Source organism: Solanum lycopersicum, chromosome 1 (genome assembly GCF_036512215.1).
Source record: "Solanum lycopersicum chromosome 1, SLM_r2.1".
In the NCBI taxonomy this organism is placed as follows: domain Eukaryota; kingdom Viridiplantae; phylum Streptophyta; class Magnoliopsida; order Solanales; family Solanaceae; genus Solanum; species Solanum lycopersicum.
In genome coordinates, this window is record NC_090800.1 from 29821020 (window position 1) to 29893108 (window position 72089).

Here is a 72089-nt window from a genome sequence, read left to right on the forward strand (position 1 = left end):
TTGAAGTAGAGGTTCACTTTCATGTTCAAATAAACATTCACGTTTACGTTGACATATACATTCACATTAACATTTACGTTGACATTCATGTTGACGTTAATGTTGATGTTAACATAGAAATTAAAATTAACGTTGACATTCAATTTAAAGTTGGAGTTCAAATTGACATTAACATTAACGTTCACGTTCACATTTATGTTACCATTCACGTTTACATTCATGTTGACATTTACATTAGCATTGACGTTGACGTTGACTTATAAATCTACGTTGAGATTTAAATGGATGTTCAAGTTGAAGTTGATATTGATTCTCATGTTGACGTTCACATTAATGTTCATGTTCTCATTGACATTAACGTTGACGTAAAAATCCGCATTGACATTAACATTGACGTTCATGACGATATTAACATTAACGTTCACGTTTTATTCTCATTGATGGTTACATTGGCATTAATATTGACGTTTATATTGATAGTTACGTTAACATCGAGATTGACGTGGGAATTCATGTTTATGTTTATGTTCATGTAAAAATTTATATTAGAGTTGATATTCACATTCACGTTTACATTGACATTGACATTAACGTTAGTATTCATATTTACATTGACATTCATGTTCACGTTCACAATGACGTTTACATTCACGTTCACATTAAAATTCACTTTGATTTTCACATTTAACTTCTCATTGACATTGACATTTAGGTTGAAGTTGACATTCACGTAGAAATTCATGTTGACGTTCATGTAGACATTAACATTGATGTTCACGTTGACAATGACATTCACCTTGACATTAATTGTTAGGTTTTCATTTACATTGACGTTTACGTTGACGTTGACATTGACATAAATATTGACATTTACATAAATGTTTATGTTGACATTAATATTCACATTTATATTCACATTCACGGTTACATTCACGTTGACGTTCACCTTGAAAACGACATTCATGTTAACAAGTATGTTGACGTTGACGCGAACGTTCATGTTCACCTTGACAATGACATTCATGTTGACATTTATGTTGATGTTAACGTTTACATTGACATTCACACTAATGTTGAGGTAGACATTAACGTTACGTTGATATTGACATTGACATTGATGTTGACATTGACTTTATGTTCATGTTTATATTGACATATATATTGACTTTGGCATATATATTCACGTTAATGTTGACATTCATATTTACTTTCATAATGACATTCACATTTACGTTGACATTGATGTGAATTTAAATGTTGATATTTACATTTACATTGACATTGATATTTATGTTGACGTTGACATTGACATTCATATTGAAGTAGAGGTTAACTTTCATGTTCAAAAAAACATTCACGTTTACGTTGACATATACATTCACATTATCGTTTACGTTTACATTAATGTTGACGTTAAAGTTGATGTTAACATTGACGTTAAAATTGATGTTGACATTCACATTAATGTTGAAGTTTACATTGACATTCACATTAACGTTCACACTCACATTTATGTTACCATTCACGTTGATATTCAAGTTAACATTTACATTAACATTGATGTTGACATTGACTTATAAATTTACGTTGAGATTGAAATTGATGTTCAAGTTTAAGTTGATGTTGATTCTCATGTTGACGTTCATGTTAAAGTTCACGTTCACATTGACATTGAAATTAAAGTTCAAGTTAATGTTAACATTGCGGTTCACATTCACTTTGATATTGACGTTGATGTTAACATTTATGTTGAAATTGACGTTGACGTTCACATGGATATTCACATTAATATTCACGTTCTTATTTATATTGACATTGATGTTGACGTTAATTGTTAATTTATGTTGACATAGAGAGTGACGTTCACATTACCGTTCATTTTGGCGTTCACATTGACGTTCACGTCAACGTTCATTTTAGAGCTAACGTTCACATTACCACTTACATTAATGTTCAAGTTGATTTTTAAATTAAAATTGACATTCACATTGACGTTTTTATAGCCTCTCACATTGATGTTCACATTGATGTTGACGTTAAACTGATGTTCGCACTTACGTTGATATTCATGTTGAAATTGACATTAATGCAAATGGTAATATTCACATTGACAAAAACATTCACATTGCCGTTCAAATTAATGTTGATATTAACATTCACGGTCACATTAACATTCAAATTTTCATAGACGCTCAGGTTGATGTTCACATTGAAGTTGACACCGACATTGACATTTGCTATGATGTTGACATTGAAGTTCACCTTTACATTGACAATTGCATTCATATTGAAGTTGACATTGACATTCACTTTCATGTTCATGTTTATGATCAGGTTAAGCTTCAAGTTGACATTGACGTTGACAATAACATTGATGTTGACGTTCACATTCATGTTGACATTGACATTGACATTTACATTCACGTTTACATTCACATTAACATTGACGTTATCATTGACGTTGATGTTCACATTGACGTTCACGTTCACCTTCAGATTGAAATTCACATTGACATTTACATTGATGTTTACATGAACATTCACGTTGACGTTAATAATGATATTGACGTTAAAGTTGATGTTGAAGTTTACGTAGATATTAGTATTCATGTTGAAGTTTATGTTCATACTGATATTCACATTTTCATTCATAAAGATGTTCACGTTGACGTTGATATAGACATTGACATTGACATTTATCTTGATGATCACATTTACATTGACATTGAAATTTATATTGGTGTTGACATTTATATTGATATTTACAATTATATTAACAATCACGTTGATGTTCATGTTTATCTTCACGTTTTTGTTATATTTACGTTCATATTCACGTTCACGTTGATGTTGACATTCACATTTATGTCGACGTTAACATTGACGTTGACATTCATGTTGACATTCTGATTCATTTTAAGTTTATGCTGATGTTGATATATATGTTTAATTTTATGCTAAGAATTACATTCATGTTGATAATGATCTTGACATTGACTTTCACATTCACGTTGACATTAACTTTTATGTTGAGAATGATATTTACGTTGTCGTTCAGATTGACATTGACATTGCTATTGACATTTACATTGTCATTCATGTACACATTGATGTTCATATTGACGTTCATATTGACATTCATAATGACGTTGACGTTCACCTAAATATTGATGTTGACGTTGATATTTATGTTTACATTGTAGTTCATGCTTATGTTCATGTTGATGTTGACATTGACGTTCATGTTAAATTTAATGTTCACCTTGATGTTCACATTGAAATTCACGTTCTCGTTGATGTACATTATAACGTTTACATTTACGTTCATATTGATATTGACGTTCAGTTTGACATTAACGTTCACATTTATGTTGACGTTGATGTTCACTTTAATATTCACATTTACATTGACATTCACCTTGACATCTACATTTACGTTGATATTCATATTTACGCTCATGTTCATTTTGACGTTCGCGGTGACATTCACATTCAAGATAATATTCATATTTACGTTCATGTTGATGTTTAAGTTATTAAGTTCATGTTCATGTTTATGTTATGTTGAAGTTGACATTCACGTTGAATTTCATATTGACATTTATGTAGACTATAACCTTGATATTCATGTTGACAATTACATTCATGTTAATATTGACAGTTATGTTTTCATTGATATTGACATTGACGTTGACATTGACATTTACATTCACGTTAACATTCACGTGGACATTACCGTTCACATTGAGATAGACATTCACATCCACATTCACATAGACGTTCACATTGACAAGAACGTTCATGTTTACATTTATGTTTATATTGTTGTTGATAATGATATTCATGATAATTTTTACGTAGACTTTGATGTTGACAGTGTCATTGACGTTGATGTTGATTTTACGTTCACATATACATTGATATAGATATTGACGTTAATATTTACATTCACGTTGACATTTACGTTTACATTTACGTTCATGTTGATGTTCATATTTACGGTGACATTCATCTCTACTTTTACATTTACGCTTATGCTTACGGTTACATTGATGTTTATGTTTGACTTTGATATTCACGTTCACATTCATGTTAAGGTTCACTTTCATTTTCAACTTAAGGTTCACATTTACATTGATATACGTTCACATTTACGTTCCTATTAACATTTATGTTGACATTCATGTTGATGTTAACATTGATCATTAACATTGACGTTGAAATTGACATTTACCTTGAAGTTCACATTGACATTCACGTTGACATTGATGTTCATGCTCACATTCACATTCACGTTGATGTTCAAGTTGACATTTATATTAACGTTGACCTTGACGTTGACTTAGATATTTAGGTTGACATTGACATTGATGTTCAAATTGAAATTAACATTGATGCTCACATTGACATTCACATTAAAGTTCACTTTCACATTCACGTTGAAATTCACATTGACATTGTTATAGATGATCACGTTGATGTTCACATCGATTTTGACGTTGACATCGATGTTAATACTAACGTTTACATTGACATTGACATTGACATTTGAGATAACATTGGAGTTGACGGTGACATTAATGTTCACATTGATTGTCACATTGATTTTTATAGTTACATTTAAGCTCACATTAACATTCACGTTGATATTCACATTGAAGTTCACATTGACATTAACGTTTATGTTGATGTTGATGTTGATATTGATGTTCATGCTAAATTTGACGTTTAGATTGACGTAGAGGTTGACGTTGAAGTTAATATTGATGTTGAATTTATGTTCACTTTTACATTGACGCAGATATTGACCTTAACATTCACATTAAGGTTTCCATTTACAATCATATTGACGTTCACATTTACGTTGGCATTAATATTAACATTTAAATTGACGTTTATGTTTATGTTGATGTTAATGATAAACTTGACATTGAAACTCACGTTCACGTTCATTTTGAGGTTAACTCTCATGGTAAAGTTCACATTCACATTTACATTGACATATACAGTCACATTGACATTCACGTTGACATTGATGTTGACCTTCATGTTGATGTTAACATTGATGTTGAATTAACATTGACGTTGACATTCACCTTAAATTTCACATAGACATTCATATTGACGTTGACGTTGACGTTCACATTGATAATCACATTGACGTTCATGTTAACATTTACATTAACGTTGACATTGATGTTGACTTAGACATTTATTTTGACATTAACATTGATTTTACGTTGTCGTTGACTTTGATGCTAATGTTGACGTTCACATTAAAGTTCATGTTCACGTTTACACTTACATTGACGTTCAAGTTAATGTTAACATTGATGTTAAGGTTCATGTTGACATTGACGTTGGTGTTAACGTTCACACTCACATTGACAATAATGTTCACGTCGAAATTAACATTAACTTTCATTTTTGATTCACATTGACGATTATGTTTGCATTGAGGATGATGTTGATGTTTATATTTACGTTGACATTGAGATTGACGTTGGCATTATTGTTCATGTTGATTTTCACGTTAATATTTATATTAATGTTGATATTCACAATTACTTTTATATTGACATTAACATTAATTTTCATATTGACATTGACAATCATGTTCACATTGCCATTTACTTTGAAATTTTTATGGATAATCATGTTGATGTTCACATTGACGCTTACATTTACATTGATGTTCACACTGACGTTGATATTGATGTTCACTCTCACATTAACTTTCTCATTGACATTGACGTTCATACAGACGTTCACATAAACATTCACATTCACGTTCACGTTGATGTTGACATTCACATTTACGGTGATGTTGACATTGACGTTGATGTTCATGTTGACGTTCACATTCATTTTAATTTTATGCTGACATTGATATTTATGTTTAGTTTTACATTAACAATTACATTCATGTTGATGTTGATCTTGACATTGACTTTCAAATTGACGTTCATATTCATATTCATGTTTACAATGACATTGACGTTGTCGTTCAGAATGATATTTACATTGATATTGATATTGATATTGATATTGACATTCATGTCCATATAGAGGTTCACATTGACGTTCACGTTTACATCGATGTTTACGTTTATGTTGATGTTGATGATGACATTGACACTTATTTTCACATTGATGTTGACATTGACGTTCATGATTAATTTAACGTTCATATTGGTGTTCACATTGACATTCATGTTCCAATTGATGTACACAAAGACGTTTACATTCACGTTCCTCTTGATGTTGACATTCAATTTGACATTGACATTGCTGTTCACATTAATATTAACATTTATATTGACGTTCACCTTGACATTTACATTAACGTTGACATTCATGTTGATGCTCATATTTATTTTGATATTTTAAGTGACATTCATGTTCATGATAATATTCATATTGATGTTCATGTTATTGTTTAAGATTTTAAGTTCACGTTGATGTTGACTCTATATTAAATTTTACATTCACGTTGACATTCATGATGACGGTTATGAAGACTATTACATTGATGTTCATGTTAATATTGAAAGTTATATTTTCATTGACATAGACATTGACGTTGACATTGACATTGACATTCACGTGAACATTCATGGTTAAATTAGTGTTCACATTGACATTCATATGCACGTAGACGTTCACGTTGACAATAACGTTCATGTTTAGATTGTCGTTGATATTGACATTCATGATAATGTTTACGTAGACATTGAATTTGACATTTTAATTGACATTAATGTTTACTTTACGTTCAAATTTACATTGACGTAGATATTGACGTCATTAGATGGCTTAGGAAAATCCTCTGAGGAAAATTTATGGATTTTGAAGATAGGATTAGTCTCTAAGTTGAAACCTGTTTTTATATGACTACAAAGAAGCCTAATAAACTTATTGTATGTTACATCAACAACCCATACATTGTTTGGTAAATACTCTGAAGAAGTTGAAACTTCTACTATCCCCAGGTGGTTCTACGAATGGAGGAGCTGGTTTTGTGAAAAGAAACAAGTAATGCCTTGAAATTGACGTTAATTTTAATATTCACGTTGACATTGACGTTGACATTCACATCGATATTAACATTAACGTTCACATTTTTATTCACATTGACATTGACGTAGGTGTTGATGTTGAAGCTAATTTTTACATTTTTGTGGACATTTATATTGACGTTCGCATAAACTTTTATATTGACGTTCATTACATTAGAGTTGATGTTTACATTAACGTTTACGTTGATGTTAATGTTCACATTAACATTGACATTTACATTGAACTTTTTATAGACAATTACACTAGTGTACACATTGACGTTCAAATTGACGTTCACATTGGCATTGACATTGACGTTCATGCTCTTGTTAACGTTCCCGTTGACATTAACATTCACATTGATGTTGATATTAACATTCACGCTCACATTAACTTTTACATTTTCATAGATGTTCAGAATGATATTTACGTTGAAGTAGACATTGAGATTGATGTTCACTTTTACGTTAATTTTCACATTCACATGGACATTGGCATTAACATTGCTGGTGATGTTCACATTCACGTTCATGTTCATATTTACGTTAAGGTTAACCTTCAAGTTGTTATTGACGTTCACATTAAAATTTATGTTGACGTTCACATTCACATTGACGTTGACATTCACATTCACATTCACATTAACATTGATGTTTCCATTGACATTGATGCTCACAATGACGTTCACATTAAAATTCATAATGACATTAAGTTGATGTTCACATTAAGGTTCACGTTGACATTAACGTTAATGTTGATGTTAAAGTTGATGTTGACGTTGATGTTGATATTTATGTTCATGTTAATGTTGACGTTCATATTGATGTTCAGGTTTCCGTTGATATTGACATTCACTTTAACATTCATCATGACGTTCACTTTTGCATTGACATTTACATTAAAATTATGGTTGACGTTTATATTGACGTTTACAGTTATAATAACAATCACGTTGACGTTTATGTAGATGTTTATGTTGACGTTCACATTCTTGTTTAGTTCATATTCAAGTTCACATTGATATTGACTTTCATGTTTATGTCGTTGTTGACATTGACATTGATGTTCATGTTGAGGTTCACGTTCACTTTAAGTTCATGCTGATATTGATATTTATGTTTACTTTTACATTGACAATTACATTCACGCTGATGTTGATATTGACATTGACGTTCACATATATGTAGATATTTACATTTATCTTGACAATGACATTGAAGTTGATGTTCAAATTGACATTGAAATTGATATTGACATTCACATTGACATTTACCTTCACTTTGATGCTCATGTTGATGTTCATATTGACGTTCACATTGACGTCCACGTTCACATTGATGTAGACCTTGACGTTGATATTGATGTTAACATTAATTTTCCACTCATGTTGCTGTTGATGTTGACATTGACATTCATGTTCAAGTTGACTTTCATCTTGATGTTCATAATGACATTCACATTCCCATTGATATCCACAATAAAGTTCACGTTCATGTTAATGTTCACGTTTATGATGACGTTGACATTCATGTTAATATTCTCGTTGATATTGATGTTCACCTTAAAATTTACATTGACGTTAAGATTCATGTTGAATCTCATATTGATTTTGACGTTCGCAGTGACATTCACGTTAACGTAACCATTCATATTAACATTCATGTTTATGATTATGTTTTTAATTTCACGTTTATGTTGAAGTTTACGTTGAAGTTTACATTCACGTTGACATTCATTTTGATATTTATATAGACTATCAAAGTGATGTTCATGTAGACAATGACATTCACGTTAATATTTACTGTTATGTTTTAGTTGACATTGACGTTGACATTGACGGTCATATTAACATTCATGTTGACATTAATGTTCATATTTTGCATTGACATTGACATTCACATTCACGATGATATTCACGTAGACGTTCACATTGACAATCATGTACATGTTGACGTTTATGTAGACATTGTCGTTGATAATATTGACGTAGATGTTGACATTGATATTAACATTGACATTAATGTTGACTTTACGTTCATGTTAACATTGATATAGATATTAAAGTTCATATACACATTAACGTTCACGTTCACATTTATGTTCATGTTGATATTCATATTTACGTTGACATTATAATTGATATTTGTTCTTATTTTGACATTGATGTTTACATTCACGTTCACGTTTATTTTAAGGTTCATTAATGTTCAAGTTAACATTCTTATTTACATTGACATATACGTTCATATTGACATTCATGTTGACATTCACGTGGATGTTATTATTGACGTTAACATGGACTTTGACATAGAAATCCACATTGAAGTTGACATTGATATTCACGTTGACATTGACATTCATGTTCACATTAACATTCACATTGATGTTCATGTTTACATTTACATTAACATTTACATTGACGTTGATTTAGACATTTACGTTGACATTGACATTGATGTTCACATTGAAATTAACATTGATGCTCACATTGACGTTCACATTAAAGTTCACTTTTACGTTCAAGTTGACATTTATTTTAACGATTTTATTGACGGTCATGCTGATGTTCATATCGACACTGACGTTGACGTTCACACTAACGTTCACATTGATGTTGACAATTACATTCGCGGTCATGTTAAAATATTTGTTTACATTAATGTTCACACTCACATTCACATTGATGTCGATATTTATGGTCACGCTCACGTCAACATTCAATTAACATAGACGCTCACATGATATTCACGTTGAAGTTGACGTTAATATTGATGATCATGTTGACGTTGATATTCACATTCACTTTTGTGTTAATTTTGACATTATCATTTATGTTGGCATTAACATTAACATTGACATTGGTATTCACGTTTACGCTTAGGTTAACGTTTATGTTGACGTTAACGTTAATGTTGATGTTAACGTTTACATTGACGTTGACATTAATATTCACGTTTACTCTACCATTAAAGTTAACATTGATGTTGTCGTTCACTTTGATGTTCATGTTCATATTCACGTTGATGTAAACATTAACGTTTACGTTGACATTGACGGTGACGTTAACATTGATTTTTACTATTAAGTTAATATAAACATTAATGTTGATGTTCACGTTCTTGTTCATGTTAACGTTCACGTTTATGCTTACGTTCGCACTACACATGACATTTACATCTGACGTTCACATCGATTCTCACATTGACGTTGATATTGACATTAACGTTCACAGTCATCTTGACTTTCAAGTTTACGTTGACATTGTCATTGACATTAACATTAAAGTTGACCTTGATGTTGACATTTACGTTTATAATAACAATCACGTGGATGTTCGTATTAATATTCATATAGACGTTCACTTTCACGTTCACATTGATGTTGATATTTAATGTTTACGTCGATGTTGATGTTAACATTGATGTTCATGTTACGTTCACACTAACTTTAATATTTATGTTTGCTTTTACGTTAACATTTTGATTAACTTTGATGTTTATCTTGACATTAACGTTCACATTTACGTTTATATTGATAATGACAATGACGTTGACGTTCAGATCTACATTGACATAGATATTCACATAAGTTTAGGTTGACTGATATACCGTGGTTTCACGGTATTTTAACGCTTTTTTCTTATATTTATTGTGTGTCCAAAAGTCTTTTTTCATTAATTATTATGTAAGTTTCTCTTTATTTGCACAAAGTCTGTCTAAAGATAAACACAGAGTTTTTGAGCATGAAATGACCAAAAGTTACCACCTACGAAGCTGGTGATGGTCCATCTTTTCTGTGACAGCCCGTAGCTGGCCCCGTAGTGAAGCTGGTGAAGGAAGATTCGGAAGTGTGACCAAGTATGAGTCTACGAAGTGCATGATGGGCCATTATAGCCATGAAGGTCAATTTTACTAATTCGTCCTGATGATCAGAGAAGTAGTCCCAGTACCCAAATCTAGGAGTTGAAGTGTTATGGAACGGAGACCCTCGATGGACCGTTTTGCATGGAACGGTCTGTCATACCTGCCATCGACGGTAATGAAGACAGAAGCAAAAGTGTTCGCAAAGTGTTGGATGGCGGAGTTAATCATGGCCCGTCATGACCACGACTGCACGTCAAGAGGTCCGTCGACCAAGCTGCATTTTGATAGATTTTCATTAATTAGAGTCGTTCATTTATTAGGTTATTATTTTTATTAAATAGTTTTAAAAACCTCATTTTTGGGGTTAGATTCTCATATAGTTAGAATCTCATATAGTAAGACTCTTGGTTATTAGGCACTTTTATGTAAGGTTCTTTGTGAGTAGAATATTTTGATTATCACACTTTGGATTGTTACACTTTAGTGTGGAGTTGATTGTAAGTGATTTTGTCGATTAATGAAGTAAATTTCGCAATTTTATTCTTTCTCATTGAAGTAAGTGCATGAATTCTTATATTTTATATAAGAATATTGTGATTATGACTATGGGTAACTAAACTCCATAACAAGAGTTGTGGGAACTGTAGGTAAAAAATAAGAGAAAATCTAACTAAAATAATAATTCTAGCATAAAGTCTTGCAGGTATTGATAATTCTTTCATTTACAAGTCTTTTTAACGGATGACAAACGTTAGAACTCACCTTAATGCTACTTGTCGGACCAAAAACGTAGATAATAGCAAAAGAATTATCAACATTTATTTAGTGTATACTATCTAATGGGCTAAAATTGTTCGGTACGTGGTAATAACTTAGTCAAATATCGAATACAATGCTTAATTTGAGGTAAAGGTAAGGGTTACTATAGAAATACACGTACCCAGACCAATGTGCGATGTGAAATTTTCAACATTTCGGACAAAAGATTTAGAGATACATAACTTATCATTTTACATGCAAGATACTAGGAAATAATTGTTATAGTTAAAATTATCAAGTAAGAAACTTTTGGGGAACACGTTAACCCTAGTTACTTTAATTAATTTATTAAAATCCAACATTTGAATCTGTTAGTTGTCTACTTTAATTTAGCAACAAAACCCCCCTTTTATTGTCTTTGTTCTATAAGGAAATAATTGATTAAATAATAGTAATAATAGATTGATGTTAAGTCTGAACTATTTTCCTCGTGTGAACGATCCCAACCTCATTATGTTTCTTTACTTGATACGATTTTACTTCTTATTTGAAAATTAGTTTGAGCTTATCATTGACGCTCACGTTGATGTTCATATTGACCTATACGTTCACATTAACGTTCATGTGTATGTTGATGTTCATTTTGACGTTGATGTTCAAGTTCATGATGACGTTTATATCTACGTTATCATTCTCTTTTACATTAACATTCATCTTGAAGTTGGCATTTACCTTGACATTCGTTTTGACGCTAATGTTGATTTGTACATTCACGGTGTTGTTAACATTCAAGTTGACGTTCACGTTGATTTTCATATTTACGTTTACGTTAACGTTAACATTTACGTTGAAGTTGACATTAACATTGACATTCATGTTGACGTTTATGCAGATGTTTACATTAATGTTCACCATGACAATGAAATTCATGTTGTTGTTGATGGTTATGTTTTCGTTAATATTAACGTTTTTATGGACATTGATATTGACGTTCACGTTATAATTCATGTTGACATTAACGTTCATATTGACATTCACATTAACATTAACATTCACGTTAACATTCGCATAGACTTTCACATTCTCAATTACGTTCATGTTGACGTTTATATTGACATTGACATTGACATTCACGCTTACACTAATATTGACGTAGACAATGGTGTTAGATTGAATGTGACGTTGAATTTATGTTCACATTTATTTATACGTAGATATTGATATTGACATTCATATTCACGTTCACATTACTGTTCAAGTATATGTTAATATTGACGTTCATTTTTACATTGAAATTGATATTGACAATCACAATTACATTTAAATGTACATTAACGTTGATGTTGACGTTGACATTGACATTGACATTCACATTCATGTTGAGGTTCACATTTATGTTTAATTGACGTTCACGTTTACGTTGACATATACGTTCACATTGATATTCACATTGACGTTCATGTTGACATCCAAGTTGATGTTAGCATTTACGTAAATGTTGACGTTGATTTCAAAATTCACATTAAATTCACATTGACATTCACATTGACGTTCACGTTGACAATTATGTTGACATTCATGTTATCATTTACATTAACATTGACGTTGAATTTGACTTAGACATTTACATTTACATTGACATTGATGTTCACAATAACATTGATGTTCATGCTCATGTTGACATTCACATTAAAGTTCACGTTCATGTTGATGTTTACTTAGATGTTCATGTTAATGTTAATATTGACTTTCAAATTCAAATTGACATTGACGCTGACATTAACGTTCACATTGACATTGATATTGAGGTTCACGTCGATATTAACATTGACGTTCACATTTTTATTTACATTAAAATTGACGTTGTCTTTCATGTTGATGTTGACATTTACGTTTACATTGAGATTGACATTGGCATTGACATTTATATTGACGTTCACATTGACATTCATGTAAGCGTTTTTATTAGAGTTGACATTCACAATAACATTTACATTAACATTGACATTGACATTGATGTGCACATTGGCGTTAACATTGACATTAATATTGATATTCACGTTGACGTTTTTAAAGACGCTGATGTTAATATTCACATTGAATATGATGTTGACATTTATGTTCACACTGACATTTAAATTAATGTAACATTGAAATTCATGATCACCTTAATATTGACGTTGAGATTGATGATGAAGTTCATATATACATAGACATTCATGTTGACATTCACATTGACATTAATGTTCATGTTCACGTTAAAGTTAACATTCATCTTTACATTGATGATGACATAAATGTTGATGTTAAAGTTCATGTTCAAATTGATGTTGTCATTGACATTCACTTTCACGTTCATGTTCAAATAGATGTTGACATTGACATTCACTTTCACGGTCACACTGATGTTCACGTTGATATTTAAATTGACATTCACTTTCACGTCAACATTGACTTTAACGTTTACATTTACATTGACTTTGACGTTCACATTGACATGAACATTGATGTTCACGTTGAGGTTCATGTTGACTTGTACAATAATTTTCAAGTTTACATTGACGTTAACATTGATGTTCACGCTCATGTTAATGTTTACATTGAGATTCACATTGATATTCACATATACATAGACATTGACGTTCACGTTGACATTCACGATAATGTGCACATTGACGTTCAGTTTAACATTCAGGTTGACATTAATGTTTACATTAACATGTTATAATTGATTTTGAAATTGACATTCACGTTCACGCTTACTTTCATGTTGACATTGACTTTAACGTTCACATTGACATTAACGTTGATGTTCATATTGACATTCACATTGACGTTTTTATAGAGGCTCACATTGATGTTCACATTGACGTTGACGTTGACATTCACGTTCACATTGAGAACCTAAGGAATAGGGCCTCTAACAAACATAACGGTTGTGCAGGACAGGGCATCGAGGTAATGAAAGTCCGTCGTAGAGGTTCCCTCGTTGGAAACATTGAAAAATATTTAGAGCCTTAGGAATAGGGTCTCTGACAACCATGACGGTTGCACAGAACGAACCACCGAGGGAACAATGGTCCGTCGTAGAGGTCGACGATGAACACGAATATAAACTAAATGGGAATTTATGGGATGAATTTTATGACGGTCCATCAAGGGAACGACAATTTATTGACGGGGTCTCTTTCTATCCTTCAGTGATAGATTTTGGGATGCCTCAATCGTCCACTAAAATTCTAATCGAAGAAAATACTTATCAACCCACAATTTCTAACCCAATTATCCAGCATACTAGCTATCCTACAACCAGAAGTTTTCGAGTTTTAGCATGCCAATTTAGAGGACTATCAACCTAGGTCAGAAACAATTATCATAAACATGCACCCCCATTAGATGAGTTAACACAAGAGCCACATTATGTTTACTGTGTGAAGGTTCTTAAGGCATGCAAGATTCACGGGGTGAGTTCGTAGCATGCAACAGGGGTCAAATGTTGAATATACAACATTCAGAATCAAGCATGTAGCATGGGAAAAAAAATAAATGTAGATTGCTTAAAGATCAAAACCACATACGGAATATTTGGAGAATATCAAAACAAGGTAAGGCACAGAACTCTTGTGATTAGCAGCAGAATAGTTGTCTCCGACCGGCAGAATACTTGAAGAAGGAGGAAGATTTGAAGAGGAAAGATTAGGGAAATTTTGGAAGGGATGGGGAATCCAATGTTTTGGGGAAAGGAAGTGTGTGTTAGGTACTTTAAGAGGGAGTAAATGGGGGAAGTGGGGGAACGAAACACTTAGAATTAAGTGGTTGGAAATTAAAAGGTTTAAATTTTTTAATATTTGCCGGTCAGGTCGGGTCGAGTTTTTGGGTATTGATTTGACGAGTCCCCATCAAGGGTCCGTCATAGGTGTGCGATATGTCATGGTTGCCCTAATTTAGAAAAAACAAAAAAACTTACATGGGCAGGACGGATGTTGGAATGGTCAGTCGAAGGCGTCACAGTCCGTCGATGGGTCCATCAATGAGTTCTGCTGGCCAATTTTTTGGTGATGTGCTACCTGAAAATTTAACACCAATTAAGCTATTCTTTTTTGTATTTTCTTGATACTTTTTGGAAACAGAGCCTAAACTACGCTCTAGCCAACACTTTTGACAAAAAAACCTATAGTGGGCTTAGAGGATGCATATTGGGTTGCCTCCAAAGCAGCGCTTAATTTAACATTGCGTCACGATGGAGGACACTTGATTATTAAGACTACATCAAGATGGTATGCATCGATCACTTCATTCACCACTTCAGCATTCCCTTGAAAGATTTTGATTGGTTGTCTGTTAACCTTAAATTACACATCCTTTTTTTTTCTTACTCAACCTCTCCCTGAGGAAATAGTTGGGTGATCAAGTAAGGGACAGTCCATTTGGACTTGAGTTTGTCACGAAACAAGAGCAACCAAGAATTGAATAAAAGCACCAAATCCCCAACTATAGAATTGTGTTTGTTAATCTTTTGGTCAGCATACTTCTTCATCTTTTCTTTGTAAAGGGATAAACATTCATTAGCTTTTAGGCAAAATTCATCGTTGAACCTCTGTTCCGTAGCCTCATTACAATCCATTTTCAACTTCTTCATTGCCCACATGGCTTTATGCTCTAATTCGACAGGTAAATGATAGGCCTTCGCATATACAAGTTTTTATGGGGACATATCTATGGGAGTTTGGTATGCTGTCTTGTAGACCCAAAGATCATCATCAAGTCTCCTCAACCAATTTGTTCTTCTAGCGTTCACCATTTTTGACAAAATTTTCTTAATCTCCTTATTTGATACCTCAACATATCAACTACTTTGAGGATGGTAAGGAGTGGCCACTGTATGGCGAACCCCATATTTCTCCAATAATCCCTTTAACTATTTGTTGCAAAAGAGGGATCCAACATCACTAATAATAGACCTTGGGGTGCCAAATCGAGAATATATTTTTTTCAAGAACGCAGTGACACTCTTCCCTTCATTATTTACGAGTGCGGTAGCTTCTGCCCATTTAGACACATAATCTACCGCTAGTAGAATGTACCTCATCCCATTAGAACTCACAAAAGGTCCCTTAAAGGCAATACCCCACACACCAAATAACTCAATCACAATAATGGGATATAAAGGGATCTCTTGCTTATTTTAAATGCCGCCATCTCTTTGGCATCTATCACATGCCTTGTTATAACATGAGCTTCTTAATGAATAGCTGGCCAATAGTAGCCACTAGTAAGATCTTGTGAGTTGTCTGGATACCACTATAATGTCCACATATAGATGAAGAATGGGATGCCTCCAAAATAATCAATATCTTAACTTCTGGCACCAACGTCGAAATAGCCAATCGCCACAACTCCAATAAAACTTTGGCTCAACCCAAAAGAAATTTTACAAGTCATACACGTACTTGTTCGTATGAATAAAGGACAAGTTCGGTTGTATGATATAGCTAGCAAGATAATTCACAAAATTTGTGAACCATGGAATCCAGTCTTGAGAGGATGCCAAGACATGATAGTCGTGGAAAGCATCATCAATTCATGTTTTATCCCGCAAATATCTCATTGCTTCATTTTCTAAAAGGGACAAGTGATCACCAACATGATTTTCTGTCCTTTTTCTATCAATCACATAAAAGTCACATTCAAGCAATAGTAATACCCAACGAATCAACCTTGGTTTTGCATCCTTCTTTGTCATCAAATATCTCAAACTAGAATGATTAGTGTGCAATATAACCCTAGTGCAAAGCATATCGAGAAATATTTTCAAATCAAAAAACTAGTGCAAGGAGCTTTTGCTCAATCACGGTGTAGTTTTTTAGAATTCTTTTAGGGCTTTACTAGCATAGTAAATTGGGTGAAGGATTTTTTCCCCTCTTTACCTCAATACCACACAAAGAGCAACACCACTAGCATCACACATTACCATAAACAGCTTGCTCTAATCCGGCGAAATAATGATAGTTGCAGACACCAACATTCTTTCAACTCAACATAAGACTTAAGACAGGATTTATCAAAATAAAATTAACACTATATCTCAAGCAACATGCACAAAGGATGCGCAATTTTTGAAAAATCCTTGACAAACTTCTAGTAAAAATCTGCATGCCCAAGAAAGCTTCTTACACCTTTGAAAGAGATAGGTTGGGGAATTCTTTGTATTGCCTCGACTTTAAATCGATCAACCTCTCTACCCTTCTCTTAAATGCGATGACTCAATACAATACCCTATTTAACCGTGTAGTGACATTTTTCCCAATTTAGGACTAGATTGCAGTCTTCACATCTCATAAGAACCTCAGAAAAATTATTGAAACACAACTCAAAGTAGTCATAAACCACAACTAAATCATCCATTAACACCTCAATAGTGTCCTCCACCTTATCGGAGAATATCGACATCATCCATCTGTTAAATGGGGCGGGTGCATTGCAACCCAAATGGCATTCTTGTGGATGCCAAGGTCCCATATGGAAAAGTAAAGATGTTTTTCTCATGATATTTCGATGAAATAGAAATCTTATTATACCCCGAATAACCATCAATAAAATTGTACCACCCCTTTCAGGCAAGTCTATCCACCATCTTATCTATGAAGGTCATAGAAAATTTTCCTTTTTCGGTCAATGCAGTTAATTTTCGGTAACACATACAAACCCTCCAACCAACCACCGCTCTCATTAGAACAAGGTAATTTTTCTCATTGTGAACCACAATTATTCCCCTTCTTAGGTACACACTAAACTGGGCATACCCAACTACTATCACCTATTGGATATATTACTCTAGTATGCAACCACTTAATAATTTTTGTCTTCACTTCCTCTATCTTAGGAGGATTTAGATTTCTCTGATGCTCAATACATGGAACATGATTATGTTTGAGTTGGATATTATGAGTACAAATACCTTGAGGGATCCAAATAATATGCGCCATAGTCCACCCCATAGATCCTTTGAACCTTTTTAACACTTTCACGAAACTCTCAACTTGATGCACATTAAATTATGATTCAATAATAACATGCAGAGTGTCATCTTTTTCTAAGAGTTCATACTTGAGATGGCTTAAATTCTAATTTTGGAGCCTCCTCAATAGACGGTTTCATGGGTCGAGATTCGCGATGTTGTATATCTAACTTAAATTTCATTTGTTTAATAAAGACATTACCTCAATAAAGCGCTATGACCAATGACCCATACGCTTTAATTCCATCACTATCAAAATTCATGATCGTTGCCACCAATGTTTCTACACCCAAAGCTCTTGAATTTGTTCCTCAAATGACTCTTCAAGTCTTTAGGATATAGCATATACCGATTGGAGCTCATTACTCTACCTCATGGAGCTACAAATATTGAAGGTCACTTATTTATTGTTAAATTAGAATTTCATATGCCCCTTTTCCATTAAATCCAAGGCTCTACCCGTAGGAAGGAATGGCTTACCAAGAATAATAGGTACCTAAACATCGGTCACGCAATCAAGAATCACATAGTCGGATGGAAATATGAACCACTCAACCTTTACTATCACATCATGGAGTATACCAATGGGTCTTTTTACAGTTTGATCGGCCATAAGTATCCGCATCATAGTGGTCTTTAGGTCACCCAAACCCAACTTCTTGTAAATCAAGAGGGACATCATATTTATACATTCCCAAAGATCAGATAATGCTTTTGCAAAATGTACTATCCCAATTATACAAGGAATAGTGAACACACTCGGATCTTCTTTCTTTTACACTAGAGATCTCGTATGAATGGCACTACAGTACAACATGATATCATTATCCTCAAAAGTGATTGAGCTTTTCTTTGTAACTCAATCATTCATAAATTTGGCATAACCGGGAACTTGTTCAAGAGCTTCTACAAAAGGGACATTGATATAAAGTTGTTTAATCATTGTTATTAAACACCTATATTTAACATCCTTAGTTTTTTTCCTATCCTTTGTAGGAAAGGATGTGGTGGTCTAGGTATGGGGGTCACGTTTTGGGGAAACTCAACATCTTTTACCATTTTATCTTCTAACTCACCATTATCTCTAACACAGTATTATCATTTCGTATCACCTCTTCTACACCAGACGACATATGTGGACCAATGGGTTTTTTACCAACCCGAGTAGTCATTGCCACACAATGCACATTATTTTTTGGATTTTGCATAGTGTTTATAGGAAGTATAGCCATTTTTCGTGTGTTCAAAGTTGAAAAAATTGGGACATTTGCAAATAAAGATGTTTAATCGATATTGCATGTATATCAACTTTCTGTTCTATACCTGCTAAGTCATTTCCTAACTATCTCTAGCATCGAACATCCTTGTCATTTTCTGCATCATATCTTCAACTCGTGCCATACTACCTCCACCATCCCTAGGAGCAACTTCACAATTTTGAGGTGGAACATAGGGTCCACTCCTTTCATTTCTGTTACCATAGTTACCCCGGTTGAAGTTGTTGCCGCGGTTGTAATTTCCATTACAGACAGAATGACCCTTGCGGTTATAATCACAATAGTTCAGACCTTGGTTTCCTTGACCATGGCACCGATTCTCCTGATTTGAGCCTTGGGCATCGGTCAAAAACCCCAGTTTGATCATTAACTTCATAGGAGTCCTCATTATAGTAATATTCATAATTTGGAGGTGGTTGTTTAGACAAGTAGTTCATCGAAATTACATTTTCCGCACCCCCAGCAACATGTTTGAACACCAACTCAAGCTGAATTCTCATTTGAGGAATGTCCTCACAAAAATCATCTGCGACTGAGTTTTGTGTAGATGGGAATCAAAAGTGTTTCTACCAGTATCTAACATCCTAGTACTCCCAGATTTATTAGATTAGGAGATTTACACTTTTTTCAGAAATCTCGACATAAGTACGCTCCTCCCCATTAGAACCACCCGCTATATTATCCAACACTGCTATTCCCCATTAGAACCACCCGCTATATTATCCAACACTGCTATTTTATTATCAGCTTGTCCTCGATAGAAATACTCTTTCATAGACTCATCGTCTATGCGGTGATTTGGGGCATTTCGCAAGACTGAAGTGAACCTATCCCAAGAACTGCTAACTGACACTCCCAGTAGTGCCACAAAGTTTTTCACTTTGTCTTTATGGTTTAGTTTCTTAGAAACGGGGTTGTAGCGTGCTAAGAAAGTATCCCTTATTTATTACAAGTGAAGTTTCAGTTATAGGGGAACTCAGTAAACCAAAAAGCATCCTCTCCTGTCAGTGTGAGAGGAAAAACTCGGGCCTCCCTGCACAACTATTACACACTACCCTTACCTTATAGATATGGGCATGTGGATCCTCAAAATGTAGCGCGAAAAACAAACCTCTGGAAGCTAGCAATTGCATCAGACTACTAATTACCACAAAAATCTGGCTGTGTGGTAGAGTGGGCAAGATGAGTTTCCCATCAGAGCCTACGATATTTTTATAGCTCTTATAGTACTATTGAGGGCATGAAGAGGGAGTTTGTCTCTGTATTTCACCTTCCCCAAGAATATCATGTATTTCAGGGTCACATGTGTTGACCAATATAGGCATTTGAAAGACGACGTCATCACATTGAATTCAAAAACAGGGAGGTTGTCTCTGTTTTTTTGAATATCTTTCCAACAAGTCTTAGAAATGGGATTAACATTGGCCAACATTTGTGTGTAGGGAAAGTGAGGGTGAGCCATGACTCTGCAAACAAAGTAACAAACGATTTCAACACTCCAATTTGACAACGTTGGCTAGATTTAATTATTATGATCACGTTAATAAATAAATATGCAATTTGTCTGAGGGTGGCTACATATTATATGGATTGACACCAAGGGTCAAACCACCTAGTGCTTATGCAGCATGTATAACTTAACAAAGCCTTCAAAGACCTGGCTTGACACAGACTTGAAAGGGAGTCTATGCGAGCAGCTCGTGGCTTCGCGGTAGTAAAACTATCCGTTACGTCCACACATATGCCGACTCTCTATAATGGGTATTTGAAAAGGATTGGAGTAGTTGTGAGAGGTGCAAAGGCACAACATCACGAGATAAAAATAAAAAAAAAAGGAAGAGGGTTCCAATTGGGGGAACTATGAGTTTAATGGCAATTATCAAAGCAATAAATATTTAGCATTTAAATTTGAAAGTAGTACCATATAGAATGTTTATAAACAATAAATATAAAAATAAGCACGGATAAATAAAGAAATTGAAACATATCAAAATATTAAAATCACGTAAATAAGGTAAGAGGGTACGAGATTAAACATGTAATCAAATAAAGGAAAAGGGAAGAGGTTAAACATGGTAACAAACAATTAAGAAAAGGGAAAGGGTGGAACATGGAGAGAAGGGCAACAAAATAAACTAAACATGGTTAGTACCTAACAAATAATGAAATGACCAAAAATGAAGTAAACCCCACATAAATAAGCAATTAACAGGTAATTCTATGTACATGGGGTTTCCTAGCGGAGTCGCCATTCTGTCGCGCCCCATTTTCGCAGAAAACGGGTTTTGTGCACGACCTAACAACTCTTTTGGGATTATGAATTTGGAGTCGCCACCTAACGAAGTAAGGCGCGTTAGGGTACCTATCTAGCCTAACTAATAGCTAAAGTCAACGAGCCAGAGATTAGGGTAAGAGTTCAAATTATCTTGAGGGGAAGGTATTAGGCATCTCTTGAGGTCCACAAATGTGGGTCCCGGACAAGTCTAATGCAATCTATGTGGGGTTTACAAGTAGCAATCAAGGTCACTTCATTATTATTTAATAATATACTTGTTAAGTGATAACAAATAAAAAAAAATTAAGAATATTTTGTTATTTTTTACGAATTTAGATATGCAAGGCTAGGTGATAGAAATAAATAAACAATAAAATTTAAATTTTATTTAAGCATATGAGACTATGTTATAAACAAAATTGGCAAATATTAAGCAATTAATATGTGCAAAAGTAAAGTTTGAAAATTGATAAGTTTTGACTAGGAAATTTTATTTTTTAAAAAATATTTGTTTCTTTATAGGGATGATGCCACGATATTGTTGATCGTGCTCCTCCACAATAAAATCAAATTTTTTTTGAGGTCGGTCTTACAATAAAAATAACAAAAGTTTATATTTTTTAAAATGATTTAAAAGATTCAGTTTGCATATAGGCACATAAATATTTACATAGAAATACCCATAATTCCTTTTGAAATTAATGGGTAGGTGGTACTTCCGGAGATGCGTCGGTTTGATTTAAAAATTGGAACTAGACCTCGTAGTTCCTTTGACTTTTCCACTAACGATAGGTTAGGAGATAGTGCTTATAATTTATTTTCAAAAAAATAAACAATGTCTTAATCAATCTAAAGTTTTAATGGATGATTGAATTATGACTTCTTTTTTTTAAAAAAAATATTACAAAAAAACATTGTAAAAAGAAAAATAAAAAATGGAACATTAATGTAGTAAATTTATTAAATGCAAAGATTTTGCTATGAAATATTCAAAAGCCAAGTAGTTTGTAAATGCATGAAATGATTTATTATCACTATTAATTTAAGAAAATAACATATTGCATCATAAATGCGAAAATCTTCAAGAGGACAAATAAGATTACTAATTAAATAATATTAACTAATTTTAGGGGGATGGAACAAATTTGCACAACAAATTTTATTTTTATTATGGATATGCTTAATGTTATTTACAAGTATATTGACATAATTTGTAGGTGTTAAAAAAAAGGGAGTTACACATTTATGCATGATTTTGTAAATCCAAATCATATGAACAATTTAATACTTAGGCATTGTTTCTACATGACAAGACAATGCTAAAATGTTATAACATTTTTAAAACACCTAATAAGCCTACAAAATTATTATGATTTCATTTTAACATTAAAAAATTAATGGAGTCGAGTTATTTTTTAAGACTTATTAACAAAAGCTTCAAGCAAATTGAAAATTGGTTTGATTATAACACCTCCAAACAATAATTGTAGGTGGTTAAAAATAAACCTATGGGCATGATTTATAACTTTAAAAAAAATTACAATGAACAAGTATGTAAATCCCCTTCCCCTAGACGATCTCCCAAATAAATTTATATATGAGAGCTTTAGAGTTATACAAATATTACAACATTCCAATAAATAAAATAAGCAAAAAGAAAAAGAAAAAATATAGATTGAAATAAACAAATAAATTTTTCTTCATGGCTTATCTTCAACATGAACTTCAAGTTTGAAACCTGTCAAAACAATCAAATAACTACTTATGTAATCACATTTATTAGTCAAGGTGAGACAATAATGCAATTGTTTAATAATTTATACATAACAAAAGAATAGAACAATGAGCTCTAACAAATGTACGAATACAAAAAAAATAATATAAATGCTAATTTCGAATACTAACCGGTTAAATAGATTAGGAATGGTAGCAATGAAAAAACAAGTTGATCCAACCTTTACTTGAACAAAAGCAAAATAGAAAAATAGCGAAGAAGAACACTTGAATGTTTACCAGATTTTTTTTTTATTTATTTAGAGTAGCAAGAGAGCAATGAGAGAGGGAAGTGTGATAAGAGAACTTGTGATTGAGAGGGAATAAGTGTATGAGTTGATGAAAAAATGAAGGGAGGGTTTCTTATTTATATAGAAAGGAGGGGGAAACAAATAATGAAAAGAAATATTTAAAGGAGTCAATTAAATATATTGTTTTCCTTATTATAAAAGAGGACCAAATCAAAATATTTTAAAATTACTTTATTACCAAAATATAAACAAGTAAGAAATCAGTAAGTTTATACATAATGAAAAATAGATCAATTAAACTTATTTTCCTTAACAAGTAGAGAGTAAAATCAGTATAATCCTTTTTACCTTAATTAAATATCTCTTTTCTAAAACTATAAGAACTTAGAATATATTTGAAGTCAATCACGGTTAAAACAATTGTCAATTAAAATGACAATAATATTTTAAAAGATATAAGAAATATGCAAGTAGAATTTAAAATTAAAAGACTTACCATAACAAATAATAATCACAGTGAAACCAATATATACTCAGCATGTCAATACCTAAATCACATTTAGCAGACTTACTGGGAGGCAGAAACTAATTAACATTCAATATTGTTTTCAACACGGCTAAAACACATGTGTTATGAGAATAAAAAAAAACAACAAGAATAGTTCATAAGATCAAGACAATCACAATATATTTTCATACTCGTAGCAAAATATTTCTAAAACATGCATAACATTAGGAAAATTAAACATTTATAATGAAAAACTAAATGGAAACTAACCCAGACGGATCTGTTGAAATTATTCTTATAATCAGCCAAAATATTGAGATATGAATACAATCTACGCCGTACATTTGCTGAACTTGCTGGCCGGAAAAAAGAATAATGCAAGGCTCTCTGGAGTTGCCTATTTGTTGTTGTTTCTCGCTGAGCTGCTGCTTCTAGTCTGCTGCTACTTCTGTCTTGTCGAGATACTGTTGCTGCTGTCTCGTCGAGAAGCTGCTGTCGGTTGTCCCTCCAAAAGGAGGAGAGAAAGGGGAAGAGGAAGGGGAAAAGAAGAGAAGGGAGTGGAGAGAGGAGAAAAGGATAGAAAGAGGGAGAAGGGGGATGACGGGAGAGAAGGATAATGGGAGAACAGGTGGCCGCCGACTGACTTTGCCGGAGCTGCCACTGGTCGCCTTTCTTCGTCGAAGAGGAGAAGAGGAGAGAAGGAAAGAGGGAAGAGAGGAGAGAAAGAAAAGATGGAGGCGGGGAGAGGGAGAAGGACCGGAAGGGAGGGGGCTGGAGAGGAATGGCGACAGAGGGGCGTTACCACCTCGGGCTTATAGCCTCGCTGGCCGAAAAAAAATACGAAGAAGGTAGAGCGGCGCTGGAGAGAGAGAGAGAGAGAGAGAGAGAAAGTTGCGGCTTCCAAGGAGGGGGAGGGAGAAGGATGAATGATTTTTAGGGATTAGGCTCTACTTTAGGTTAGAATAGGGGTATTAAATATGGACCATTGATTTAATACGAGATAAAGGGTTAGGATTCAATGTAGTTATTATTTTTAAGATGGATGGATAAGATTAAAATATGAAAAATTAAAATCAAATTGGTTGATGGATTGGAATGGCTAAAATTGCAATTATATTTGCTAGAATTGAAATGAAAGAGTTGGTATGATTGTAATTAAAATTCAATTGGAGTGGCTAGAATTGGAAGAAATTAAAATAGAATAGGCTAGAATTTAAATAATTTTATTAAAATACTACATACATTAAAATATTTTTGTATAATTGAAAATCATCTAAATTTTAGAAAATTTGAAATTCATTAAAAAAATTTAAAATATAATAAAATTTATGATAATTTTATAAAGTAAACGATACTAAAATATATAATTTTTAGAAAAGTCTACTATAACTTCAAAACTTTAAGTAAATTTTAAAATACGTATTTATTCGAATATAATCCTAAAAATGGTTAAAGGTCGGTAAATATTGGGTGTCAACAATACTTTTTTAAGTTTTAACAATCATATGGATATAAATCCCGACTATTTTCATTTCTTTAATCCATGATTTGACTATTAGGCGCACTAGGTTCATTCATGTGGATATGTTCATGACACAGACTCACCATGCTGACACCTCTATTCTTTTATCTCTCACAAAGGCACAAACTTTTCAATATTGCAACTAGTGTTCTCACTTCAAAAGGTATCCTCCTTTTTCTCTCAGTGATTTTAAATTTTGGTATAAGGATCATTAGTCAATACTCATGCTCAAAATAACTTCAAACCTAGTTTATACTTGTCGCCATGGGCTTTTACTTTTTTTCACTGCTTAAGTTCATCTTATTAAACTCTTAGGATCACGAAGGGATATTTTTGGCTAGTTACATAGGCTTAGGGTAAGGTATGGTACATATGGATATATTTTAGTAACTTGTTGCCCTCATTCACATTATAGTTATTCATCATACCTATTTTAAAGACTATTATGTCCTACTCTTCGTTTTCTTGTATTCTTTGCCTTATTTTTCTCCGTTCTTTCTCCTTTTGCGCACATCACTCTTGTATAAACATTTCTTTTATTTTTATTTTTATGTTTTCAAATTCTTCACTTGATTTCTACTTTGATTGAATAACTTTTCCTCTTCATTGTTACTTTTATTTTTCCTTTCACATTAATCCTTTATACACCACTTTTCGGACCATTACTCCTAATAGTCACCCTCAACTAATGCCTTTGCCATGAGTCGAGGTACAGAATTCCAAAGGTCGGGTTGGGTTCAACAATAGATCGTTTTATGCAGTAGCCACCCTCAACTTATTCTTTTAGCCAGAGATGAAGTTCACATGCCAAAAGAGGGACCAGAGCCAATACATTATACCTAGGCAAGATAAGTTGAAGTCCATTGTAAGGTCAATATATTTGTATAAAAAATGGGTCAATATCATTTGGTTTTCTTTTATTTAAGCTAAAGATTTTCTTATTTGAACAAGGGCCTATGATTCTTTCCTTATTTTCTAACACAGATTACTTTTTGAAGGACTAACCGGGCATGTTCTAGCAAGGTACCAATAGTGAAATAATCAACATTCCTCACACTCTCGTAACACCTCATTACCCTAGTAGATTATCAGACACCTAGTAAGAGTGTTGGAACGAGGGTCATGTAACTATGTAGCATTATGTGATGCTTAGAGTCTAAACATTCAACATTCTTTATTCCTAATCATTTAAGCATTCTCTTTAGAACGTGTTATCATTCATATTTAGCCATCATGCTTCCGATTTCACTTTCATACATAGTACAATATACCAAACATACCGGTTCAACCATAAAATAACAAGTCTCTTAGGGAAAAAGAACACAATCTACAAAACCCCAAGAGAGGATCCTGAGTTGGGCAACTCCGACTAAACCTAAGCACTCACATTCCATTTACTCCACCCTCAACAAAAAAGCATGCAATTATCCCCAATTCATAACTAATTTTAAAACAAAAGGTGGTAAGTGAACAAAACCCGAGGTGCACAGCGCCAAATATCACCAAGTTAGTGGGTATGATTTCTTGGAACCCACTTCATCAGCAGTAGGGACACCATCAATAGAGTCAACAACAATGTCAGCACCCTCAGTGGTGATCCTCTCAACATCATAAAGCTGTAGCTAGATGCTCAAGCACCTAACGCATGAACCCTCATCATTCGGACCTCCTCATCGACCAATGAAGCTCTTCTCGCGGACTCCATCTTAGCACTCCTTCTTTCTATCCCGTGCCTCCTCATTTTATCTGGACCGGTGCCTCTTGGAATGCTCAGGTTGTCTGCACAATAGTGGAGTAGAGGTAGTGAACTGTGCAACAAGCATTCTATCCTTATTATGAACTAGAGGTGAGGCCTCAGGCTCGGGCACCCTCATGTCTAAGATGGTATCAACATCAACCCTCAGACTCACCACTTCCACCTAGACTGTCGTCAATTCAATAGTAAGGGTGGACATGCGAGGACTCTAAATTTAAAAGCATCTAGGCGCTGGTGGACCGCGTGAATCATCCTTCCATCTACTGAGCTTCCTTCTTGTCAATCCGATCCATAGCCTCAACAATAGATCTCTGAATCCATGGCTTGAGATGGTGCTTCTAGGTAGCCATCTTGGCCTGTATCTTCTGGACCCTATCAAGCGGGATGACTGCTACAAATAGAGCCGTACACTAGGAGGAACTGATTGTCGTTCTAGTTCCCGTGGAAGACTCCACCGGGGCGGTATTCGTAGGCTCTAATGTAGCATGATCATCCTTTTGGTCCTGCTCTATCATATACGTCAACTTCTCACCTAGTGGATGCACCCTAGCTATGGGACCACTCCGTGGTGCCGCCTCAGTGGGCTCATGCGTAATAAGACCAATATTCACTCGCCCGATAGGAGTACGGAGGACATCAATGTTACATAAGCGCACTCCAGCAGTCCTTCACAACTTAAAAGATTATACAGTCAAATGGATAAGTTGAAGAAGCTTTGAAATCCCTCTCATGAATAACAGAGATCAACAATGTTGCAATTTAAATCTCATACCCGGCGACAATCTCTTCTACCAAGACCGCTATATCCCATGTAAGTATGTTATATGCAGCTATAGGGTATATGCGGTTGCGGATTTAATGCCATTTGAACTTTGCTACAAATGTGAGGTTGAACTTCTTTATAAGGCCTATGTGATAAGACGCCCTGTCTACACCCTTACCATCTATAGATATATGCTTTGCAATCCATCTCTTGGTGGACTCTCTCAGATTTGTGTCTCGCTGAAAATGTACACTTTGTACCATGCTTCATCTGTTGTCAAACTCAAATGTGAGGGGGGCCCTCCCTGGATCAGTGTCCTCATGGTAAAGAAGGCGACAAATGGCGGGGGATAAAATATCCACCTGGCGGCTCGAACAACGACATATGCAAGTGGTGCCTGTTTGTTGGGGTTTGCCCGCCAGTCTAAAGGCCCTCAGAGAGCTGCTACATAAGGGGTATAGTTTTCTCTAACAATCTCCTTGCTGTAAAGCTCCATGCTCCTGGCCATCCACTTGAGCATATTCCGAGTGAATAAGTTTTGTATTGAAGAAACTGTTTGTAGACTCCCTGCAAGAACCCTCTGCTCAACTGCCAGATTACGAGTCATCACCTCCTTATCATTGAGCAGCTTTGCATCCCTGTGACCTTGTTGGGTATGACCCAAGTTGTCCTAGAAACAAATGTCAGTGTATGGGTAATTGGTGAAACGTATTCCGGATCACCCTCATTGTATGATAAGCATATAAAACATCGGGATTGTGCAACAAACTTTTACTATCCTCTTAAATAGAAATGATCGTGCTCGGGGGATAATGATACCTTAAAAGAAAAGTTATTATATTCATTGTATTCATCCTACATACACAAAAGAAGCAAAAAAAAAATTTAGAAAAGAGATTGTAGAAGTGCAGAACTGGTCGACGCGCACTGTCGATGGTCCTGTGATGAAACGACGGTGTGTTGATTGGGTCCGTCGATGGACATTTCACACATTTCAAAAGCTACAGGTACACATATGTTGCAGATTTAAACGACGGACATGCAGAACAACCTGTCAATGAACTGACGGACCATAGTCCATTTCCTTTGTTGGACACTTCAAAAAATTCATAAAACTTCATAGAACAGGGTTAAAGTTAGAAACGATGGACGTGCATAACGGACCGTAGATGAATCAATGTACCGTATTCCACTCCCATCATCCATGAGTTAAGAGAATACATGGTGCAACTATTGACAGATACCATCGACAGTCCATAGATTGATCGACAATCCATAAATGAGCTCTCATACTGTCAATCAGAGATAGATTTTTCAATCATTCATTGCACCCCAAAAATAGACAATTTCAAGAACATCAAGACATATTAGATTCAATAGCAATCATCAAACAAATTTCGTCATTTCTAGGTCTTGGAACATTCCAAATTAGATCCTAGCTTCTAATAGATTATTAACCCTTAAGTTGGAAAACCACAAATAAAAAAAAATAAAAGTTTATTTAGACAGTTAGCACCCCCAACCCATTAACTTTCCATCATTCGAAGGGAGAAGGAACCCAAGTTTTACAGGTTAATCATGTAAATTTGTCCCTAAGTCAAGACCCACATACAAACTAATCATTGCCTCATACAAATGAACTCGAATTCATTGTGAGGATTTGAGTGACATAACTGTACAATGTAGTGGAGTGAATATGAGGGTGAAATTTGTAATAACAACCACCGATAGTCCACTTTCTAACACAGAGCGGAATATAGAAGGGATGGATGGCGAATTTGACAGATTATGGTTCTGGGAATTTGGGGAAGGTGAAAGAGTGTAAAATAAGAGAGAAATTTAGAGTGAATGAATATGGGAGGGAGAGGGGGAATATGGGAATTAGAGGAGGAAAATTCTTGGGGGAGAATTTGAAAACTTGTGGGGTAACTAAAAAGGTGTTTTCAATAAATAGACAATTGGGTCGGGTCGGGTCATGGGTTCTGGGGAACTAACATTTGCCCATCGATGGACCGTAAGTTGAACGACTGTCCGTCGATTGCTCCATCGATTGTTCCCTAACTTATAAAACATTGAAAATCATACATAAGATCCACGAACACCATCTACGGTACTTCGATGGGACGACGGTCCATTGGTTAGTTTGTAGATTAGTATACCAGACCAATTTCTGCAGATTTCTTTCATGTTGGTCCCTGTATATTGAGAACCCAATAAGCCATTTTTTTGTGGACACTTTTTAGACACAAACACTAATATACTCTCTATCCAAAAGTATAAAAGAAGTAAAATAAAATGCACACACGATATTTAGTTAAAATATTAAAGAGTACAACTAGGCCTACAAAGGCAAGAAAAAAAAACAATTGTTGGCTACAGGGTACATATTGGGTTGTCTCCAATCTGACCTCGACCAAATATCGTAGCACGACACAAGTCTCTTAATATCTCAGATTTCATCAATATGGAATGCCTCAACCACTACATTCACACTTTCCCTCTACTCGAGGTAGATTTGGATTCTCTGCTCCTTTACTGTAAACATTGAACCCTCCTTGTTTTCCAACTCAACCGCACCGTGAGGGAACACTTTTGTTATCAAGAATGGATAAGTTCATTTGGACTTGAGTTTGCCTGTAAACAAGCACAATCTAGAGTCGAACAAAAGCACCAAGTAACAACCCGCAGATTCGCGCTTCTCAATCTTTTGGTCATGGTTTTTCTCAATATTATCTTTGTAGAGAGCTGAAATTTCATATGCCTTCAAGGGAAAATCATCAAGCTCATTTAGACTATAATCTATGTTCCGCAGCTTTGTTCGAATCCATCTAGAGATTCTTCATCACCCACATGTACTTATGCTCTAACTCAATCGGCAAGTGATAAGCCTTCCTATATATAAGTTGGTACTAAGACATTCGTTTGTTAGTTTTATATGTTGTCCGGCAGTCCTAAAGAGCATAATCCAGCCTCTTTGACCAATCGGTTCTATAAGAATTCACCGCTTTTCCATAATTTGCTTGATTTCTCCGTTTGACACCTCAACTTGCCCACTAGTGTATGGATTGTAAGCAGTGGCTACATTGTGGCGAACAACATATTTCTCCAATAACCCTTAAAAGAACTTGTTGCAAATGTGGGATCCCCCATGACTAATAATAGCCCTAGGGGTGCCAAATAATTAAAATAAGTTCTTTTTCAAGAACGCGGTGACACTGTTACCTTCGTTATTTGAAAGTCTATGACTTCCAACAATTTTTACACACAACAAACCGCTATAACAATATCCTTAATCCCATGAGAACTCCCAAAATGGCTCATAAAGTCAATTCCTCATACATTAAAAAACATAATTACAAGAATGGGATTCAATGGGAGCTCTTGCCATCTAGAAATACCCTCATCTGTTACGGGATTATCACATGCCTTGGCAATCTTAAAATTATCTTTGTGGATGGTTGGATAATAGTACACACATTGCTAAATTTTAGGGGTAGTTTGGATACCACTATGATGCCCACCCACATGAGAGGAGTGGGATTCCTCAAAAACACTTAGCATTTCATCTTTCGGCATACAACGACAAATAAGACCATCAGAACGACTCCGATATAAATATGTCTCATCCCAAAAAAACTTTTTTGCATCATGCATGAACTTTTTCCATTAATTAAAGGACAAGACTGATTGAACTAAATCACTAGCCAAATAATTCGCAAAATCGGCTAACCATTGTATGAAGTCATGAGAAGCGGCCAATACATGCTCATTAGGGAATGTATCATCAATTTCAGACTTCTCAGCAAACTCTCGCATAGCTTCATCCTCTAACTTGACGAGTGATCGACAACTTGCTTTTCGGCACTTTTTTATCTTTCACTTATAAATTAAATTCTTACAACAGTAATACCCATCAATTCAACCTTGGTTTTGCATCCGTCTTTGCCATTAAATGTGTCAAGGTAGAATGATCAGTACGTACTATGTCTTGCGTTCCAAGAAAGTAGGGGCGAAAGTTTTCAAAAGGAAAAAAAACTGTACGGAGCTCAATTTGAGTCACAATATAGTTCTTTTGAGCTTCATTAAGGGCCTTACTGGTGTCATAAATGAGGTGAAGTATTTTATCCATTTTTTATAAAAAACTACACCAAGAGCAACCCCACTAGAATGACATATCACCTGAAATGGCTTACTCCAATTCGGGGAAATAATATTTGGCGCAAACACCAACTTCTCATTCAACTAACCAAACACCTTTAAACAAGATTAATCAAAATAAAATAAAAATTCTTTATCAAGGACCTTGAATAGAGGATGTAAAACTTTTGAAAAATCCTTATTAAACCTCTAGTAGAAGCCCATATGCTTAAGAAAACTCCTCACACCTTTTAGAAAGATGGGTGGAGGAAGTCTCTCTATCATATTAACATTGGCTCGATCAACCTCAATTCCCTTCTCTGAGATATGATGGTGCACTACAATAACTCATTTTACCATGAAGTGACATTTTTCCCAATTTAGCACAAGGTTGCAATCTTCACACCTTTTAAGAACCTCAGCCAAGTTACTTAAACAATGCTCAAAAGAGTCGCTAACCACTAAAAAATCTTCCATAAACACTTAAATTTTTACTTCCACCATATCAAAGAATATCGACATTATACATCTTTGGAAATTAGATGGTGCATTACACAACCCAAAAGGCATCCTCTTGAAAACGAAAGTAATATAAGGCCAATTAATGGTGATTTTCTCTTGATACTCCGGTGCAATGGTGATTTTGTTGTAACCTGAATACCACCCATTTCCTGTAAGACTATCCAATATTTTATTCATAAAGGACATATAAAATGGTCCTTCTCAGTCCATGCATTTAAACATTTGGTAATCCGTACAAATTCTCAATCCGGCCACCGGCCTCGTTGAAACAAACTAATTGTTCTCATTAGTGACCACAATCATTCCCTTTTTTTTGCACGAACTGAACAGGGCAAATCACATATATGACTCCAACACCAAACCACTTATTAATATCTTTCTTAAATACCTTTGCATAGTTGTATTTACCCGTCTTTGATATTCAAGACTTGGGTTATGATCGGGAATGAGTTGGACTTTTTGTGAACAAATACCGTGTGGAATACCAATAATGTCCGCAATAGTACTAATATAGAGTGTTAAAAAAAGTGATACATGTCTTAATTATACATAATCTATTTTGTGAAAAATACACACATAAGAGGGTGATAGAGTCCGTGAGACAAGTCGCACTCGCAAAATGATAACAATGTAAGACTGAAGTTCATATTCATCAAGTAATGAAATGGGTGACATGTCATCCATAGAGATATGTTAAAGATACTCATATAAGAGAGTGTTATAAATCGTGAGACAAGTCTAATTAACACTAAGATGATAATGTATGGTTAAATTCACATTTTATCAAGTAATGAAAGGGTTTATCGGTTATCCGATGAATTAAGTAAACCTCATAACTAGAAGAAAGCTTCCATAATTTTTGAGTTAACTCTAAATGTTATAAAGATAAAAAAAATTGAGCAAAGCAACGATAGATTTGCAATGATCTTGTGCCATCACATATAATACTCATGAGATGAGGCTCTACCAAGAGGATAAGACATTTCGTATATCTCTTATTCATTGAACTATATTTCCAGCATAGGAACTAGCAAGCGGATTCCACCTAAGAGAGATAGTACGACGAGTTTTACTTTGGCCGAAGAAACCACCCCTTTTCGATGTTGGGAAGACACTCGATTTCATCTTTAGATCGCATCATCTATGGCAGTTAAATTCTCAAGAAAGTATTCAGTTCACTTTAGCCGTAAACCACCTCTTCTAGGTGTGGGGAAGACAATGGACATGATTTCACTTTAGCCAGTGAACCACCCCTTTTTGTTGTGGGGAAGACACTAGATTTCATATTTATCTCACATGATCTAGGTTCACTTTGATCGGTGAATACCCCTTTTCGGTGTGGGCAGACACTGGATTTCATGTTAGCTCGCATGATCTTATTGCTAAAAATTTCTTTAAGACTGAAAAATAAACCACTAAAATTTTTTATCAACCACTAAAAATTTCTTTAAGAAAGTATGAAAGAAAGTAGAAGAAATTTAAGTTCAAAGTGAGGTAACAATGTAAAAGCTTAAGTATGTAAACACAACTGTGTTTGATAAAACTGAAGTTTTAACAAGTTATTGGCTAGTGACAAATCAAGATATATTCTCCAATATCTTCACATTATGCAAATGATCATATAATGGGCATAGCGAAATAAAAAATTTGCTGATAATGACTTTTTATATTATGCAAATAAAGGGAATAAAACTGTCACGACCCAAATCCGGGCCGCGACTGGCACCCACACTTTCCCTCCTATGTGAGCGAACCAACCAATCTAAATCTTAACGTTTCAATATAATATAACCAGAAAGTAATGCGGAAGACTTAAACTCATTAAATAAAGACCAATTCATTAACTTCTAAAATTCAACATCTATTATTCCCCAAAATCTGGAAGTCATCATCACAAGAACATCTACGATCAAATGACTAAACTAAGAATATTCTAAAAAAAAAAACACATAAGAAGCTAGTCCATGCCGGAAGTTTAAGACATCAAGACTTGAAGAAGAAGACCCAGTCCAAGCTAGAAGCATTAGCTCACCCTGAATATCCGGTATGACGAAGACTGGCCAGAATCACTGCTGAGTTGAAGATGACGGAACGTTTGCTGAACTCCACAAATAACTAAAAGAAAACATAAAAGTAGGGGTCAGTACAAACCACGGGTACTGAGTAGATATCATCGGTCAACTCAAAATAGCGAACAGTATATATCGAACAATATCATAAATCAACTATAAAACTCAACATGTAGCAACAACAGGTACTATAATCCTCAATAAATACAATCAAGTTCATCCATGAGGGCTCAAGCCTCAATACCATACTCATTTGGGAATTAAGATCATTAGATTGAATATATTATCATCTTTCAAGATTCATTATCTTTCTTCCTCTTCTGTCGGTACGTGACACTCCGATCCCCTACTACTATGTGTCGGTACGTGACACTCTGATCCCCTAATTCTATGTGTCGGAACGTGACACTCCGATCCCCTACATGTGTCGGTACGTGACACTCCGATCCCCTACTACTATGTGTCGGTACATGACACTTCGATCCCCTAATTCTATGTGTCGGAACGTGACACTCCGATCCCCTACATGTGTCGGAACGTGACACTCCAATCCCCTACATGTGTCGGAACGTGACACTCCGATCCCCTACATGTATCGGAACGTGACACTCCGATCCCCTATTGTGTCGGTACGTGACACTCCGATCCACTACTATCATTATGTAAATCATCAAGCCTTCTCTATTCCAAGGCATCATCAATCCCATTACTTTAATTCATCAAGCATTCTTCTATACCAAGGCATCATCATTAATAATGTATATCAAAGTTTCTTTTCAAGATTTGGGATTCGATATTTTCATCATGCTTATCTTATCACAATCACATAATCATATTCATGCAAACATACAATAAAGCATATAGTAGGGTTTACAATAATACCAATACCTATCATTATCTATTAAGAGTTTACTATGAAAGCATGAAAATCATAACCTACCTCCACCGAAGAATTGAAATCAAGCAAGTTAATCCTCAAAGCTTGGTGTTTTTTCCTCTTCTCGATCGTTTATCTCTCTCCCTTCTTGTTCTTTGTATTTTCTTATTCAAACCCTCTTTCTTTTACCCTAATTAGTATATAATTAAGAATAAAAGATGGCAATAATACTCCACTAATTAACTTAGGGTTACCTCTTTTAACCCCCAAGAATTTGAGTTATTAATATAAACCCACGAACTTTATAATTAAGCCAAGAATAGTCAAAAACGTCCCTTAAAACTTAACGAGAAATCCGACTCCAACTGGGATTACGCAAACTGTGACGGGCCGTCGCGCCTGCGACGGTCCGTCCTGCTGTCCGTCGCATAGTTCAGAGACTCAATTTCTCTGAAGAGTCTGTGACGGTCCGTCCTGCCATTCCGTCACAAAGTTCAGAGAGTCGTGCCCATGACGGTCCGTCGTTGGGTTCGTCGCCTCAGCCTGTTTTTTCAAGAAATAAAGTATGCTGCTCAAAACGACGAAACAGGTCGTTACAATAGATACCAATTTACCCATCGTTCATCCCCGAACGATCACAAGAAGGAAAACAAGGGCGAAAAGGAGTTCCTGGATCTGTAAATAGATGTGGGTATTTTTCTCGCATATCCGCCTCCTTCTTCCAAGTGTCTTCTTCGACCGGTCGATTCTTCCATTGCACCTTGATGGATGCAATCTCTCTTGACCTCAACTTGCGAACTTCCCTATCTAAAATAGCAACAGGCTCCTCCTTATAAGACAAGTTCTCATTAAGCAAAACTGAATCCCAACGGATAATGTAGTTTCCATCCCCATGATATCTTTTCAACATAGACACATGTAATACCGGATGTACTCCGGACAGCCCTGGAGGCAAGGCTAACTCATATGCAAACTCTCCTACTCGCATTAGTACTTCAAAGGGACCAATGTACCTTGGACTTAGCTTACCCTTTTTTCCAAATCGCATCACCCCTTTAATTGGCGAAACTTTAAACAAGACTTGTTCACCCTCCATGAACTCTAAGTCTCTAACCTTTCAATCTGCATATTCTTTTTATCTACTTTGCGCAGCTAGAAGCTTTTCTTGAATAGACTTCACTTTCTCTATCGAATCCCTCAAAAGGTCAGTACCCCAAGGTCTAACCTCGAATGCGCCAAACCAACCAATGGGAGACCTACATCTCCTACCATACAGCGCTTCAAATGGAGCCATATCAATGCTTGAGTGATAGCTATTATTGTATGAAAACTCCGCTAAGGGTAGGAAGCTATCCCAATGACCACCAAACTCTATCACACATGCACGAAGCATATCCTCCAACACTTGAATCGTCCTTTCAGACTGACCATCGGTCTGAGGATTGAACGCAGTACTAAGGTCCAACCTAGTACCCAATTCCGCATGCAATGTTTTCCAAAACATAGAGGTAAACTGCGTACCTCTATCTGATATGATGGATAGTGGAACCCCATGTAATCGAAAGATTTCTGCGATATAGATCATGGCCAACTTTTCTGCATTGTAAGTCACCTTTACCGGAATGAAATGAGCAGATTTAGTTAACCTATCAATAATCAACCAAATGGAGTCATAATTACCCATTGTCCTTGGAAGACAAACCACAAAGTCCGTTGCAATTCTTTCCCATTTCCATTCCGGATTGGGCATTCTCTGAAGTGTTCCTCCGGCCCTTTGGTGTTCATACTTTACTTATTGACAGTTTGGACACTTGGCAATAAAGTCAGCAATATCGCGCTTCATTCTACTCCACCAAAAGTGTTGTTTTAGGTCACGATACATCTTGGTTGCACCCGGATGTATAGAATACCTTGAACTATGAGCTTCTGTCAGAATAGTGTTGATCAAATCATCAACACGGGGCACACATACCCTTCCCTTGATTCTCAAAACACCTTCCTCATCGATTTGTGCTTCTTTAGCCTCTCCTCGCAACGCCTTATCTTTGATTCTTCTTAGTTTCTCATCATCAAACTGTTTTCCTTTAATTTTGTCAAGAAAAGAAGATCTTGACTCCACAGAAGCCAACAATCCTCCCTTCTCATTTACTTCTAATCTCATCAAGTCATTTGCTAGAGTCTAAACCTCTCTAGCAAAAGGGCGTCTAGAAGCTTGCAAGCGAGCTAGACTTCCCATGCTTCCCGCCTTTCTACTTAAAGCATCCGCTACAACATTCGCTTTTCCCGGATGATACAAGATAGTGATATCGTAGTCCTTTAGTAGCTCCATCCATCTCCGTTGATGATTTGATTAACACTATTCTGACAGAGGCTCATAGTTCAAGGTATTCGATACATCCGGGTGCAACCAAGATGTACCGTGACCTATAGCAACACTTTTGGTGGAGTAGAATGAAGCGTGATATTATGGATTTTATTGCCAAATGTCCAAACTGTCAACAAGTAAAGTATGAACACCAGAGGCTCGGAGGAACACTTCAAAGAATGCCCATCCCTGAATGGAAGTGGGAGAGAATTGCAATGGACATTGTGGTCGGTCTTCCCAAGACATTGGGAAAGTTTGATTCTATTTGGGTAATTGCTGATAGGTTAACTAAGTCTGCACACTTCATTCCGGTCAAGGTGAATTACAATGCAGAGAAGTTAGCCAAACTTTACATCTAGGAAGTGGTGCGATTGCATGGGGTTCCACTATCCATCATATCAGATAGAGGTACACAGTTTACTTCTAAGTTTTGGAAAACATTGCATACGGAATTGGGTACTAGGCTGGACCTCAGTACTGCGTTCCATCCTCAGACCGATGGTCAGTCTGAGAGAATAATTCAAGTGTTTGAAGATATGCTTCGTGCATGTGTGATAGAGTTTGGCGACCATTGGGATAGCTTCTTACCCTTAGCGGAGTTTTCATACAATAATAGCTATCACTCAAGCATTGATATGGCTCCATTTGAAGCATTGTATGGTAGGAGATGTAGGTCTCCCATTTGTTGGTTTGATGCATTTGAGGTTAGGCCTTAGGGTACTGAACTTTTGAGGGATTCGATAGAGAAAGTGAAGTCTATTCAATAAAAGCTTCTAGCGGTGCAAAATAGACAAAAAGAATATGCAGATCGAAAGGTTAGAGACTTAGAGTTCATGGAGGGAGAATGAGTCTTGCTGAAGGTTTCGCCCATGAAAGGGGTGATGCGGTTTGGTAAAAGGGGTAAACTAAGTCCAAGGTACATTGGACCATTTGAAGTACTTAAGCGAATAGGAGAGGTGGCTTATGAGTTAGCCTTGCCTCCAGGGCTGTCTGGAGTGCATCCGGTATTCCATGTGTCTATGTTGAAAAGATATCACAGGGATGGAAATTACATTATCCGTTGGGATTCAGTTTTGCTTGATGAGAACTTGTCTTATGAGGAGGAGCCTGTTGCTATTTTAGGTAGAGAAGTTCGCAAGTTGAGGTCAACAGAGATTGCATCCATCAAGGTGCAATGGAAGAATCGACCGGTTGAAGAAGCCACCTGGGAGAAGGAGGCAGATATGCAAGAAAGATACCCACATCTGTTTAAAGATTCAGGTACTCCCTTTCGCTCTTGTTTTTCCTTCTTGTGATCGTTCGGGGACGAACGATGGGTAAACTGGTATCTATTGTAACGACCTGTTTAGTCGTTTTGAGTAGCAGACTTCAATTCTGGAAAAACCGGCAGAAGCGACAGACCCCACGACGGACCGTCATGGGCACGGCGGACTGTCGCAGGGTCTCGTTTCAAAAAACTTAGAAAATTTGAAATTGGGTACTTAAAATCGACTCTCTGAACTTCGTAATGGAATGGCAGGACGGACCGTCACAGGCGTGACGGACCGTAGCAGATTGTTTAGTGGAAATTGAGTCTCTTACCCTTGAGAAGACCTGCAGGACGGACCGTCGCAGGCACGATGGTCCGTCGCATGTTGCGCAATCCCAGTCTGGGTCGGATTTCTTGATAAATTTTAAGGGACGTTTTTTACTATTCTTGCCTTAATTATAAAGTTAGTGGGTTAACGTTAATAAGCCTAATTACTTGGGGGTTAAAAGAGGTAACCTTAAGTTAATTAGTGGAGCATTATTGCCATCTTTTATTCTTAATTATATGTTAATTAGGGTAAAAGAAAGAGGGTTGGAATAAGAAAAATAAGAATGAACAAAGAGTGAGAGAAAAAGAAAGAGAACGAGTAGAGAGAGAGAGAGACGAAGAGGATAGCAAGGATTCTGAGAAGATAGCTTGTTGATCGCAATTCTTCGGTGGAGGTAGGTTATGGTTTTCATGCTATTCGTAGTAAACACTTAATAGCGAATGATATGTGTTAATAGTATTGTGAACCTTCTATATGCTTAATTGTATGCTTGCATGAATGATGTGATTATGTAATTATGAATAAATATGCATGATGAAGCTATTGAATCCCAAATCTTGAAAAGAAACCCTAATCTACTTTGTTAATGATGATGTCTTGGTATAAAAGAAGTCTTGATGAATGAAAGTAGTGAGATTAAGGGATCGGGTGCCACGTTCCGGTACCAGGATAGTATATGAGGATCGTAGTGTCACGTTCCGACAACAGGATAGAATATGGATAGGGTGCCACGTTCCGTTACCAGGATAGTATATGGATCGGGTGTCACGTTCCGACACCAGGATAGTATATGGATCGGGTGCCACGTTCCGGTATCAGGATAGAATATGGATCGGGTGTCACGTTCTGACACCAGGATAGAATGAGGATCGGAGTGTCACGTTCCGACACCAGGATAGTATATTGAGGAGCGCAGTGTCACGTACCGACATGAGGCGAATAAAGATAAGGAATCTTGAAAGATGTTAATATATTCAATTTAATGAACCGAATTCCCAAATGAGTATGATGAGGAGGCGTGAGTCCTCATTAATGTGCTTGGTTTTGTAACCAAGGGTTATGGTAACTGTAAATGCTGCATGCTAAGGATATTAGTTGATTTTATGATATTGCTTAATATATACTGTTTTCTATTTTAAGTTGGCCGATGATACCTACTCAGTACCCGTATTTGTACTGACCCCCTACTTTTACTGTTTTCTTCTTGTTTATTTGTGGAGTGCTGCAAACGTGCCATCGTCTTCGACTCAACAGTAATTCAAGCCAGTCTTACTACATCAGAAATTCAGGGTGAGCTAATGCTTCTAGTTTGGACTGGATCTTCTTCTTCATGTCTCGATGCCTTGAACTTCCGGCATGGACTAGCTTCTTATGTATTTTTAGCTTCTTAGAATACTCTTAGTTTAGTAATTTGATTATAGATGTTCTTGTGATGATGACTTCCAGATTTTGGGGAATGATAAGTTTTGAGTTATAGAAGTTGATTATTGATTTTTGTTAATGGGTTTAAGTCTTCCGCATTACTTTATGTTGATATTATATTGAAATCTTAAGGTCTAGATTGGTTGGTTTGCTCACACAGGAGGGTAAGTGTGGGTGCCAGTCGCGGCCCGGTTTTAGGTCGTGACAATATGATGGTGAGGAAATCTACGAAGAGGCTTGTTTACGACCTCTGAGAGGTGTACGACGCTGGTTGCGTTTGGATTCAAGAATGGGGGTGTGTTATATTTTCATAGTGTAGGTGGGGGTGTGGGACTTCACCTATTCATTGCACAAGTGACAATTGAGGGAAGTCGTACGAAGGTGTTCTTATAAATGTGTATATGTTTAGGTTATCTTGCATGACACTATGTAAGTGTTTACATGATGAGATGATATGCATGACATGATGTTCTGATATGAATATGTGACTAAGTCCCTATATTGAATTGTATGTTCGTTGCCTATTGTATTGTTTTAGGTACATAAAGGATACATTATGTCTTGTTGGCTCATGACAGGTCTACTAAGTATGTGTGTGGTTATGGGGCTTCATATGTACATTGCACTTGTAGATTTAGATTGGTATTATGAGTAAGGTTTCATAAGGTCATATGAAGCAAAATAGATATATATTCATAATGACAACAGTTCGCAGTAATGGTCTTTTTTCTAGGCCTAATTGTGTCTTTCATGTATAATACTTCTATTAGGGTTTGTGTTGTCTTATATAAGTTGTAGGAATGACTCCTTCTGGCCTTATGGTGATGCATTGCACCAAGTATCACTAGAGGGTTACTTGGGAGATTAGGAAGTTAAAAGAAAAATCTTCACTGTTAAACAAAAATACATACTGTAAAAAGAAAATAGCTCACTGTAAAGTTATCTTTAATGTGCCTTAAATTCTATATGTTATTTTATAAGAAGTTTGGCCTTTAAGATGTATATATGAAGTATGTAAATGATATCAATTTTATCGTATAAAGGTTTTATGAAGATTTATTCGAAAAGGAATAAAGTATGATTTCAAGAAAATGAACCTTTTAAATTCATGTTTTTGCATGGTTGCCATACTGAATGCATTCTTTTACTAACTCCATTCTTCTAAACTTTTTACACAAAGTAAAGGTTATGGGTGCTTAAAGGATGTCATAAATGGTGAACAGTTTGATAGATGATTCCCAAGCTCCAGGAAAGGAATCCTTAAGTTTAAGGGGTTGCTATGTTATGTCTAGATAAGGTAAAGTTCATTAGTATTATACTTATGTATTATATTTTATGGGCCATGTCCCTAAAGTACTCCTATGACATTTAGTCTAGGAAGATACTTAAGTTGTAACTATGTACTTATGATTTTTTATATATATTTGATGATATTTTTCTAGCATATGATGTGATATGAAAAGTTTAAAATTTTCTCTTAAATTTACTCATGAGAGTGCGATGAATGATTACTATGGGATTGTATAAGACCTCTGAGTGGTCAAGTACGCCATTTTACTTCTAGGGGTTCTCCCCAAATGTCACAGGTTCTAGAACACTTATTAGATTTGTTTAAGTGCTACATTATGCTAACCTTATGAGCATTCATCCCCGAATGCCACTAAAATCTTTTGAATGGAAGGAATAGAGTCAACTAGAAGCCAAACCAACAACAATACTTGTCAACATGAGTTACCATATCAATCATAACATTACACAAGGCAATTCAAAATTTCGATTACAACAAAATAAGATTTTATATTACGTTATAAGGAATTTACTTCTCACAACAATTAGAGCTCAACATACCTTACATGAGTTAATTTTGCCAAAGTTCAACTGACCAACATGCAACATATCATTTTATAATGACTCACCATATCAAAATGAACTACATTCTCAAAACAATAAGAATTGCAATTTTGCAAGTCAAATTGCACATTTCACTGGAATATCCACTTTAAGGATATCAAAACTCCATATATTTACAAAACTTTACAAAAATAAGAAACATCAATTTTAGCAATTATTTCAAATATTAATAGGAATAACTTAACCTAGATATAACTTAGATGAGGCTCACATGACATCATGTTTTCCTCGGCCTCACATGTTTCACACTAATCTAGGTAATTCTTGCATAACACCATTATAAAAGCCACCTATTTGGTCCTTAACTTTTTCACTTGCCTATATAGGACTTGAACTAAAACTTTCTCATAGGAGAGGTTATACATCACACCAAGACCCTAAATAGGAAGCATAAACTTGGGATATCCGATACAATTCATAAGCATAGAAAAATTGAAAAATATTTAAACTGAAGCCAATTCACTAGGCAACCTTTACTCATTGGCAACCTTAACAACCTTTTGCAGGATTTCATAGGGTCCCAAATAACGATGAATCAACTTCCCTTTCTTTCCAAATCTAACCACCACTTTCATAGGCAAAAATTCAAGTATACTTTATCACCTTCTTCAAACTCTAAATGCCTTCTCGTATGATCGGAATACGAATTTTGCGAACTATTGGCTGGTTGCAATCGGTACCTTATGATTGAACCTGTTCCAATTACTTATAAATCAAATTGTAACCCAAAAGTTAAGACACACTCACTTCAAACCATCCAATAGGAGATCTAAACCTACTACCATACAAGTATTCATATGGAGCGATGGACAAGAACAATAATTCGAAGGCCATGAACAATAATTCAATGTATAAACTATGAAAATAGGTCAATTCAATAGATATTCATCAATTTATGATATCTTAGATATTAATTGAACACAATTGTTATATCATTAGACAGCCCATAGAAACCTACACTAAAATTTAGCCACATTAGGTTAATATCAAGTAGACCATAACTTTGTCAAAATCTAGGGTTCATCAAATTCTTGGTTTCATAGATAATTTAGGTTAAAATAATGAATACAATATAAATAAAACTTATTGTTGAATGTTTAGAAATCATCAATGCAAGAACTCTTGGTAGAATAATAAAATTGGACAATTAAACTTTGAAAACATTAGAAACATGATGAGAACTATGGATCCTTTGATGAAGAGCGTTTAAAGGATAAATATTCATACCTTGATGAAGCTAATTTTTACCTTGGTGAAGAATTTCCACTAAAAGAGTCACCTCCAAGCTGTTCCTTGAATTTGAACTTCAATGGAGACTTTGGGATTTCTTAAGGGATTTTAGGGTTTTTATTTGGAAGAATGAAATCTTGTAAGTATTAAACACTTATATACACATTTAAGATACCCAATATACCTCATAGGAATGTCCAAACTCTATTTTCGAAAGTGGGTGACTTTACATGTTCACCCCTAGAATTGTCAGTGAACTACACGTAGCAAGCCATCATCAAAGATTTCCCCATCGACGGGGCGTAAGTCAATTTATGGGTCGTACTAAAAACTGTCTGTCACATCCGTGTTTACCCCATAGACGTAGCCGGCGTCGGCGTCCAATTGAAGGACTAAGACTAGACATTTAGTTTTATGTAATTACATTCATTGGTTGAAAAGTGCGGAAAAATATAAAACTTTTATTATCACTACTTGGATGTTTGCATAGACGTCTACAAATACATAATATATATTCATATCGAGTATACATAGACCCATTAAATTGGAAGGTTACATAGCTTTCTACCTTTATTGCACAGACATGTATAAGAATGTAGAATAATGTCTCAATGAATGTCTCATCTCATACCATCTAAACGAATAACATAATGTGGGCATAGACCTTACATCAATTGAACAAGACAATGTATAGGTCGTACAAAAGTTCAATATTAAAATAACAAGTAAAGGAATCATATATTCAATAAACTCATAAAAAATGCAAATCTAGAGGATCACATTGCCTTCGAGAGTTGAGGGCCTACCTTACTTGGATGAAAGGAAGAATCCAAGCCTTCAACAATGACGTCTGCAAAAATGTTCAACGACCGTAACCTAAAATTGTATAGGAAAGGGAATAAAATGGGGTTAGTACTCCCTATATACTAATTATGAGATCTTATGTACACACACAAGTAAAACATGCAAAAAGGGTTATTTAGTTAATTCAGGCCATTTTAATCATTTCAGAACTTATGCACAACAAATAGTTAAGGAAGTCAAATGTATATCAACACTCTTGAACCCCTGATATCGTATACTCTAGAACCAAGTAATATCATCACAAGCATGAATAAGAGTATTCATATAATAGCACAGTAAGGTAACAAATTATTAATCCCCATATCGTCAACAAATGCAATGACTATGTAAATCCCCATAGCCATACTTAATCAAGTTACCCAACAAGAACTATAATTTGTAACATACTTCAGAACATATAACCTCATATATTCATAAATTCATATCTTTAGTAATTAATACCATTAAGACCATTTGCATGTTCATAAGCATCATCTTATCATATAAAAACATTTACAATTAACACCATCCATACACATAATACTAACATCCCAAAACTCCCATCAAGACAAATTAGTGTAAGGCTTAGGTAGGTTCCTATACCCCTACCTAGTCTATGTTAAATCCCTCAAGTCACTTTAGTTAGTACAAACTCCATTATTTCATTTTAGTTTAGGGAACACTCGCTCTAACCGATATACACAACATGGGATATATATGAAATCCAATGTCATAAGACCTTAAACCGATGGAAGGTGGTCTACAAGCCAAGGTAAAATCTCTTATAAACACAGCTTTCTAGGAAATCCACTAGCTAGTATCCTATGGTTGCAACATAGTTTAAGGAAGTTAGAGATATGTATTTCCGCTACATACAGTTTAGTAATTGGGACCTCACCTCATGGGAATCATTTGATGAGCATCCCTCAAAAGGGAGTCAATATCACTTATAGACCTATAGGGTAACACTTCTTGAATGGAAAATCATCACCTCCCATTTTCAAGTTCACTCGTTGCTAAGCTAAGAGCCTTTATTTAAATATGTTTAAGCGTTTAATTATCAATTATAACTTAATTTAGCCTATAGGGTCTACCCCTTGTATAATCATCATCATGAATAGGTCAATAAGAATTGTATCAGTATAAGTCCTTTCATCACAATTCATATAAATGAGGTTAACACATTAGCATTTTACCACATATTAAGACACATTGACAGTTTTCACTTATAACACATACAAATTAATCACCCTTAAAAGAATGTTAAGACATTTCAATTAAACATCATACCACCATATAATCCTAGTATAAGGCATACTCCAAATGTAATATCATGACTCCACAACAGTTAATCACAATTGGAAGTACAACTATAGATTCTATGACTTACCAATTTTGCCTCATAGTTTATCATCAAAGTCTTACCATCAATAGATTAAAATGGCCAATTGAATTTATATAATGCAATTAATCATTAAATGACAACTTGAGATTAGGTACATAGTCTAATTTCACATTATAATTCATAAGATTATTACATCTTATGAACTAGCATGATAGCACTATAATTCATCTTAATTTAATCATAATACCACCATAGGATAGAAATCAAATCAACAACAAACTCAATTGAATGATCATAATACAATATATGTCAAGATCACTACATAGGGTGATAGAGGATCATATTCTTCAATTTAGACAAACCCATCAACATTTACCACAAAAAAATTGTATTACATGTTAATCTAATCAATATAATCCTAAGAATTCATTAACAACTCAATCCATAACTTCAATTGCGTATATGGATGAAACCCATAAAAAAGTCAACTTTTTAAAATTGATTTGGAAGGAACCCTTTGAGGAAAGGATTTCTATGCTGAAAAGAGCCCATACCTTGATGTTTCTCGACAATTTGATGAAGAATCCACCCTTTTACATCCCCAAAACTATTGTTCTTGCTAGCCTTCAACGGTGAGTTTATGTTTGTAGAAAAATATGAAAAAGGAAGAGATTTTATTTTGAGAGTTGTCTTTCGATTAATGAGGGTTGAGGGTATTTATAATTGGACTAAATCTAATTAGTTAGTCTTTTTGTAATCCCAAATTACCCGTACGACACTTAATTAATTAAATAAATTTAATTTAAAATATGTAGGAATTGTAAGTTCGGTTAGCGACTAGTACAGGCAGGGCTCTTCTTCATATTTCAATGTGTGAGACGATGGTGTCATCGATGAAACCTCAATACACATAGGGACCATACCCTGCACTTCTGCATTTTGTCGATGATTCCATGCACTGTGTAGGTGAAGGGACCTTCTCAACAAGCCTAAGTGTGGGACGAAGGTTGCATCGATGCCCCGTCGATCCACACAAAGGTTGTCGTCTGCCCCCTCGATGCACAATGCAAGGAAGTGTTGAATAAAATTGCAAGGATCCTCCTCAAGGTCTCTTGGTTGGTCCTTGGAGAGTCTTACCCTGACATTGTAATCATAAAACAACTCAAATACCCATTACCTACCTTTCCACCAATTTTTGTACATTTCTGACTCCTAAAAGTTAGTAAGAAAGGCTAAGGCACACTAACATCCCTTTGAACCAACTTCACGGATGTTTTGGACGTTTTGGTTCTTAAAGCTCCTAAATTATCTATATTTAATAAAAATGGACAAAAAAAATTTAGACTTTATGATGCCTACGTTAGGCATTACAATGAGTCTTCGATTTTGAAGGTGTTACATTACACCCGCAACCCCCTCCCCTAGGAACATTCAACCCCGAAGGACACTAAAATTCGTTTGAAGGAATGAGTAGACCTAACACTAGAATCCCAAAAAATTAACAATATCAATTCAACATAAAACGTGTCATGTCAACGAGACAAATATCAAAACTCATATTACCACACAAAAGGCTCAAAATACTTCATCATGAGGCAATTCCTTCTCAGAACACTTACGAGCTCAACATACATTACATGAGTCAATTAGAACAAAGTTAAACGTAAAACCATGGTACCTAGAAATTCATGAAGACTCATGATATCAAAATGCACAAAAATAATCAAAACAAGGAAAAAGCAAAATTTCATGTTTTTAATAGCAATGATACAGTAACATCACTGTAAGTTTCTTTTGAAAATGCATAATTTGCAAAACTTCACCCAAAAATTAAAAAAAATATCCTTGTCATAATTATATAATTAAAGAGAATGGATAACATTAATTCACAAAAAGATGAGGATACCAGGATTTCATATCAATGTCGTCCTCCCATGTAGCTCCCTCAACTAATTGATTTCTCCATAACACTTCTACGAATACAAAAACTTTATTCCTTACCTTCTTTACTTGCCTATACATAATTTGAACCGGAACTTCCTCATAAGAAACCTTATCCTTTACACCAAGAACCTCTATAGGAAAAATAGATGTGAGATCACCGATTCAGTTTTTCAACATAATAATATCGAAAATCGGATGAACCGAAGCAAGTTCACAAGAATTTTTTACTCATAGGCAACCTTACCAACCCTTTATAGGATTTCATATGGACCCACATAACGAGGACTCAATTTCCCTTTCTTGCCAAATCCAACCACCGCTTTAATTGGTGAAATTATCAAATACACCTTATAATCTTCTTCAAACTCAAAATCCCTTCTCCTATGATTGGCATAATACTTTTGGGACTATAGGCAATTTGCAACAAGTTCCTTATGATATGAACCTTTTCCAAAGTATTATACATCAACTCAGGACCAAGAAGCGGTGACTAACCCACTTCAAACCATCCAATCGGAGACCTACTTCTCCTACCATACAAGGCTTCATAGGTAGCAATGGAAATGGATGAATGAAAACTATTGTTGTATGAAAACTCCATTGAAGGTAAATGCCTATCCCAACACCCTTCAAAATCCATAGTACATATTCGTAGAATATCTTTAAGGGTTTGTATCATTTGTGTCGCTTGACCATCAATTCTGGGATGAAAACCGGTTCTCAACTTCACCATAGTACCTAACCCTTTTTAGAACGAGCTTTTAAATATAGATGTGAATTGCACCCCACCTATCCTATATGATGGATAAGGGAATTCCATGGCGGCATACAATCTCATCTAGAAAGAGTCTTGACGACAATAAAGCGAGCGAATTTAGTCAATCGCTACAAACCAACCCATATTGATTCATAGGATTTTTGGATCAGAGGTAAACCTACTATAAAGTTCATATTCATGTCTTCCTACTTCAAAGTAGGATTTGTATCTCTTGGAGTATTCCACCCGGCTTTAGGTGTTCGGCCTTTACTTGTTTGAAATTCAGACACTTAGCGACAAATTCCGCTATGTCCTTTTTTAGACCTTCCCACTAATATATTTCCCTTAAGTAATGGTACAATTTGGTTGACCCAGATTAATTGATTAGCGAGACCCATGTGCTTCATCTAAGATTCAATCCCTCAACCCATCTACATCGGGAACCCATAGTCTCTCTTTGTACCATAACACACCATTCCCCCCGTAAGGAGGATGATTCATTCAACATCCCAAGAACCTCCATTAAGGATAAATCAAGGTGTTGTTTAGACTTCACCTCAAGCACTAAAGCTAACTAGAATTTATGATGAACTATGGCACCCCCGTCGGGAGAAATCTCTAACCTCACACCCAACCTAACAAACCTATGTACTTCCCTTGCTAGGTTCTTTTTTGGATTCATCAAGATGGGATACACTACATATAGTAATCTGACTTAGGGCATCTGCAACTACATTAGTCTTGCCAATGTTATAAGGACACTCGTGTCATAATTTTTTAATAACTCAAGCCACCTTCTTTGTCGGAGATTCAACTTATTTTGTCTAAACACATATTGGAGTCTCTAATAATCAGTAAAAACATCAACATGAGCCGCATAAAATTAATGCCTCCATATTTTCAAACAAAACACCATGCCGCTAATTCATGGTCATAAGAGGTGTAATTTCTCTCATGTACCTTCAGTTGCCTAGATTCATAAGCTATCACCTTCTAGTTATGCATATGAACACACCCCAAACCCACGCGGGATGCGTCACCATACACCACAAAACCCTTTGTACCCTCTGGTAAGTTCAACAATGAAGCAGAAGTAAGCCTATATTTCAACAATTGGAAGCTCTTCTAACATGCCACTCATCATTTAAATTTTTTAGTTTTTTGGGTCGAAGTAGTCAATGGAGAAGCAATGTACGCGAAACCACCCACAAACCTCCCTAAAGTAACCCTCTAATTCCAAAAAACTTTTACTTTATGTCGGAGTGAATGGTCTAGGACAATTTTTTACCGCTTCCATTTTTCTTCGGACAAATTCCATCACTAGAAATGATGTTCCCAAGAAAATTCACCGACTTTCAACAGAACTCACACTTACTATGTTTGGCATACAATTAATTTTCTATAAGTGTTTTCAATACTACCTTGAAATGATGCATATGATCATTTTCGTTAATCAAATATACAATGATATCGTGAATGAAGAAAATGACAAACACATCCAGGTATTTTTATAAAAACTTTATTTATATTGTTTATAAATTCCACCAGAGCATTAGTTAGACCAAAAGACATGACCAAGAACTCATAATGTCCTAGTCTTAATGGTCATCTATTGTATATCCTCCCCTCTGACCCTATGTTGATGATTCCTCAACCTCAAGTTTATCTTTAAAATGTAACTCGCCCCTTAGACTTGGTCAAATAAGTAATCAATCCGAGGGATAGGGTACTTATTCCTAATGGTGACCTTGTTGAATTGCCAATATACACATTCTAAAAGGCCCATCCTTCTTTTTGACAAATAACATCGGAGCACCCCATGAAGATATTATAGGCCTTATAAAGCCATTGTCAAGCAAATGTTTGAGTTGAGTCTTCAACTCCTTCAATTTGGCCGGAGACATTCGATATAAAGAAATTGAAATGGGATTTGTTTTTGGTAGAAAATCACTACAAAAATAAATTTTCCATTATGGAGTAATACTAAGAAAGTCAATCAGAAATACCTTCGGAAATTCACACACTACGGGGACCAACTCAATAGGAGCAATTTCGAAAGCCATATCATTCACTGTTACTATGTGATAGAGACAACCCTTTGATATTATTTAACATGGTTTTAGAAAAGATATGATGCAACCACTAGGAATAGAATTCGCCCCCTTCCACTAAACAACGGGTTCATTTGTGAAATTAAACCTCACCAGTCTTGTCCTACAATTAATGGATGCAAAACATGGATGCAAGCAATTCATAAAAAAATTTATATCAAAATCTAACATATCAAGTTCTACTAGATAAACATAAGAAACTCTATTAGGCAATGAAATACGAAAATTCTGATAGAGTCTTTTAGCGACAACTGACTCTCTCACCGGAGTAGACACTAGAAAAGGCTCATGCCAAATATCTAGTAAATTATCAAACTTTTTAGATACTAGACGTGTTACAAATGAAAAAGTAGCACCCGAATCCAGTAAAAAATACACATCAAGAGTAAAGACTTTTAACATACCGGTCACCACATCGGGAAAAGGTCTCTTGATCACTCCTAGAACGAAGAGCATTGAAGCGGTTCTTCTTAGGAGCATCACTAGAACCACTTGGCTGTCGAATATTCTCTTTCCCCTTAGTATTAGGACAATCTCACACCTTGAGGCCATTTTTTCCATAACCAAAGCTAATCCCCATTCCTATCAAGCATTCACAGAAATGACTCTTTCCACATTTTGCAAATGTATGTTTTTCATTAGATTATCTCAAAATAATACCCTTTTGGACATTTTTCCTAGGGGACTTGTAATCCCTAGCCTTTTGAAATTTTGATGGAACTTGATTTGAGAATTTTTCTTGAATTTAGGTCTACCCTCAAAAGGCCATTCCCTTCTTGAATCCCTATTTTCTAGCCTCCTCAACCCTCCAAGCATGCACCATAAGACGAGAAATGTTCATATTGTCATGTAACATTTCCGAATGACATTCTTATTGTAAGTCATCTAATACACATAAAACAAATTAACTCATCTCACATCTAGGATAGGAGACCAAGGAAGGAGAATATTTGTCCTACTTGACACACTTCATTGAATAATCATGAACACTCATATCACTTGATGGAGATTAATGAAATCCACCACTTTCGATTCTCTCATCTCTCTAAGGAAAACCCGGTTATGAAATTCGTTGTGGAACATCTCCCAAGTCACTAGCCCTCCTCGAAGCGATCTTTTGTCTCTTCATTGCACATACCATGTTTTGGCAATATCCTTTAGTTGTACATGGCCAACTCGGTCTTTTAACTTTTACACACTCCATAGAATAATGTATCTTGTATACCTCATCAATAAATTCTTAGAGGTCTTCATCAACCTTAGACCCATAGAAGTTAGGTGAATTCATCCGAGTGAAGTCCCTAAGTATGGAATCCATAGTAGAATCTTATTGTTGAACCCTAGGTGCAACCTCCAGATTGGGTTGGGCCATTATATCTTATGCTTGAAACATTGCGGTTTGTGCTTAATTATTCATGGCTTGGGCCATTTGACCATGATTATCCCTAACCTTCTCCTCCATTAGAGGTGTAGTGTTAGTCGGCATTCTCCTTATGTGGAGGAACTTACTCAGTATGGGGAGGACCTCCACATTTACAACTTCGCCGCAAGTGTTAAAGCCGAATCCCTTCGAGTATTCGTGCTTCATATAAGCACAACAATTGTATTAGATGCAAAATCACACCATAAGTACAATCTATTGTCATGATATATACAACATCCAAGAAATAGAGTTATTCCTAAGAATAATATAGGTTGCTAGTCAAAATGTGGCGCGCTTCACAATTATAATAACAAACCTACATAGACGTGGTAGAGACAAATACATTAATAAATTATATTCAACCTCATTCTCCGATAAAAAAGATTGAACATTCGAGCTTAACCTCTAGATGTAACAGGCTTCGTCGTCCTTTTGAAGGACTAAGACTAGCCTATTAGTTTCATGTCATTACATTCATATGTTTTAAAGTGCAGAACAATTTAACACTTTTATTATGACTACTTGCAGGTTTACATAGATCTCTACATACATATAATATATAATCATAACAAGTATAAATAGACCCTTCATAAAGGAAGGTTACATAGACAACTACTTTTACTGTATTTACATATATAAGAAAAAAGAATAAAGTCTCAATGATTATCTCATCTCTTACAATCTAACTTAATATCATAATGTGGGCATAGCCCTTACTCAACAAGACCATGTATAGGTTGTACAAAAGAATAATATTTAAATAACGAGGAACATAATAATAGAGTCAATAAGATCATAAAAAAATCCAAAGCTAGAGGATGGAGTTGCCCTTGAGAGTTGAGGACCTACCTTACTGTGATAAAAGCAAGAATTCTTGCCATCATCGGTGACGCCTTCCAAAAATCATCAACGAACGGAAGCTAAAAATATTTGGGGAAAGGGTAGGAAATGGGGTTAGTATTGCACATATACTAAGAGTGAGAACTTATTCACATACACAAGAAACACATGCAAAAAGGGGATTTTAGTTAATTCATGCAATTTTACTCTTTCAACAAATTATTCACAACCTATAGCTAAGGAAGTCAAATGTATATCAATACGCTTGAACCCATAATATCGTATACTCTGTCACCAATTAATATCGTCACAAACATGAATAAGAGTAATCACATAAATAGCAATGCAATGTAACAAATCATAAATTCCAATAGTGTAAAAAAGTGCAATGACCAAGTAAAGCACCATAACCCTACTTAATAAAGTTACCCAACAAGAACTATAATTAGTATCATCTTTCACACAATATAACCTCATATATTTATAAATTCATATTTTTAGTAATTAAGGCCATTTGCATGTTCATTAGAATCATAATCATCATATATAACAATTTACATTTAACACCATCCATATACATAATACTAATTTCCCAAAGCTCCAATCAAGGCAAACTAGTGCAGGGCATAGGTAGAGTCTCACAGCCCAACCTAGGATATGTCAAACCCCTCAAGTCTGTTTAGTTAGTCTATACTTCATTCTTTTATTTTTGTTTAGAAAACTCTCGATTTTAACGACAAAGACCACAAGACCTAAAAATGAAAATAGGTGTCATATGACCTTACACTGATGGAAGGTGTTCTACCGACCATGGTAAAACCTCATATAAACATATCGTTCTATGTGGATCCACTAGTCTAAGGAACTAAGAGATAGGTATTCCCTCTACATACCATTATGTAATTGGTGCCTCACCTCATGGTAATCATTGGATTTTTATCCCTCAAAGAGGAGTCAACATCACTAATAGACCTATAGGGTAACACTTCCTTTATGTAAAGCCATCACCTCCCATAGTCAAGTTCACTTGGTGCTAAGCATGTCCCTTTATTGTAATGTCTTTAAGCATTCAATTATTAAATATAACTTAATTTTGTCCTGTAACGACCCAAAACCGGGCCGCGACTGGCACCCACACTTACCCTCCTGTGTGAGCGAACCAACCAATCTAGACCTTAACATTTCAATATAATATCAACATAAAGTAATGCAGAAGACTTAAACTCATTAATAAAAATCAATAATCAACTTCTATAACTCAAACTTATCATTCCCCAAAATCTGGAAGTCATCATCACAAGAACATCTATAATCAAATTACTAAACTAAGAGTATTCTAAGAAGCTAAAAGTACATAAGAAGCTAGTCCATGCCGGAAGTTCAAGGCATCGAGACTTGAAGAAGAAGATCCAGTCCAAGCTAGAAGCATTAGCTCACCCTGAATTTCTGATGTAGTAAGACTGGCTTGAATTACTGTTGAGTCGAAGACGACGGCACGTTTGCTGCACTCCACAAATAAACAAGAAGAAAACAATAAAAGTAGGGGTCAGTACAAAACACGGGTACTGAGTAGATATCATCGGCCAACTCAAAATAGAAAACCGTATATATTAAGCAATATCATAAAATCAACTAATATCCTTAGCATGCAGCATTTACAGTTACCATAACCCTTGGTTACAACACCAAGCACATCAATGAGGACTCACGCCTCCTCATCATACTTATTTGGGAATTCTGTTCATTAGATTGAGTATATTAAAATTTTTCAAGATTCATTATCTTTATTCCCCTTGTGTCGGTATGTGACACTCCGATCCTCATATACTATCCTAGTACCGGAACGTGGCACCCGATCCATATTCTATCCTGGTGTCGGAACGTGACACCCAATCCATATTCTATCCTGGTACCAGAACGTGGCACCCTATCCATGTTCTATTCTGGTATCGGAACGTGACACTCCAATCCATATTTTATTTTGGTGTCGGAATGTGACACCCCGATCCTCACATACTATCCTGGTACCGGAACGTGGCCCCCGATCCATATTCTATCCTGGTGTCGGAACGTGACACTCCGATCCTCATATAATATCCTGGTACCGGAACATGGCACCCGATCCCCTAATCTCACTACTTTCATTCATCAAGCCTTCTTTTATACCAAGGCATCATCATTAACAAAGTAGATTAGGGTTTCTTTTCAAGATTTTGGATTCAATAACTTCATCATGCTTATTTATTCATAATTACATAATCACATCATCCATGCACGCATACAATTAAGAATATAGAAGGTTCACAATACTACTAACACATATCATTCGCTATTAAGAGTTTATCTATCAAATAGAAATAATCCATAACCTACCTCCACCGAAGATTGCGTGATCAAGCAAGCAATTCCTCAAGACCTTTGCTATCCTCTTCGTTTCCCTTTTCTCTCGTTCGATTCTTCCTCTCCCTCTTGTTCTTTCTATTTTCTTTATTTAAAACCCTCTTCCTTTTACCCTAATTAACATATAATTAAGAATAAAAGATGGCAATAATGCCCCACTAATTAACTTAAGGTTATCTCTTTTAACCTCCAAGTAATTAGACTTATTAACATTAACCCACTAACTTTATAATTAAGGCAAGAATAGTCAAAAAAGTCCCTTAAAACGTATCAAGAAATCCGACCCAGACTGGGATTTCGCAGTCTGTGACGGCCCGTCGCGCCTACGACGGTCCGTCCTGCTGCCCGTCACAGAGTTCAGAGACTCAATTTCCACTGAATAATCTGCTACGGTCTGTCACGCCTGTGACGGTCCGTCCTTCCATTCCGTTACGAAGTATAGAGAGTCAATTTTCAGTACCCAATTTCAGATTTTCTAAGTGTTTGGAAACGAGACCCTGCGACGGTCCGTCGTGCCCATGACGGTCCGTCGTGGGATCCGTCGCCTCAGCCTGTTTTTCCAGAAATAAAATCTGCTGGTAAAAACGACTAAACAGGTCGTTATAATAGATACCAATTTACCCATCGTTTGTCCCCGAACGATCACAAGAAGGAAAACAAGGGCAAAAAGGAGTACATGAATCTGTAAACAGATATGGGTACTTTTCTCGCATATCCGCCTCCTTCTCCCAAGTGGCTTCTTCAACGGGTCGATTCTTCCATTTAACTTTGATGGATGCAATCTCTCTTGACCTCAACTTGCGAACTTCTCTATCTAAAATAGCAACAGGCTCCTCCTCATAAGACAAGTCCTCATCAAGCAAAACTGAATCCCAACGGATAATGTAGTTTCCATCCCCATGATATCTTTTCAACATAGACACATGGAATACGGATGCACTCCGGACAGCCCTGGAGGCAAGGCTAACTCATAAGCCACCTCTCCTACTCGCTTAAGTACTTCAAATGGTCCAATGTACCTTGGACATAGTTTACCCCTTTTACCAAACCGCATCACCCCTTTCATGGGCGAAACCTTCAGCAAGACTCGTTCTCCCTCCATGAACTCTAAATATCTAACCTTTCGATCTGCATATTCTTTTTGTCTATTTTGCGCCGCTAGAAGCTTTTCTTGAATAGACTTCACTTTCTCTATCGAATCCCTCAAAAGGTCAGTACCCCAAGGCCTAACCTCAAATGCATCAAACCAACCAATGAGAAACCTACATCTCGTACAATACAATGCTTCAAATGGAGCCATATCAATGCTTGAGTGATAGCTATTATTGTATGAAAACTCCGCTAAGGGTAAAAAGCTATCCCAATGGCCGCCAAACTCTATCACACATGCACGAAGCATATCTTCCAACACTTGAATCATTCTCTCAGACTGACCATCGGTCTGAGGATGGAACGCAGTACTGAGGTCCAGCCAAGTACCCAATTCCGCATGCAATGTTTTCCAAAACATAGAAGTAAACTGCGTACCTCTATCTGATATGATGGATAGTGGAACCCCATGCAATCGCACAACTTCCGAGATGTAAAGTTTGGCTAACTTCTCTGCATTGTAAGTCACCTTGACCGGAATGAAGTGAGCAGACTTAGTTAACCTATCAACAATTACCCAAATAGAATCAAACTTTCGCAATGTCTTGGGAAGACCGACCACAAAGTCCATTGCAATTCTCTCCCACTTCCATTCAGGGATGGGCATTCTCTGAAGTGTTCCTCCGGGCCTCTGCTGTTCATACTTTACTTGTTGACAGTTTGGACATTTGGCAATAAAATCCACAATATCACGCTTAATTCTACTCCACCAAAAGTGTTGCTTTAGGTCACGGTACATCTTGGTGGCACCCGGATGTATCGAATACCTTGAACTATGAGCCTCTATCAGAATAGTGTTGATCAAATCGTCAACTGGGGGTACACATACCCTTCCCTTGATTCTCAAAACACCTTCCTCATCGATTTTTTCTTCTTTAGCCTCTCCTCGCAACACCTTATCTTGGATTCTGCTTAGTTTCTCATCATCAAACTGTTTTCCCTTAATCTTGTCAAGAAAAGAAGATCTTGCCTCCACACAAGCCAACAATCCTCTCTTCTCATTTACTTCTAACCTCATCAAGTCGTTAGCCAGAGTCTGAACCTCTCTAGCCAATGGACGTCTAGAGGCTTGCAAGTGAGCTAGACTTCCCATGCTTTCCGCCTTTCTACTTAAAGCATTCGCTACAACATTCGCCTTCCCTGGATGATACAAAATAGTGATGTCGTAGTCCTTCAGTAGTTCCATCCATCTCCTCTGTCTCAAGTTCAAATCTTTCTGAGTAAAGACATATTGTAGGCTACGATGATCCGTATAGACCTCACACTTAACCCCATATAAATAGTGTCTCCATTGCTTTAATGCAAACACTACCGCGGCCAATTCCAAATCATGAGTTGGATAGTTACGTTCATGCACTTTTAATTGTCTTGAAGCATAAGCAATCACATTCTTTTGTTGCATTAGCACTGCACCCAAACCCGAATAAGATGTATCACAATAGACAATGAAATTCTTACCCTCTACTAGCAAGGTAAGGATAAGTGCGGTAGTCAACAGGGTCTTGAGCTTCTGAAAGCTTTTCTCACATTCGTCCGACCATACAAATGGAACATTCTGCTTAGTCAAGTTCGTCAATTGGGAAGCAATAGAAGAGAATCCCTTGACAAATCGACGGTAGTAGCTAGCTAACCCAACAAAGCTCCTTATTTCTGACACATTAGCAGGTCTTACCCAATTCTTCACTGTCTCAATCTTAGAAGGATCCACCATCACTCCCTCCTTAGAAACCACGTGCCCCAAAAAGGACACTGCATCTAGCCAAAAATCACGCTTAGAGAACTTGGCATAAAGCTTTTTCTCCCTCAACATTTCCAATACCATTCTCAAATGCTCTTCATGTTCCTTCTTGCTCTTTGAGTATACCAATATATCATCAATAAATACGATCACGAAGAGGTCCAAATATGGCTTAAAAATTCCGTTCATCAAGCTCATGAACGCAGCAAGGTCATTCGTAAGACCAAAAGACTTCACCACAAATTCGTAATGTCCATACCTCATTCGAAAAGCAGTCTTTGGCACATCCGTTGCCCGTATTTTCAATTGATGATAACCGGATCTCAAGTCAATCTTAGAGAAGACACAAGCACCTTGTAATTGATCGAACAAGTCATCAATGCGAGGAAGAGGATACTTGTTCTTAATAGTTACCCTATTCAGTTGTCTGTAGTCTATGCACATCCGAAAACTCCCATCCTTCTTCTTCACAAACAAAACCGGGGCACCCCAAGGAGATGCACTTGGTCTAATGAAGCCTTTGCTCAACAACTCTTGAAGTTGGGCCTTTAACTCCCTTAACTCTGTGGGAGCCATTCTATAAGGGGGTATAGAAATGGGGCGTGTGCCCGGTTCAAGATCGATACAGAAGTCAATATCCCTATTTGGTGGCATACCAGGAAGATCTGCAGGGAACACATCCAAGAACTCGCGGACTACCGAAACCGACTCAATCAAAGGTACTTGGGTAGTGTCATCCTTGAGAAGTGCCAAGAAAGCTAAACACCCTTTACTAACCATTTTCTTAGCACGAAGAAAGGAGATGATATGCACCGAATTTGAAGTGTAGTCACCCTCCCACACTAACGGATTTGTCCCAGGCTTGGCTAACGTCACCGTTTTAGCATTACAATCAAAGATAGCAAATTGCGGAGAAAGCCAAGTCATACCCAGAATTACATCAAAATCAACCATTTCTAAGATAACCAAGTCTACATAAGTATTGCTCCCCAAAAAGTTCACCAAAAAAGACCTATATACCTTTTCAACTAACACAGACTCACCCACCGGAGTAAAAATATGAATAGGCATATCAAGTAATTCACAATGTAAATTTAAACCATTAGCAAATGAGGAAGATACATAAGAAAATGTGGATCCAGGATCAAACAATACAGAAGACATGCAATCACAAACCATAAGATTACCTGTGATGACAGTATCAGATGCCTCCGCTTCAGACCGCCCAGGGAAAGCGTAGAAATGGGCCCTCTCACCCGTCTGTCCGTTGCCCCTACCATGTTGTGATGTAGTGGCTCCAGGTTGCCCATCACCTCGGCCATTTTGGTGACCACTATTACCTCGACCACCACGTCCTCCAGAATAACGGCCTCTGCCATGACCACCTCTACCCCTAACATTTTGAGGTCTGTAACTCTGTTTTGGACAATATCTCTTAATATGTCCAATCTCCCCACATCCATAGTACTCTCTGGGTTCATGCATAGGTCTCTCAGAAAAGTGTTGACCGGTCGGAGGTGGACCCCCAACTACAGTCTGTAGTGAAGACTGAATGGGTCGAACTGCATAACCTCCGGAACCCTGTCCTCTAGAGTAAGAACCATTAAACTCGCCTCCCTTTCGAAACCTCTTTGATGTCGGTGCCATGGTGAATTCATCTGGCTTCACTCCTTCCACCTCTACCACAAAATCTACCACCTCTTGGAAGGATTTAGCAGTAGCCGCTATCTGTAAGGCTGAAATCCGCAACTCTGACCTCAACCCCTTAACAAAACGGCGAATCCGCTCTTGTGGACTGAAACATAGTTGGGTGGCATACTGGGATAAAGCACGAAACTGAGTCTCATATGGATTGACCGACATCCTACCTTGATCTAGGCTCAAGAACTCGTCCCTTTTCCTATCCCTCAATGTTTGGGGGATATACTTCTCCACAAAACAAGCTAGAGAATGAGGCCCAAGTCATAGGTGGTGCCTCTGTTGGTTGACACTCAATATGTGACCGCCACCACATTTTGGCGTTCCCTTGAAACTGATAAGTCACAAACTCCACACCAAACCGTTCTACTATACCCATCTTGTGTATTAGCTCGTGACAGTCAACAAGAAAATCATAAGCATCTTCCGATTCAGCACCCTTGAAAACCGGAGGTTTCAATTTCAAGAACTTACTGAAAAGTTCATGCTGATCATTTGTCATTATAGGCCCAGTAGTCAGACGTGGAAATGTGCCTATGTCCAATGAGGCATCCATACGAGGAGCCATAGTGGCTGCATGTTGCACTTCTGAAACCGGAGGTGTTGGCGTAGAAAACACTGGAGGTGCCTGACCTTGATCAGACAACGCACTGAGATAGGCGAGAACCTGATTGATCATCTCTGGGGTAGGCTGGGGGGGCAATTCCTCATTTTGCACTTGTTCATTCCCCCCTTCCTCACCCTCTCTTATTACCTCCTCAGTCGGTGGAGGAGTCACTGCCCTAGTATCAGATAGACTAGGTGTTCGTCCTCTTCCCCTAGAGGACGTCCTCCCACGACCTCTACCACGACCTCTTGCCGCTGCTCTTCCTCGAGCTGCAGCCCTATTGGCTGGCTCAGACGCACCCTGTCCCACCGGTGCTGATGTTGGTGCTGGTGTAGTCGTTGCTCTAGTTCTAACCATCTGTGAAATAGAGTGAAGAGGGTCAGATACCAATTTGTATCACCTAGATACCAATTGGACCCAAGTAGTAGCACGAAAGAAAGAATGAAAGAATGGAATTTTCCTAAAGTCTTATAGACTCTCAAAGAAAAGTAAAGGCGTCTCCCTACCGTTCCATAAGACTCTACTAGGCTCGTTCTTGTGTGATGAGACCAACGAACCTAATGCTCTGATACCAAGTTTGTCACGACCCAAAACCGGGCCGACGAGTGGCACCCACACATGCCCTCCTGTGTGAGCGAACCAACCAATCTAGACCTTTACATTTCAATATAATATCAACATAAAGTAATGCGGAAGACTTAAACTCATTAATAAAAATCAATAATCAACTTCTATAACTCAAACTTATCATTCCCCAAAATCTGGAAGTCATCATATCAAGAACATCTATAATCAAATTACTAAACTAAGAGTATTCTAAGAAGCTAAAAGTACATAAGAAGCTAGTCCATGCCGGAAGTTCAAGGCATCGAGACTTGAAGAAGAACATCCAGTCCAAGCTAGAAGCATTAGCTCACCCTGAATTTCCGATGTAGTAAGACTGGCTTGAATTACTGTTGAGTTGAAGACGACGGCACGTTTGCTGCACTCCACAAATAAACAAGAAGAAAACAATAAAAGTAGGGGTCAGTACAAAACACGGGTACTGAGTAGATATCATCGGCCATCTCAAAATAGAAAACCGTATATATTAAGCAATATCATAAAATCAACTAATATCCTTAGCATGCAGCATTTACATTTACCATAAACCTTGGTTACAACACCAAGCACATCAATGAGGACTCACGCCTCCTCATCATACTTATTTGGGAATTCAGTTCATTAGATTGAGTATATTAACATTTTTCAAGATTCATTATCTTTATTACCCTCGTGTCGGTACGTGACACTCCGATCCTCATATACTATCCTGGTACCGAAACGTGGCACCCGATCCATATTCTATCCTGCTGTCGAAACGTGACACCCGATCCATATTCTATCCTAGTACCGGAACGTGGCACCCGATCCATATTCTATCTTAATGTCGGAATGTGACACTCCGATCCATATTTTATCCTGTTGTCGGAACGTGACACTCTGATCCTCATATACTACCTTGGTACCAGAACATGGCACCCGATCCATATTCTATCCTGGAGTCGGAACGTGACACTCCGATCCTCATATAATTTCCTGGTACCGGAACGTGGCACCCGATCCCCTAATCTCACTACTTTCATTCATCAAGCCTTCTTTTATACCAAGGCATCATCATTAACAAAGTAGATTAGGGTTTCTTTTCAAGATTTGATATTCAATAACTTCATCAAGCTTATTTATTCATAATTACATAATCAAATCATTCATGCACGCATACAATTAAGCATATAGAAGGTTCACAATACTACTAACACATATCATTCGCTGTTATGAGTTTATCTATCAAATAGAAATAAACCATAACCTACCTCTACCGAAGATTTCATGATCAAGCAAGCAATTCCTCAAGACCTTTGCTATCCTCTTCGTTTCCCTTTTCTCTCGTTCAATTCTCCCTCTCTCTCTTGTTCTTTCTATTTTCTTTATTTAAAACCCTCTTCCTTTTACACTAATTAACATATAATTAAGAATAAAAGATGGAAATAATGCCCCACTAATTAACTTAAGGGTACCTCTTTTACCCCCAAGTAATTAGACTTATTAACATTAACCCACTAACATTATAATTAAGGCAAGAATAGTAAAAAATGTCCCTTAAAACGTATCAAGAAATCCGACCCAGACTGGGATTTCGCAGTCTGTGACGGCCCATCGCGCCTGCGACGGTCCGTCCTGCTGCCCGTCACAGAGTTCGGAGACTCAATTTCCACTGAATAATCTGCTACGATCCATCACGCCTGTGACAGTCCGTCCTGCCATTCCGTTACGAAGTTCATAGAGTCCATTTTCAGTACCCAATATCAGATTTTCTAAGTGTTTTGAAACGAGACCCTGCGACGGTCCGTCGTTCCCATGACGGTCCGTCGTGGGGTCCGTCGCCTCAGCCTATTTTTCCAGAAATAAAATATGCTGCTCAAAATGACTAAACAGGTCGTTACATGTCCATAGGTTCTACCCCTTGTATAATCATCATCATAATCAATAGCTCAATAAGAACAGTATGATCATAAGTTATGTCATCACAATTCATATGAGTGAGGTTAACACTTTAGCATTTTATAACATATTAAGGAACATTAATATATTTTACCATCTTTATAATACATACACCTTAATTAACCTCACAACATAGTCAAGACATTTCAATTCAACATCATACCACCCTATAATCCTAGAATAAGGCATACTCAAAATGTAATATGGTGACTCAACAAAAATTAATTACAACTGCAAGTAAAGATAGATATTCTATGACTTACCAAGTCTTCCTCATACTCTATCATCAAGGTCTTACCATCAACCCATAACTCAACCCAACATGGAAAGTAGCATCATCACACAATAATATCCCATAGAATAACACGTCCAATTGTATATCTATAACACACTCATGTTTAGATAACAACTTGAGACAAGGTACATAGGCTAATGTAACATTATAATTAATAACCTAAATCAAATCTCAAGGTCTAAAATAACAACCCTATACTTAATCAAAATTTAATCATAATAGCACCATAGGATAAGGCATACTCCAAATGTAATATCATTACTCAATAAAAATTAATCACAATTGGATGTAAGACATACCATGTTTTCCTCATAGTCTATCATCAAGGTCTTACCATCATTAAAATAACAAGGCCAGTTGTATCTATAAAATGCAATTCATCTTTAAATCACAACTTGAGATTAGGTACATAGTCTAATTTCACATTATAATTCATAAGCTAATCACATCTCATGAACTAGCATGATAGGACTATAATTCATCTTAATTTAACCATAATACCACCATGGGATAGTAATTAAATCAACATCAAACTTTATTCAATGATTAAAATACAATATAGATCAATATCACTACCTAGTCATATTCTACAATTTAAACCAAACCATTAGCAATTACCACAAACAAATTGAATTACACGTTTATCTATGCAATATAACCCTATGAATTTATTAACCACTGAATCCATAACTTAAATTTGTAATTGGATGAAACCCATAAGAAACTCAATTTTTGAATTCTATTTTGAAGGAAGCCATTGAGGGAAGGATCTAAATGGTGAATAGAATTCATACCTTAATGTTTATAAATAATTTTATGAATAAACCACCGTTTTCCATCCCCAAAACCATACTTCTTGTTGGCCTTCAATGGTTAGTTCATGAAGACAGAGAAATAAGACAGAAGTGACAGAGTTTATTTTTAGAGTTGCTATTAGGTTAATGAGGGTTGAGGGTATTTAAAGTGGAAGTAAATAAAATTAATTAGTATAACTTTAATAACCAATTATCCGTAAGAAACATAGTTAAATAAATGAATTAAATTTAAAACATGAAAGAATTTGCAGACCCCATGCTGCGCTTCCTTATGTTCGGTCAAAGATTTGTGCAGGTGGGGCTTATATTCATTTTTCTATGTGTAGGATGATGGTGGCATAGATGCATGGTTGATCTACACATGGACCGTATCATGCACTTTTTTATTCAGTTGATGATTCAATGAATTGTGCAGGTGAAGGGACCTGCTTCACCAGCCTAATTGTGTGACGACGGTGGCATCAACACCCTATCGAACCATACAAAGGCCGTCGTCTGCCACGTCGATGCACACCTCCAGGTAGTGTTGCATCAAACTATAGGGGTCCCCCTCAACGCCTTTTGGTTGGTCCTTGGGAAGTTGTACCCGAACATTTCAAGCATGGAACAACTCAAACACCAATTATATACCTTTCTACCCATTTTCGTATATTTCCGACTCCTAAAAGTTAGTCAAAAAATATAAGGCATAAAACCATTCATGTTGATGTTGACATTCACGTTGACATTAAAGTTCATGCTGATGTTTACATATTCCCGTTGATAGTAAAATTTATAATGAAGTTGACATTCATGTTGACATTCACATTGATGTTCATGTAGATATTATCTTTGATGTTCACATTATCATACACGTTTATATTGACATTGACGTTGATGTTAACATTGATGTTGATGTTGATGTTGACGTTCACGTTTACATTAATGTTCACATTAACGTTCATATTGATATTAATGTTGATATTGACAATTACATTGACATTAACATTCAAGTTGAAGTTCACGGAGACATTCAAGTTGATGTTCACAGTGACAATCATATTCACTTGGACATTCATATTGATGTTCACATTGACATTGATTTTCATGCAGACGTTGACATTGAAATTGATGTCGATGTACACATTGACATTGATATTGATGTTGAGGTTCATGTTCAAGTGGACGTTCATATATACGTCAACATATATGTTCACATTGACGTTCTCGTTCACGTTCATATTGATGTTCATATTGACATTTACATTGATGTTGACGTTTATATTGACATTGACATTCAGGTTGAAGTTCACCTTTATGCTCATATTAACGTCAACATTCATATTGATGTTAACATTCACATTGACATTCATGTTGACATTTACTACAACGTTGACCATGACATTCACATTAACGTTTATGATTACATTGAATTTGACATTAATTTTCACATTGATATTGACGTTGATGCCCATGTTGATTTTAACACTAAAGCTCATGTGCACATTGACGTTGAAATTGCCATTCACATTAATGTTAACATTGACCTTCACGTTAGCTTTCACGTTTGTGCTGACATAGACGTTTACATTCATGTTCACATTAAAGTTCACATTGACGTTAACATTTGCGTTGATATTGACGTTCACATTGATGTTTACGTTGAAGTTCACATTCATATTGATGTTCATATAGACGTTCATCATGATTTTCACGATGACAATGACATTGATGTTGATGTTGATGTTGACATGAATGTTAATGTTGATATTCAGGTCGACTATGATATTGATGTTGATGTTGACACTGATGTTTATGTTAATATTCAAATTTTACTTGACTTTAACGTTGACATTGACATTAACCTATACATTCACATTGATATTCACGTAGACGTTCACCTTGACAATCACATTAACATAGACCTTGATGTTCATGTTAATGTTGACATTGACGTTCACGTTAATGTTTTGTTGATGTTGACATTCACAATGACATTGACATTGACGTTATATTCACGTTGACATTGACATTGTTTTTGATGTTACATTCACATTCACATTGACGATTATGTACACATTTATGTTGACGTAGATGTTGATATGGACATTTATATTCAAATTCACGTTGACTTTCACATTTATGTTGATACTGATACTGATATTCACATTGAAGTTTATGTTTACATTGACGTTGATGTTTTCGTTGACATTGACATTGACATTCATATTCATTTTAGGTTCATGTTCACGATAAAGTTAATGTTCCCGTTTATATTGACATATACATTCACATTGACGTTCACATAGACTTTCATGTTGACATTCATGTTGACGTTTGTATTGATATTAACGTTAACATTCACGTTGAAGTTCAATTCTACCATTCTAAAAAATCGTATTTCTCATGAAGAACTAGTATGCCCTTAGTATAGCCTATTAGGGGTATATAGGAACCCCAATGCCCAATATTGAGTAATATTGGGCATAGTATAGAAAAATTGGCTAAGGGATATTAGCCAATTTTCTATATACGAATAAGAAATATACTTTTTTGGTTGTTATATCCCAATCAAAGATTGATGTTCAATAAATGTACTTTCAATGAAGACCTTAAGCTAAAAGAAAATCCGTTCAGAATAGTTTCACACAATGTACTAGCAATCCAAGTGTCAAGCCTAGTACCATTCGACATGACCATTTAAAATGATCATGTAAATTAAGCAATGCCCAAGGACATAGTGAGGGTCTTTTGGAAAACAAGTAAGCATTCCCAAATGAACCATAAAAAAAATTAAGTTCGGGAAGTACAACCAGCCCATGTGCCACCACATTAGCAAGACATGCGAAGAAGCTGACAAAGGAGGGGACCATCCTAACAAAATTCGGTAAGGGTAGGTAGGGGAAAAAATGTGCACAACGGACCACTCGATGGGGGGCCTAATTTCCTAACCAATTCTAGGTGCTAAATAACTGCGCCAAATAGCTAATAAAACCTATGACTAACCGTATTTTACCCATTAGTGCACCCAACAACCTAGGACCAAAACCGGGTTGACACTAACCTAGTTCTAGTTAAAGATACAACCTAATGCATAACCTAGGATGGTCCAAAAGGTTAGTTATGGTCCTAAAAACATAGGGGTACTTTACTAATTATGATAGGTTACATATTTAATTAATTTAGAAAATAAATTATTTAATTGAAAAGGAAAAAATAAAAAATAAAAAGGTATTTTTTTGATTTCGATTATTACAAGAAAAGAACAACCTAGTACCTAACCAAGGATGGGCCAAAGAGTTAGTAAAGATCCTAATTACTTAAGTGTACGTTAGTAATTATCCTAGGATAATTAATTGATTAATTTTGCAACTTAATTAATTAATATTAAAGGGGCAAAACCGAAATCAGTAAAACAATATTCAAATTTTGGTTAAAACAAGAAAAAGACAACCTACGACCTAACCTAGGATGATACAAAGTATTATTTATTGTTATAACGACTTAATGGTACTTCAGAAATTACACTTGGTAACTTAATTAATTAAATGATACATTATATTTATTAAATTAAAGGTGTAAAACCAAAATCCTTACTCTAACCTAGAACAACTCAAGAAACATCCTAGTACTTAACCTATGATGGTACAAAAGGGTTAATTTTTGTTCCAATAATTAAGGGGAAAGTTAATAGTTACCCTATGTAACTTAATTATTTAAATTATCCATTTAATTTATTAATTTTAATGGGTAAAATAAATTTCGTAAAAAATTTTCAGATTTTAACAAGTATTGTGTTTTCCTAGTTCTTGTCAAACTAGGTGGAACTTTTTAGTGATTAGTTTGTTAATTTCGTTAATTAACTTATTACAACCTAATTTGAATGAGTCAAGATTAGTTCTTTAACATACAAATCACGTTCAAAATCATAGATAAAAAGGATGCAACAACTGTAAGCAACGAACACAAGAATAAGTAAGAAAATATATCTATTTCTCTAGGGAGATTAAAGGTTTCTTCAAGGTTTAGTTCAAGGTGGTCTTCATAGATTAGGTTCTACATAAGGTATGGGTTTATTTCCTTGAAAATTTTTATACAAGAGAACATTCTTTCCAAAGATTAAAAGATCTTGAAAACTACGGTTGTTCCCGTGTTCACGTCGAACTCCTATGTCCCTAGTATTCTTTTTGATTCCACGTTGAATAATTTATATATCATGTTGTTGGTATGTGGTGCTTTCTTATACTATGTGAATGTTCTTTAATATTATTGTCGATTATCCTATGAAGTAGTGATCGTATAAAGTTAAGTGTTTAAAACGTGAATCATTAATCATGAATGTGTTAGTCACACCCGTAATTGTTTTAAGTGTTGATGTGTTTGTCCAAATGTTTCATTGCTGTTATTGTTACGTTATGAATGTGTTAAATTAATCAAATATTAATATGATTCTTTCCAATATGCATTAAAAATGTTACCCTAAAGTCATGGACCATGATAGGTTAAAAGAATGATACTATGTCATGATGTTTCCGAAACTGTTATGTATGAAGATGATTACAGTTTGTTGTGTATATCTATTGTAAATGTGACTTGTTGATGATGTTGTGTTCGGTAAAGGATCATATTATTCTGTTCAAGATGTTTAAAAAGATTATGCCTAAAGTTATTTTATAAGGTTGGCTAAAAAGATCTCCATGGAATCATAATTTGAGTGATTGTTTGGCTTATGTCATTCAAATGGCTAACAATACATTATCCAAAAGGGATGCATGCAAGTGACTATAATATTATGTTAAATATTTACAACATTGACTAATGAATAATATATACATATCAAACCAAGGATGAAAGAATGTAAAATTTGCATATGCCAGCAAAGGTGATTATGTAATCTATTCCCAAATGTTTATGCCACTACTAATCATATGCAAATCTTTTGTAGTAAGATAATCAAATATATTATAAGAACTTCTAAAGTAATTCTATGAATCTATAACTAAGGTCATTCCACTCACTAGGACAACTTCCAGCATTCTCTAAAAGAATGATATATGAACTCATGAAACCTATTGAATGAAGTGCTCATCCTCCATAAACAATGATATGAATCTACTACAATAAAGTAAGTAAGTAAAGTGAGTTATAACATATTTTTCAGCGGTCTAAATTAAGTAAGTGACCAGAATGGGGTGTAAAAGGAAGTAACAAAAGTCTCACATACACCTAAGCTACTATGTTGAATGAATACTCACGTATGAAGGTGTTAGAATGTGTTAGCTAGTGTCATTAACATCAAAGGTTGATATCTAGGGAAAATTCACATTTCATCAATGTAAAGTTAGGATGAGCTGGCATAAATAGAGTAACAAAATCTCAATCAAGAAGCAAGCCTCAATAACTCTTGAGTAAACATTAAAAGATAAAGAAGAAATAAACATTAACATAATGTGGTGAGTAATTATATTATTCCATGACGATAAAGTAAATGATGAAAACATGATAAGGGGATAAGCTGAAAAGTGAGATAAATTTCAACCAAGTCTAACTAAAGGTCATTAAAACCACTAACCTGAGAGACTGTTGAATATGAGGAGAGAAGTCACAATCATACTCTATATGTAAGTGTAACGATGATTCACAGTTAATACTAATTATAGGATGAGAAATAATCTAATTGGAAATGATTCCCTCATGCTAGAAGCTAGTTGCCATGATGTATGAGTTGAATGTAATGGAACTTTATACTTAGCACTAATAGGCTAGCAAGAAGTGGTGATGCTTTCCTTAGGGGATGGCAGAGGTTCACTTAACTTTCATGAGATGAGATTGTCTGGCATGTCGGGTATTGGTATTCTTATATATCCTAGTATTTGAACCTATACTGTCAATATAGAGATCTAGAAGGGTTCAACTCCTTATATACCCTAGAATGGTCGGGTCACTTTGGCTGGTGATTCCACCTGTTTTCGGTCTGGGGCACACACTGGATTTCATTATTCTCACATGATCTTTGTCCTTTAAGTTTAATGTTCCCAAAGAAAGAATGATTCCAGCCTAAAATCATAAAAGATACTGAAGGTCATTCTGCACGTGGATTTATTATTGGTATGGGACTACAATCAATCATTGTACTTGTAAGTAAACCTAAGGAACAAAATAATTATTGAACTACACAACAAGAAGAAGAAAAAGACTTAAAAATAAACTAAGTAAACAAAGAGGAGATCTTAACCTAAGAGGATCAAAAATGTCAAATCTTAACCCGAGTTGTTCTAAAATTATGTTGATGATACCAATTTCTTATAATCACATAGAAAATTAGTTGTGCGCTTTTGATGCATTAAAATACATCATATTCATACTTCAATTCACAAATTACAATTTTAGGAAATTTAGTGACTAGACTTTCCAAAAATTGCATGTTGCTTAGGAAGAACTTTCTTTTATCATGCATAGCCTTATGTCTATGTCTACATACACCCATAGTTTGTACAAGTAGTGTACTCACCCCTACTATTTATTATTATATAGAAGCTGGTTAAGGGAAAGATTGACGACTCTTGGAACGGTTTGTACATCAGCCATTCTCATAAACATTTGGTAGATCCTCTTGATTTCGAGGATGCTAATGTATTAGTCTAGCCTTAGTTTTTTGTAAATATAGTGG

At 35.7% G+C, this 72089-nt stretch overlaps 3 protein-coding genes across 3 annotated transcripts; all 3 read left to right on the forward strand.

Moving 5' to 3' along the window:
- Positions 1 to 5646: 5646 nt before the first annotated feature.
- Positions 5647 to 6179, forward strand: LOC138341814 (uncharacterized). The gene is made up of 2 exons (XM_069293697.1): positions 5647 to 5856; positions 5904 to 6179. The coding sequence occupies exons 1-2, from the start codon at positions 5647 to 5649 to the stop codon at positions 6177 to 6179; spliced, it is 486 nt and encodes a 161-aa protein (XP_069149798.1).
- A 743-nt stretch (positions 6180 to 6922) lies between these two features.
- On the forward strand, positions 6923 to 10144 carry LOC138341815 (uncharacterized). The gene is made up of 6 exons (XM_069293703.1): positions 6923 to 7016; positions 7149 to 7741; positions 7789 to 7993; positions 8247 to 8481; positions 9255 to 9696; positions 9941 to 10144. The coding sequence occupies exons 1-6, from the start codon at positions 6923 to 6925 to the stop codon at positions 10142 to 10144; spliced, it is 1773 nt and encodes a 590-aa protein (XP_069149804.1).
- A 79-nt stretch (positions 10145 to 10223) lies between these two features.
- Positions 10224 to 13819, forward strand: LOC138341816 (uncharacterized). Its single transcript, XM_069293704.1, has 3 exons — positions 10224 to 10391; positions 12240 to 12843; positions 13302 to 13819. Exons 1-3 carry the CDS (start codon positions 10224 to 10226, stop codon positions 13817 to 13819), a joined length of 1290 nt encoding a protein of 429 aa, XP_069149805.1.
- Positions 13820 to 72089: the final 58270 nt, after the last annotated feature.

What these genes read in the sequence shown, in the direction of transcription:
- LOC138341814 (XM_069293697.1), top strand. Translation starts at nt 5,647, where the DNA reads ATGGATAATCATGTTGATGTTCACATTGACGCTTACATTTACATTGAT. An exon ending in ACGTTGATGTTCATGTTGAC is followed by an intron (nt 5,857 to 5,903) that starts GTTCACATTCAT and finishes ATTTATGTTTAG; the next exon opens with TTTTACATTAACAATTACAT.
- LOC138341815 (XM_069293703.1), top strand. Translation starts at nt 6,923, where the DNA reads ATGTTACATCAACAACCCATACATTGTTTGGTAAATACTCTGAAGAAG. An exon ending in ACATTGATGCTCACAATGAC is followed by an intron (nt 7,742 to 7,788) that starts GTTCACATTAAA and finishes GTTCACATTAAG; the next exon opens with GTTCACGTTGACATTAACGT. An exon ending in ACAATTACATTCGCGGTCAT is followed by an intron (nt 9,697 to 9,940) that starts GTTAAAATATTT and finishes GTTTACGCTTAG; the next exon opens with GTTAACGTTTATGTTGACGT.
- LOC138341816 (XM_069293704.1), top strand. Translation starts at nt 10,224, where the DNA reads ATGACATTTACATCTGACGTTCACATCGATTCTCACATTGACGTTGAT. An exon ending in ATAATAACAATCACGTGGAT is followed by an intron (nt 10,392 to 12,239) that starts GTTCGTATTAAT and finishes TTTGAAAATTAG; the next exon opens with TTTGAGCTTATCATTGACGC. An exon ending in TAATATTGACGTAGACAATG is followed by an intron (nt 12,844 to 13,301) that starts GTGTTAGATTGA and finishes AATTTGACTTAG; the next exon opens with ACATTTACATTTACATTGAC.